At 34.0% G+C, this 60,994-nt stretch overlaps 1 pseudogene; it reads left to right on the forward strand.

The window, feature by feature from the left end:
• Positions 1-56,160: 56,160 nt before the first annotated feature.
• On the forward strand, positions 56,161-56,876 carry LOC122747499 (annotated as a pseudogene).
• Positions 56,877-60,994: the final 4,118 nt, after the last annotated feature.

The raw sequence follows: 60,994 nt of genomic DNA on the forward strand, positions 1-60,994 counted from the left end.
GCAGATTTTCCTTTTTAAGGTTTCTCAGTCTTTTGGTGGATGGAATGATTACTGTGGCAAATCATGAAGTCTTTAGCTTTTTTGTTTTTGGTAAAGAAATAAACCTTCAGCTGATGTCTGAATAATTGAAATCTTCCAACATTCCTTTACCATGGCTATGTGTCAAGGTTGTGATCTGTTTCCCAAACTTTCCATCTATATCTCCTTCTGGTCCAGGAAGTTTGTAGTTTGAGAATACCTCTTTTTTTTTTTCTTTTCACTCCATTTTTCTATATCTAAATATTCTTCACCATGCTTTCCAACTCCTGATACCTGAAAGTCCTCTATTGTAATAGGTTTTTTTCCACCTCTTCATATGATATAATTCATCCCATTCCACCTCCCCTTTCCTATCCTCCCCATAGACTCCCTTTTTATCCCCTTAATTCTTTTGTATCATCACATCAAAGACAATTTATATTTATACCCTCTATATAAAGTCCTTCTCTCTGCCCAAATACATTTACAGTTCTTAAGAGTTATGAGTATTATCTTCCTGTGTAGAGATATAAACAGTTTAACCTAATAGGGTAACTTTTTTTTCCCCCTCTGTTTACCTTTTTAAACTTCTCTTGAGTCTTGTATGTTGAGATCAAATTTTCTATTCAGTTCTGGTCTTTTCACCAGGAAAGATTGAAAGTCCCGAATGTCATTAAATGTCCATCTTTTCCCCTGAAAGAAAATGCACATTTTTGCTGGGTAATAGATTGTCGGCTGCAATCCAAGCTCCTTTGCCTTCCGGAATATCATATTCCAAGCCTTGTGGTCCTTTAATGTTGAAGCTGCCAGGTCCTGAGCAATCCTGACTGTGGCTCCATGATATTTAAATTGCTTCTTTCTGGCTGCTTGGAGTATTTTCTCCTTCACCTGATAATTCTGGAATTTGGCTACAATATTCCTTGGAGTTTTCCTTTTGGGGTCTCTTTCAGGAGGTGAATGGTGGATTCTTTCAATGATGATTTTATCCTCTGATTCTATGATATCAGGGCAGTTCTCTTTAATAATTTCCTGGAATATGGTGTCTAGATTCTTTTTCTGGTCATGGCTTTCAGGCAGTCCAATGATTCTCAAATTGTCTCTTCTCGATCTGTTTTCCAGATCAGTTGTCTTTCCAATGAGGTATTTCACATTTTCTTCTATTTTTTCATTTTTTTTATTCTGCTTGACTGATTCTTGGTGTCTCATGGATTCCTTATCTTCCAACTGTCCCACTTTAATTTTTAAGGCATTGTTTTCTTCAGTGAGATTATGCACCTTTTTTTCCATTTGGCTAAGTGAATTTTTTAAGGTATTGTTTTCTTCAGTGAGATTATGCACCTTTTTTTTCCATTTGGCCAAGTGTATTTTTTAAGGTATTGTTTTCTTCAGTGAGATTATGCAGCTTTTTTTCCATTTTGCCAAATGAATTTTTTAAGGCTTTGTTTTCTTCAGCTTCCTTTTCCAAGCTGCTGATTCTTTTTTCATAGTTTTTTTGTTTTGCTTTCATTTCTCTCCCCATTTTTTCTTCTACCTCTTGCAATTGATTTTTAAAATCCTTTTTGAGCTCTTCCAGGAAGGCCTTTTGTTCTTGGGACCAATTCACCTTCCCTTGTGAGGCTTCAGATGTAGACAATTTGAGGCTATTGTCCTCATCTGAGTTTGTGTTGGCTTCTTCCCTATTGATACAGAAGCTCTCAATGGAGAGGGCTCTTTTTTGCTTCTTACTCATTATTGCAGCCTATTTATTTATTCTTTAAGTTGAGGTCTGCTCTGGGGGCACCAGGGTCCCTGTTTTGGGCTTCTTGTGCAGGTGTATAGGTGCTGTGTGACCGGGCTTTTACTCTGAGGCCTTTATGGTGTGTGGAGATCCCCTGCCCTGCACTTCCTGTCTGATTGTGCTCGGCCAGCCAGGCGCCAGACCCCGGCGTCTGATCCCGCCGTTCGTGGCCCTCTCGTCCGGTGCAGGTAGGTTTTTCCACTGTCCTTCTTGGCCACCAGATTTTTGAACCAGGTTCCGGGAGCCTCAGTTGTTCGGCTGTGGCCCGCAGCTCCTGCTGACTTGCCCCGACCCCCTCGGCGCTGGGTTGCTGCCCTGCGCTGGGCCTCCCTTTTGCCCGAGTCAGACCGACCTTTTCCTGAAGTCTTCTAAATTATCTCTGGTTGGAGGACTGTGTCTCTCTGTCTCTTTGCAGGTTCTGTAGTTTCAGAATCCATCCAGAGGCTTGATTTAATGTTCGTTTTGAGGGAACAGAAGGAGAGCTCAGGCAGCTTGGTGCTTCCTCTCCGCCATCTTGGCTCCGCCCCCCCTTAAGTTTCTTTATATCATCACATCAAAGTGAATTTAATAACAATACCCTATTAGAGATACAGATCCCAAGACTTAAAAGTATTATCCTCCCTCATAGGGATGTAAGTAGTTTAACCTCATTGAACAAACTCCCCCCACACCCCACCTTGTTTACCTCTTTATACTTCTCTTGAATTTTGTATTTGGAGATTAAATTTTTCATTCAGTTATGGTCTTTTCTTGTTGATTTTTATGCCCCACATTAAAAAAAAAAAGATGATCAATTATCCAGCCTCTCCAAACACTGACATTTTCTAATAAAAGGAGAAAATAAAATTTATTTTTAACCATTTTTACAGGGGAAGCTTAGGCAGCCAATATATTTTTTCCCCAATTATGAAACACTTAATGAGAGAAAAATCATCATATTTTCTTGTTATGTAAGTTGTTTGTAACAGATTTTCCATCTTGAACTGATTGAAAATTGAAGTGATAATTTAAGATTACTTTGAAAGTCAGTCATATTACTCACAAAAGTTATAATAAACTTAAAGGTATTGTAAAAGAGTTACCTCAAATGATTAAAAAAATAATTTTGTATAAAAGTGAACTCTTTACCAATGACATTTGTTGAGAAATATAGATATTAATATAAGTCAAAAATATTATACATCTTTCTTGTGACTACTTGGTTCCAAACTTAATCTTTTAACATATAATATTCTTCCAGTTAAAATACCAACACATTCCAAATGATACTTATTAGTTTGGAAAAAAAGGCAAATTATTTTCAGAATTTAGCTAATTACTAGACTATAAAATATGGGGAAACTTAAATTTTAAAATTCTAAAGTTGCAAGAATGAATGAAGAACTTATAGCTAAATTTCTCATTTTATAAATAAGAAAACTAGGTTTAAGGAAGATTAAATAATTTACCCATTGTCATGAAACAAAACACTTGGTTATTCATTTTCAGAACAATGTTAATCAGTCAGTCAATTAGCAGTTTTAAATAGCCTACTGCATGTTCAATACTGTGCTAAGCACTGGTGATGTAGACAACAGGTTACCAACTTCTCAAAGAGCTCATGGTCTAAAGTAGTAACCAGAATGAAAAGAACTATGTACAGACAAGATATAAACAGGATAAATTGCAGATAATATACAGAGTGGTGAATATTATTAAGGTTGGTCAGGAAAGACTATTTATAGAAGAATTAATTTTGGTTAGACTTTAAGAAAGCCAAGAGGTGGATATGAGAAAAGAGAGAATTTCAGGCAGAGTTGTCTATCAATGAATATGCCTAGAGTCAGGAGATAAAGCATCTTTTCTGAGCAATATCAAAGAAGAACAATGTCACTGCATTGCTGAGCATGTGACTGGGAGAAATGGAGAGATTTGAGACTGGAAAGGTAGGAGGTATACACATTTTGAAGCGACTTAAATGTCAAACAAAGCATTTTATATATGATCCTATATCACCAAGGGGTGATAGGGAAACACTAGAGTTTATTGAATAAGGGATGCTGTGGACACGTCTACATTATAGTAATAATATTTCAATACCTGAATGGATGATGGACTAGAGTAAGGAGAGATAAAGTGTAAGGAGGCAATACAAAATACAAAATACTGTGCCATTAAGAGGAAGACAAGTTTCAGTAAGAACCAGAAGAAGGTAAAAGTACAAAGGAACAAAAAATGCATGTACTTTACCAAGCTTTTTTCAGCTGGATTTAGAGTTCTGGGAACAAGTTAATATAGCAAATATTGAAATTCTATAATATAATTAGTGCTATTTCTTAAATGTGAAAATTCAGAAGCCCCTTACAAGAATTGCTTAATTGCAATTGTCTAAGAGTTTTGATCTCTGTGTCTAAATTAAATTTTACTTTGGACCTAGGATTTTTTATGGCTATGATAATATTCTTTTCCCATAATATGAAAAGGTTTTTTTTTCTCTCTAACCTCAAATAATACTTGGTTTTCATCTCACCTTTGACCTGAAAATGTTTAATATTTATTACATATGTAATATATATACATATGCAAACTTATGCATGTTTTACAAATATACAAACACATACCCATATTGTTATATCAGCATACACATATATGAATACACACATATATGTATATATATATATACTCATAATGTGTATATATGAACAAAAATTTAATAGAGAAAACATTTGCACTCTCAATTGCCTCTAGGGACTGTCACTGGAATCTATAGAGTCTGGGTTGGTTAAGAGTAGCATCAGAGGTGAAGAAATCAAAACTATTGTGATGTGAAAAAAATGCTCTAAATCACTATTGATTAGAGAAATGCAAATTAAAACAATTCTGAGGTACCACCTCACACCCATCAGATTGTCTACTAAGACAAAAAAGGAAAATAATAAGTGTTCGAGAAGCTGTGGAGAAATCGGAACACTAATGCATTGTTGGTGGAGTTGTGAACTGGTCCAACCATTTTGGAGAGCGATTTGGAACTATCCCCAAAGGGCTATGGGACTGTACATACCCTTTGACAAAGTAATAGCACTAGTAGGTCCGTATCTTAAAGAAATCATAGAAGAGGGAAAGGACCCACATGTACAAAAATATTTATAGCAGTTCTCTTTGTGGTGGCAAGGAATTGGAAATTGATGGAATGTCCATCAATTGAGGAATGGCTAAACAAGTTGTGGTATATGAATGCAATGGAATACAATTGTGCTGTAAGAAATGATGGATTTCAGAAAAACCTGGAAGGACTTACATGAACTGATGCCAGCTGAGAGGAGCAGAATCAAGAGAACATAGTACACAGTAACAGCAACATCCTGTGATGATCAATTGTGATAAGACAGCTCTTCCATGCAGTTCAATGATCCAAAACAATCTCAAAGAACTCATGATAGAAAATGTTCTCCACATCCAGAAAAAAGAACTTGGGATTCTGAATGCACATTGAACCATACTGTTTCTACCTTTTTGCTGTTTTTTTTTTCTCTTTTTTGAGTTTTTTCTTCTGTGTTCTGCTTTTTCTTTCACAATATGACTAATGCAGAAATATATTTAATGTGCTTGTACATATGTAACCTATATCACATTTCTTTCTGTTTTGGGGGAAAGAGGAGGGAAGAGAGGGTGGGAGAAAATTTTGAAACTAAAAATCCTATGAAAACAAATGTTGAAAACTATCTTTAGATGTAACATGAAAATAAAAAAAATATTATTATGAATTTTTTAGAAAGCTAACAAAAGAAGAAAAATTCAAAAATATATTAAAATAATGGAAGAGAAAAAAAGAGTAGCATCAGAGGGCTGGTTCAGTGTTTCAAAGTGGTTTCATATGTGAGGGTGTTTCATATATGTATATCTGCATATGTATATATGATTCATTGTGCCTCCTCAAAAATCAAAACAAGATAAACATGTCAAGGGCAAACATAAGAAGCAGACATCTGTGATAGTATAGGAAATAATGTGACTCAAAATGAAGACCTGGTTTAAAATGCTATCTCTGCCATAAACAAACAGTGTGACTCCAGGCAAGTCATCTGGCTTTCCTCAAAACTTTCTAATACCATAAAATGCAAATAATTTTCAGAATCCCAATGGAAGAGATTGTTCCTCGCTGGGAGTTTCCTACATCAATCCTCCATCCATCCTTCCCTGCTTAACAAATCACCAATGTGTCTTTTAGCTGAGAAGGCTATCACAAAATCCCACCATTTTATCCCAGGTTTATCACCCTTCCTTTAAAATAGCCCTTTGAATCACTCCTTCCCTTTGCCTTACTTTTGCTAATAGCCAGCCATCTGATGCCACTGTAAAGCACTCCATCTCTTGTAGATGTCAATGTTAGTTTCCAGTTATAACTGAGAATATAAATGTTGTTTCCCACTTAATGAATGGAAGCACTTTTTACCCCCTTTGGTCTTGTAGAGCTGTAGTACCATCATCATGTTAAATCTTATAAGGATCAGTTTTTAAGCCAAAGAAAAAGAAATATCTTCTTTTTTCTGACTGAAATTTAATCACAAAGCTTTATAATTGTGGTACTGCTGGTCTGTAGCTTGAATAAAAATCCAGGTTGGAATGTTATCATTTATAAATAATAGGTTAGCAAGCTTAGTCTCTCAATAAAGCCATTTTTTTTCAGCTCTTGGCTCCATTGTGCTCTTTTTAAGCTTATTTATATTAGATGAGTCTTATATTTCATTAGCTGATATATCAGTCAGTCAAGAAATATTTATTAAGTACATATTATTTCCAAGGCACTTTGCTATTAGAAAGACAACAAATCATTTGGAATATTATACTCTAGTTTTGACACATTCACTTTTCAAAGGTTTTTTTTCCCTCCAATAAATGCAAGGACAGATAAAATAGTATATTGTATCCATGGAGATGGAAGATGGACTATCATGTATAAGAAACAATGAGAAAGCCAAATGTACTGGAATTTAGAATTTATTAAGGATAATAACAATACTACTAATAACATTTAGATAGTACTTTACATTTCTCAAAACAGTTTACTTCCTTTTTAAATTTTATACTTATGACAGCTCTGGGAGATAGCTGTGATTGTTATCTCAATTTCATATATTAGAACACTGAGGCAGGCAGGGTTTCAATGACTTTCCTAGCATAACACAACTACTAAGTGTCTGATTCAGGATTTGAATTAAAGTCTTCCTGACTTCAATTTTTGTGACCTATCTACTGTCAACCTGAAAAATTATTAAAGCAATCAACATAACAAAATTAAGGTCTTTTATAAGGGCAGAAGAGTTATACTTGGTGATGCTACCATAGTAAGTTAGGAGTACCAAGAAGGTGGGGCCAAAAACAGAGTTTATATAGGGTACAAACAATAATAACAATAACAACATAGTGTAACGATTGGAATGACGCCACCTACTGGAGACTTACTGTAGAAAAGCCCCACCATGAGGAGAGGGCCTCTGAGGGCAGGACCATGCGGCTTTCTTTGGCATCAGGAAGTGACGTTGGCTTGTGGGAGGAGGAAGGGGGAGGCTGGCATGCTGGCTCACTCTCTTTCCTCAGGACTCTGGTGGAAGAAGGAGCTAGAAATGTGCTCTCCTTTTAATAGATAGATGAATCTAGGCCTTTCTCTTTCTCTTCACCAAATTTTTATTCTCCTTAATAAATGCTAAATTTAAATAAATGCTAAAGCTTAAAATTTATTGGCAACCACTCATTGGATATTTTAGACAGTATAGCTAGAATTTTAACCATTACAATAGATGATACTTGAAAAGTCTACCCTTGGGGCTGATTAGCCTTTATTTTTCACCAGTTAAGGGTTTTTTTTAAATTTAAATTTTTATTTTCTTTACATAAGTTGAGAGTAACAGAATTCTTTGGGAGATCTACAAAGTACTCAGAGGCTGGAACTGACAATGTTTGGTCAGCCCCAGGTCACTCATTGGTCTGGTGAAAGAAACTAAATGAAATCAATCAATTCTCAGTGTTTGTCACTACTATGTCATCAAACTGTGAAGGGAATGAATATACAATAAAGGCAAAAGGCAGATTGGACCCGGATTGTGAATCTGGGCTTTAAATGTGACATATTAGAGATAGTATTTGATGACAGAAGAATTAGGGAGCTGTTGGAGTTATTGAGCAGGGGAGTAACATAGTTAAGAGGGGTACTTTAGAAAAATCATTTTGGCAGCAGTATGAAGGGTGACTTGGAGAGAATAGAAACCAATTAGTATGTGAATTCTAATAGAGGTGATAAGAGCTAGAGAGGTGATAAAGGGTTTAGACTATTGTGATGATCTTTTGAGTACAAAGGAAGGGAAAGACATAATAGATGTTTTCAAGGTTGAATTGCCAAGACATGGCAAATGATTGGATTTATGAGTAAGAGGAAAGAGGGATGTTCAGTTAAATGTATCTTTTGGTCACCTTTACTGAGGATATGCTTGTGCCTAAATTTTCAATGTCTACATTATTATGATCTTTTTAGGGGTTAGTCTTTAGTCATTTAAAAGATTGATAAAATATGCTGAGTGCTTACACCACAGTAGGTACTATATAAATTCTTATTCTTACTCCCTTTCCCTCCATAAGTAATTCTAAACCAGTTGAGTCTTAAAGAATTTATCCTGACAAATTTTTGCCTCAAAGTTGCATAAAACTAAATATTTACATATACATTGCAACCCCCAAAGTTCAGAATAGAAGGAAAATTATTTTGGGCAAGTGTTTCTGTGTTACTGAGAACTTGCCATCCTAACAAATCTGAGTAAGATATTTATGTGATGCCGTAAAATTAATCATTCCCATTTAAGAGTTTGTAATTAAGGGGAGGGGTAAGGTCTGAAAGTATCTTTCATTTGAAAAATATTAGTGCAATTGGGAACTAAAACCTCAGTAATATAAAATTACTATATGTCAATACTGTATGCAGATTAAATACCTTCCTGAAAAATGATGGAAATTCTCTGTCATTCAACTCCTGAGGACATTTTTGCAAATAGAGACAAAATATCAGGACCTGTCTCAAAAATTAAATCAACAAGCTTCCTAGTTATCTTCCTGGGATAAGAGGAAGGAGAAAATTTTTATTCCCTGAAGCAACTTGTAAGATCAGAAATGCCTGAGCACAATGCAGAGGCATCTTTAGCATGAATGGGAAGGGATGGAAATAGTTGTTTTAGAATATAAAACAGGAAAAGTTTTCCATTCCCAGAAAAATGCAAAATACTTAATAAATTCATTTCATTTTATATTTACCCTATATGTCTTCTGACTAGTAGATATAGAAATAGGTTCTAAGCAGAATTTGTATTTCATGAAGTCATTTAGTTTAATTGTGTTACACATTCCCTTAAAAATTTGTGAATTACGTTACTCATGGGAATTTATTTCAAGTTGACATTTTTGACAAATCGTTTCTCTGTCTGGAACTTAGCTTTGTTTTATCTGTCTCTGTTTTAAAAAAATGGATTTTATTACCTTTTTTTTTTTTTTTGGTGAGCTGAACACCAGGACACATGGAGCTCAATAATTATTTGTCCATTAAGCTGAAGGGCAAAGATCCTTGAAGTAATACTTTAGTTTTAGAAAGTTGGGTAATGGAAGTAGGGCAAAGATGGTGGAGGAAAGGCAGATACTCACCTGAGCTCTCTCAATTTCTCTTCCAAAAATGTTAAAATAACAACTGAAAATGAATTCTGGAATGACAGAGTCAACAAAAGATAATTTGAAACAATTTTCTAGCCCAAGACAACTGGGGAGGTCAACAGGGAAGATCAGGCTCACCTTAGTGGTGGTGAAGCCTTCATAGGCAGGGCCCAACAAGCCAGCAATGACCCTTGGAGGCTACTGCATTGTAGTGGTGGAGGCAGTTTCAGGATCTCCCAGCCAACATTGTAAGAGCATCAGACAACTAGTTAGAAGGCAATTGCAGGGGCCAGTTTGCTGGCACTAGGTATAGGACCTGTTGGATTGCCCATTCATAGTCCCATTCCTGGGGCAAAGAAATTGTGTTCCCAGAGGAATAGGAAGTCTGCTCCCAGTTCCTGGAGGGAGAAACAGGCATGTCATCACTCACAAGGTAGAAGGCTCCCAAATTTGAGGTCTAAGACAGAAAGAAATATTAAAGCTTCTGACCAGAGGAGGACATGAGTTTTTGTCACAGTTTCAGGGTCATTAGGAGTGGGAGAACTTGCAGCCATAGGGCAATAGGGGCCATAGCAACAGTTTCAGAGTGAAGAGAGTTTGTGGTCGCTCACAGAGCAGAGCACAGTCCAGGAGAGCAGTGACCACACCTCACCTTAATTTGTTCCACATTGGAAGAACCAAAAACATTATAGATCCCCATAACTACTTTTGTTAGTCAATAAATATTTATTAAGTACCTGCTTTGTTCCAGACACTGTGTTAAATACTGGGGATCCAAAAGAATCTAAAAGAAATCCTTGATCTCAAAGGGCTTACGATCTTTTTTGTGAAGTTCACAATAACAGATAAATATGTACAAGCAAAATTCATAATAGATGTATGTATGCATATATAAAACAGAGGAAGATTGAAAGAATGAAGTCAATAGAATTAAGAGGGATTGAAAAATGCTTCTTGTAGAAAATGGGATTTTAGAAGGGACTTTATGGAAAGCCAGAAAATCAGTAGGTATAGATGAGGAGCGAGAGCATTCCAGGCATAATATATAACAAGAGATAATGCATAGATCTGAGGGATGGAGTATCTTGTTCAAGGAATAGCAAGAAGGCAAATGTTACTGACCTTAAAGTGTCCATGGCAGGGATTAAGATCTAAGAAGAATGGAAATGAGTGTTGCGGGGCAGGGGGGGTGGGTGGGATAAGGTTATAAATATCTTTTGGTTTGAGTGGAGAGTCTTGAGGTAGGCAGACCAACCAGGGGGTTATTGCAATAATCCAAGCATGAATTGATGAGGGCCTACAGAAGGGCAGTGGCAGTATTAGAAGGCAGAAGGGTCTGTATTTGAGAGATGATGCAAAGATTAAATCTACAGGTCTTGGCAATAGATAGGATATAGAATGTGAGAGTTAGTTAATCATAAATTGAGGCTTGAGTGGTGTCATGTACTTACAATGTGAGAAGCAGACTAGGGATGGAATGAGCTTTCAGTGAGAACAGATTTCTTTGCACATGATATATTTTTTTTTAATTGAGGAAATAAGTATAGCTTGGAGATAAATTAATATGGCCTAGGCCTTAAATGGTACAAGGGTATTTATGTGTGTGGAACATGCATTTGTGCACAACAGATATCTATAATGTCCCTTCTACCTCTATAATTTCATGATTTTTATAACATTAGAAATGGAATATTTGCTTCAAAATCAATTCATACACTAAGTACCAAGAACATTGGCACTTAGGAAAAGTCTCTTGAATTGATGCTAAAGTAATATCATCCCTTACAATTTGATGTGGCTAGTAACCATATGCCTTTTATAACCTGGAAGAACCAGGTTCAATGGATGCTACGAGTTTTAACTTATTTTCTGAAATTCTAGATGTCTCAGACTTCTAAAACTAAAGCCTTGCTGTAAAACTTTTCAACTTTTAGATTATGGTAAATTGCTATAGTGGTCCATTTTGAATGATGCTCCACTCCAAGAAATAGCTATCAAAATGCAAAGAAGGTAGGAGGGGGAGGGGTAGAGACACACAGAGACAGACACACAGAGATGGAGACAGATAGACAGATGCATACACACAGAATTAGAGAAATCCAAGACAGAGAGAATGAGATAGTCAGAGCGTGACAGAGATAGAAAAAGAGAAAGTTAAAAAAAAGAGACAGGGAAACAAATAGATATCAAGACAGAATGGCAGATGGCATGGCCGAGAGAGAGATAGAGAGACAGATAGAAAGACAGACAGAGACAGAGACAGACAGTGACAGAGACAGAGACAGAGACAGATAGAGATTGAGGCAGAACCAGAGAGACAGAGACAGACAGAGACAGAGAGACAGACACACACACAGAGAAAGAGAGGGAGAGAGAGAGGGGGGGGGAGGTTTAGATTTTCTTTTGGTCTCTTCTAAGTTAAACAGAAAGCTCACAGCAGAGCTAGAGTGGCACCTTTAACCATTTTAGGTTATCTACACTTTCGGATTTCACTAAGTGATTGTTATCTGATTAATTAAAAAGAGGGGATAAAGGTTACTATTTGATACATACTTTAGAGGTCTTCCAGACATCCTCCTTTAATTTTTTCCCAAACATATATTCCTACATGTAAATTTAACATCACATTTCCTATTGCTTTAGACCAGATGTTGGTATCTTATGGTGTACTGACCAAATTAAGGTTGTCACCTATTTTTGTAGAATCCTTGATGTAAGAAACATTGGTGATTTTATAACATTTTTGTACAATGGGAATTTTTGCTAGGGAGAGGATATTTTGATCTTCCAAATCTGTATTCTTCCAGTGCAAAAGCTAGTGAAACTCAGTTTGAATGGTACACTCCCACCTCCACCAACTTTGTCTGCTTTTTGGAAGTTAGATTTAACTTTCCTACTTAGTTATTCTTCATCACCATCTACCTGTTTTTCATTCCTATCTCCTTATTATATAATTTAGAAAATTCCTTAATTTTAATGATTCCAAAAATAATGAGGCAGTTTTCTATTTTTTTCTGTCTAAAATGATATGCAAGGCCCTTGGCTATCAAAATCTTCAACTGCACTTTGGGTGCTCCTTCTTCCTGAACAAAACACACACCCATCTGTGATGTCCATTATGGGCATGGAGAATACACACTGACACTGTCCCTGCTCAGTAGTATTCTTCATTCCCTTGTGAATAGTGATAATTTTTTGAAAGCTCTCTATGTGTGGGAAAATGTTTTTTCACCTGAACTCCCTTGTGCTACATAGGGTTCAAAGGAATTGTCAAATATCCAAGCAGAAAATAGCCACATCTTCATTACTGTTAGAAATGGAAAAAAGACTGAGAGACTAAAAAGTGCATTAACCCAATGCCATATTCTTTCCTGTCCCTTGGTAGTAGATTCTGAGATATGATATTTTTTTAATTTTAGTGAGGCAATTGGGGTTAAGTGAGTTGCCCAGGGTCACACAGCTAGTAAGTGTCAAGTATCTGAGGCTGGATTTGAACTCAGATCCTCCTGAATCCAGGGCTGGTGCTCTATCCACTATGCCACCTAGCTGCCCCGAGATATGATTTTTTTAAAGTAGCACATTATGCGTAGCTAGGTGGTGCAGTGGATAGAGTTCAAATCTGGGCTCAGACACTAGACACTTACTAGCTGGGCAAGTCACTTAAGCCCAATGGCCTCACCAAAAAAAAAATTGTGCAAGAATAAGAGTAAACACCAATTAAGAGCGGAAAATGAAAATCAAGGGAATGAATTAAGGAGGAAAAAAAGCCTAACAGGTGGATATAGTTACAATTATCAAAGTGGATAATACAGATTATTCATCATTCAAAGATCTCTGATTCCATTCAGCTTTCAGTGCTCCTTCAAACAACATCACTACTACTAACTACATATGGGGCACAATGTCCTTTTACTGATTATGTACATGCTAATGACATATGTGGCTTGGCTAAACATGGGTGTAGGGAATTCCTTATCAGATTTGCAAGTTCTGCAATCTACAGATAGAGAGTATTGGCAGGGGGGGATTCAGTGGTTAACTAACACCAAAAGTTTCAGAGACAGTACATTATGTGTCAGAGATGGACTTTGAACCTATATTTGAACCTATATTATTCAGGTTTCTGTAATTATCAGAAATGAATTGCATGTAAGACATATTTTGTCTTATAATATGGGGGTAGCTAATACCATTCAGCACCACTATGAAAAATTGTTTTTGCTGTGAAAGAAAAAAAAATGTGGATGATCTTGAGTATTGAGAACAATGGAATATTTTCTTTAAAAGTGAGGTCATTATACACAGTATCATCAACATTATGTGCTGATCAACTGTGATAGACTAGATTCTTCTCACCAATACAACGGTACAAGAAAGTTCCAAAGGACTCATGATGGAAAATGCTCTCCACATCTAGGAAAAAAAAAGAACTGTGGAATATAGATGCTGATTTAACCATACTATTTCTTTTGTTTTTGGTGATGTCGTTTTTCTTTTTTTTGAGATTTTCCTTTTTTGCTCTGATTCTTCTCTTATAACATGACTAATACAGAAATATGTTATATATATATATATATATATATAACCTATATCAGATTACCTGCTGTCTGGGGAGAGGGGAAAGGGGGAAAGGGAGAGAGAAAAATTTGAAATTGGAAATCTTATATAAACAAATGTTGAAAACTATCTCTTTTTTTTTCTTTTTTCTTTTTTTTTTTTAAGTGAGGCAATTGGGGTTAAGTGACTTGCCCAGGGTCACACAGCTAGTAAGTGTTAAGTGTCTGAGGCCGGATTTGAACTCAGGTACTCCTGACTCCAGGGCCGGTGCTCTATCCACTGCGCCACCTAGCTGCCCCGAAAACTATCTCTACATGTAACTGGACAATAATAAAATACTTTTATCAGGAAAAAAATGAGGTCAAGAAGAATATGGTGGAAATTCATAGGACACTCCATTTCAGTGAATGCATTTATGAACATTGTAGCCTACATAGAGAAAACGTGAAATAATTGGCATTATTGTTTTATCCTCAACACTATTTATTTATTTGTTTGTTTGTTTATTTAGAGAACCCCCATCTCCATCCCCTTCTTTTGCTTTTTTTATATGTCACTGTCAATCTGTGTTTCTATCCCTTCCTTTGTCTCTGTCTCTCTTTTCTGCATTAGACTTGCTTTCTCTTACTCTCCCACACATATACAAATACTAAAAAAATGGAAGAAGTCTAAAATAAAATATTTTGCCATTTTCTGTGAATATATGTATTTATTTGAATTTTCCTTTATTTTTCTCAATCATGGTTTTTATTCTATGAAGTTCCTATCTCAGAGAATTGAAGTCACATAACTCATATGTAGTATATTTCAGAACCAGAATACTTCCATTCATATTTTAATAGCTTTCTTTTTTCTTTCTTGTTAAATTTTAACCTCATCAATTCTTGCATTTATAACACCAAATCTAAAAGCCTATTAATATGGGACTCTCACTCCTGTTGGTGAAAATCAATGTCTGTTAGCAAGAGGGAGAGAAAGGAGAGCTCTTCAGTTTTCTTTGAGCTCCCTTCTAGTTGTGTGCCTTCAGGCTTTGTGTGTTTCTGCTTGCATCTTCAGTAGAGAAATTATAAGATGTGAAGCCCACTTAAGGTTGCTGAAGGAAAAATTCTGGGGAGCCACTAACATGCAAGTATCTGGCAATTTGTCACATCTCTATATTCAGATTGCTAAACTAGAGACTTTGGGGGATTTCCCTTGAGTGAGATCTAGATCTCTCTCTCTGTTGAGCTGAGTTATTTCACTGACAATGAGAGAACTCCTTCACTCACTATTGTCTAGAATATCTATATATTTCTCCATATATATATATATATATAAATATATATATATATATGTAATATATAAAGATATACATATATGATGAACTATAATTATACTAGTAGTGGTAGGATTTTTTCTTTTGATGGAGCATTGCAATTCCAATGGAATCCAAGATCTTTGAATGATGAATAGCATGTATCTAGATTATACACTTTGGTAGTTGTAACTATATTGATCTTTTTTTTTTCTCCTTAACTCAGAATGTTATTAACAGAAATCATTGAGTGTATCTCTCTATAGATATATGTGGAGATTGACAGAGAGAGAGAGAGAGAGTGAGTTTCTCTGATTTCTGTTTTGCTATTAATTTGGATCAATGCAATTCTTGACCGAGTGCTACGTGTATTCATTGTTGAAATGCTATTTTAAGGGAAAGGGATTACATCTTGAATAAAGAACTCTGAGCTCCATTCCCCCTCTCAATAATGAACAGCAATTTGATGTTAGATTGAACTTAAAATCATATTCTCCTTGATTAACATTATTTAAAGGGGTCAGAGATATACTTCTAACATGGTACTCCCTTCCCTGAAGATAGCAGAGTGGTGGTCTATGGCCTCTGTCCTCCTGTTTCCCTTCTTTGTAGTAAATAATGTTTCCCTCAGGAAAATGCTGTGAGAAGACAGAGATGTCTATTTTCCCTCCCTTTGAGAAAAACAATACCCCCATGCTACTGACATATGGGACTTTGCTAAATATAGGTGTAGGGAATTCCTTATCAGATTTGTAGCTTCTGTAATCTACAGATAAAGAGTATTGGGGGGGGGGCATTCAGAGGCTAACTAACTTGCCAAAAGTTACAGAGACTGTACATTATGTGTCAGAGATAGACTTTGAACTTATATCCTCTTTACTCTGACTTTTACCTGTGTGCTTTGTTATATTACCTCTTATTTTTCATATTACTACTTAAATTCAGAATGTATATAATGGAATTTCAAACTCTTGGTCTTTGATTCATGACTAATTCTTTCCTCAACTAGATATTATTGTAAAAACAGAACAAAAACTAACCAAATGACAGCAAGAACAACAAAAAAATGCCACACATTAAAATAACTAGAAACAACTTGAGGTACTATATTTTCAGGTTACAAATATCATAGTTCTTATGAGCCCTTCTCTTGTTGGTGAGTTCTTCCTTGAGCATCCATTTTGGGGAAGACCCCAGAACATTCATCCCTTATTCCCCAGACTTAGCTACCATGTCCCCTTCCAATTTTTTGCTTTCTTTTGTTTTAATGTTTTCTTCTCCCATAGAAACGTAAAATCCTTGAGAGCAAGGACTGTATTTCTTTTGTATTATATTTATATCTCCAGTCCTTAGTAAAGTAGCTAGTGCACACTATGAACTTAATAAATATGTATTGTCTGAGTGGTTAATGGAAAGCATCAGATTTTTAGTGATAAAGGGCATGGGTTCACATTATATATCTTATATTTACCACCTGTTTGATGTTGGGTAAGTTACTAATCCTTTATCAGAGAGGTCAATCATCTTTGAGGTCCATTCAAGCCCTAAATTTATGATTTTATTTTCAGCTTCAATGAATATTATCATGCAATCTGTGGAGGTCAAAATTTAAAAAATAATGAGAGGGAAAAATATTCATTTTTTTCTCTCAACCTTACCTCTGAAATTTGGGCCATTGCCCAAACTCTTTTCTGAGCAAAATTTTCTCTTACTACCTGACTGATATACACTTCAGTAATTACCCTCATTTAAAGGACACATTGAAGAGAACACAATTGGGAAAATAACATGGCTTACAAAACCACTTTACCTACATGGCTAGAGGATTTACTCTAAGGGCAGAAGACAAACACCATGTATAATTTAAATACTACTTTTGGGAAAGTTTGTAAAAATATTAATAATAAAATTTCTAAGTCTTTATGGTAGCTTTCATCCCCCTAAGCTATTATATAAAAACCCAGGCTATTTTAAACAGAGGCTAAATATTCTCTCTCTTTGTAATCCCAGTGATTTGATGGAGCTTTCTATTTCAACTTTCCTGTTTTCAGTTTAATAATAGACACACTTTCATAACAGTTATGTGAAGTCACAGTTTTGTATCAAAGGAAAAATAGATTTTTAAGTCACTACAAAAATCATACAGAAATTATGGACAGGAACGGGGAATAGAAAAAGTCATATAAAACATACTTGCCATTTTCAGGCTAAGGGGGTATAGAGAATTAAAACCACTCGCTTTTCATTAATTTTAACTCCATTTGTTTGTTTGTTGTTGTTTTTATTGTTGTTTTTATCCAGACCCATATTCAGTGAGTTTGAATAAAGAAGTGAATAAAGATGGCTTTAGCTATGTCAACAGACATCATAATCTCAGTGTCTATTGAAGGCTCTGACTAGAGTATTTCTTCTGTAATAATAATGAATTCTACCCTTTTTGTTGCCAGTGTCCTTCCTCTTTCAACCTTTCTTTTAGTCCTGTTCCCTGCCAACTCAACTCAGTGTTCTCTCTTTGGAAGTTGCAGTGCTCATTCTTCTGATTGAAATTCAAGAATTTCCCTTCTTCCTCATGGGAATTTCACTCCTATCATGCATGTCTCCATGTCCCTGAAGAACTAATATTGCTCCATGAATCATATAATAAAGAATTGTGTACTTATGTTCTTTGGAAATATGTTATAGAACTCACGAATGAAAATAATCTATAATTAAATCAGCTAATTTAATAAGCTATTCTGAAGAAACAAATTGAACTTTTTGCAATTAAGAAATAGGATCAAATCCTGCTGTATTTCACTTCTAGGAATATGTCACAGGACCACCTTATTGGTGATATTACCATGAAATGATGTACCTTTGAAAATTTACTATTTATACCTCTGGTTGAATTTTAAAAAAACTCTCTTTGAATGAATTCCATTCTTTAATGAATATTGTTTGAGCCTAGTTCCAGTGTATAGAAAAGTGGAGTAAAAATTCATTCACCATTGTTTGAATAAGACAGTGGCCACCTTCAACCTCTATTAACAAGACAAGTAGGCATGAAAGAAACATTTATTAAGAGGCATAAGCTGGGGATGTTAATATAAGGTTAACAGAAGGAGTCCTTGCTCTCAAGAACTTTACATTGTAATGATGGATGAAAGATAGCATGTAAAACATAACTTAAAAGGGGTAGAGAGAATGGTACCATTTAGGTGCTTGTTGGCATAGAGTCTGGAAAGTCAGAAGGACAGATGTTGAGAAATGAAAATTATTTATCCTGGGGCTTGTTCCTAACAGGAAGAATCCAAAAACAACTCACTAATGGGAGAAGGGGGACAGAAAGTTGGAGGAATGTTCCAGGTTGAGAAGATCCCAGGCAGTGAGGTAAGCCTTAAGGTAAGAAGATAGCCTAGTCTTGGTAGTGAAGCTGAAATTTCTTCAGCAACTGGGTAACCACTATGACAGCATGCATATCTGGGGAAGGATTGGGTTGATGAATACATTACTTCTAGAAGAAATAATTAATTCACTTAAAAATGTATAGTCTAGTCAAGGAGATATAACTTATTTACAGTACACAACATAGTATAGGAGAAATAATATTGAATTTAGAATCAGGTGAAATAGGTTAATATTCAGGCTCTAGCACTTAGTACTTCAGTGACCGTATGCAAGAATATTATATTCTCTAAGATACAATTATTTCATATATGAAATGGAGATAAAAATCCACTATCTCCATCTCAGGGTAATTCTGAAGAAAATATTTGAAAATCTGAATGCCAGATATAAATGTGAGTTGTGTGAAGTAAGAGATAGAAGGCTATAATTTTAAATGGGAGATCAACCCTGAGATGTAGAATGATAAGTGCTTGGGGAAAGGATTAAGAAAGAAGTTAGATGAAGGACAGATGCTTTCTTGGATTGAACCTAATCACCCATTACTTAAGTAAATGAAGGTTCATCCATATTATCAAGAAATAGAAGGTATCTGCCTTGTTTTCATGAGAGATGAGTTATTAATTTGGAGATTTCAAGATGTTATGAAATGTCATGGTAATGATGAAAACAGGGAGACAGGTACATTAGGGACTTTAGAAACTGTTGAGTTGGAAAACAAGGATTTGTGAGTGTGTCTTACACACAGGTGTCAAAAGTGCTGCCATCATGTAGCCAGAATTCCTGATTGCAACCAGAACCAGATTAAAATACATTTGGGAAATATGTACCAAAATAAATAAAACATATATAATATTATATTTTTATTAAGTAAATATGCTTCTCATAGGGATCCCTATGGAGGGATCAGTGACCCTCATTTCTATCTGAAATTGACATCAGTAGTCTATGGCATTGTCCAGGGGAAAATTTGTACGTAACACATTGTGTATATATTTATACTATACACATATATACTGTGTATGTGTGCATCTCTCTCTATATATACACATACATGCATATGTTGAATTGAAATAAAAAATGGTATTTAGATAATGTTTTAGTTATGAATAATCTAATAAGAAATTTTCTGGGAATTTTACATATATTAGGCATATATTTCCCTATTAACATTAGACAAAAATATAAACTTCAATGTTAAAGTTGTGCAAGTACGTGTATGCACATATGTATTATATATATTTGTATGTTGAGATCTACACATAAGTTTTGATATCTCTATACAAATAAGTATATGGAAGCATTGCAGCTTCACATATATATTTATTAGATTAGAATGTATTAGTATGATATAGATAGATTATAGATAGCTATACACATATATACATGTATATATATGTATATGTCTATGTTAATTAAAAGACATATTTACACATATTAAAAGACATAATACACATATTAAATGAACAACACCATAGTGGAAATCCAAAGTATAGTATATGTTTATATATACACATATATGTACATGCATATGTGTATATGTATATGTTTGTGTGTGTATAGACACATAGGAATGTATGGAATGTAAAGAGAAAACTAGAAATTGTGATGTGATGGTTTGCCAAGTCCTATTCCGGACTTCTCATCCACTTTTGGTGTCCACCTTCACCCAACTCTTACCTGTAGCTGCAAGAAGCTGTAGCATGTGCAGGAGCCAAACACCAATAAATTATTTCAGCAGAAGGGTCAAAAATAAATACATATAGATATATTTGGGTTAACTTATTTTTCAATGATAACTTTAGTCCAAATTGACATAGAACCTTGGGATAGCAGGAATTACTTTTTGTCATTTTTCAGAAATATCTTGCCTTTACCTACTTTGAATAGGATTTTTTTCCAATAAGCCTAACATCTCTTGTCTTTATTAATTGCTTTGTATTAAAAATAAAGCATGCAACTTAGCATCATTATATTTATAATAAGAAAGGCAACACTCCAATTGACTAGGCATTTACATAACTAGGGTGAAGTGTGGAAAACTTCAGGATAATTGCTGGCTCTTAAATATTAGCTATCAATTCAATTTCAGGTTTTTTTCAGCAGTAGTGAATATATAATACTACCATCTACATATAGGTTCCGGTCATTGAAGAGACCATGCCATAAAATATCTTATTGGCACTAAAAACTTTGGCCCAAGAGTCTTATTGTGTATTGGGAAGAATATTTAAGTGAAAGTCAGGAAACCTGTGCTCTAGTTCTAAACTTAAAACTAGAACACTAATTAGTTGTGACACCTTTGATAACTCATTTAACTTCTAATTGTTTCTATTTTTGTCAGAAAAGTGAGTTCAATTACATGATGTCTAATCCTCTCTCAACTCTAAAGTATAGGAATACATCTATGTTAGTTACTCTGATAGCAATAGTGCATTTTTTCAAGTCATTAGAAAATAGGCTTCAGTTATCTCTTTTGTAAAATGAGAGTTTCAAGCTACATATCAAAAGTCCCTTTCACTACTAATATTCTATGACTTTTCAAGTTTCCAAGCTACAATTTCAAACTCAGGAAGAAGTAGTGGCATCAGGAAATCCTTGCCTATAACAAAAATAGATGCATAGTTCATTTCATCAGTGTTTCAATAAGTCCCAATAGTCACAACATTAATTTGGGAAATGCCATGAAATCACTAAAAATAAAAAGATGAGTTGGGTCCATTCTGGTTGAGGTTAATGGTACTATTTTTTAATGGGTAGGAACTTCACATTTCATATTCAATATTTTAAGTGAGTAAAGAAACCTTCCCACTTGCATGTGTGTAATGTTTTTCTACTTAATGTTGAATTGATTTCAAGGAATTCACAAAGAAAGATAATATTTGTTATGCATAATCTAATAAGCCTTAGTTTTTTCTAGTAATTGTACATACATCAGGCATATATTTCCTTATTTATCATTAGACAAATAAGTATTAACTTCAATGCTAAATTTATGAAGCTAAGCCTTATTAAAAATGTTGACACTGTCAAAGTCTAAATTGAATTTGGTCTTGTAACCTACTGATAGATGAGGAATAATTATTTATAATCAATACCTTGGGGAACCCAGTGATCTCCCTTTCTTTCTCAAGCCCTTTCTTCCCTCACTCAAATGCAAGGTCTCCTTGAGAGATTTCATCAAATCTCATCTAGGTCAAACACAACCCCAACCCAAACTAACAAAGGAGTCTTTTGTCTAGATAAGATGAAGGGCTTTAATGATGTGATTTGACCTGCATGAACCAGTTGTAAGTGGGGACCACTGGGCTCCCAAGTACACCAGCTTGGGTGGGGATCTCTACATTTTTCTCTGATGTCATTTTTACTTGTTATTATCTGTGACTTCATTTTAATATAATCCACCTCCAACTTGTGCCAACCAATTAGATTTTTAATGATGCTAACCAATTAGATTTGATTGTTATATGATTGGCCTTCTATGCTGGAAAGGGTAAAAGAATGGAGACCTGACCAGGAGAAGGGGTCTTTCATCTGAGACAGCCAGCTATAGACCTCATTTTATTAATGACCCACCAGCAATATTAATAAAATGATTAGATTACTCCAGTACTATGTATCTCATTATTTTAACGGTTAGAGGGAATATACCATTATTCTTTGGATTTTGAGTAGCAAACCTATATAGAATTCTTTAAAAGCTTTCATTAACCACAAAAAATTACAATTTTTAAAAAATGTTCCTATGGAGTATGATGAAAAAAAGCTGTTTCCCTGCTTGATATTAAAAATAAGCCAGAGAGTTAAAGTAATATCTCAAAACCCATAATAAATATTGTTTATCCAATTACGACTAAAATTTTATTATATCTATATAACTGAAAGAGTAAAATTATGACATAGCCTTTGTATCTATTGCTATTACCTAAATGAATCAGTATGCACAACTGATACTGTATATGGAAATTAAATTAATCATACTATCTGATTTATCCATTACATATGTATATAGGTTCCATATAGACTAAATCTAGTCTCAAATTATGGTATGCTAGATATAAAATAGAATGTGAAAAAAAGGCAAAGCTTCATGGTATTCATGGATAATTCTTTCTGGACAGGAAAGAAATAAATGCTGAAGAGAATCAAATCTGAGATTCTATGCGGATGATCTCAAACTCAGTTCACTATAGGGGAAGCCTTCCATGAAGTTCCCTGATGACTGCAAGATGGCATCAGCCAAAAGTTTTATAGTGAATGGAGCAAAGAGGGGATGCCATGAGCAAATCATGTGATGAAAAGACATGGATTGTCAGGAATAAATTGGCAGTTAGAAGATATTGACTCGTTTTTGAAAGAATAGAATAATTTTACAACCAAGTTTCCCATGTGCTGAGGAGGAACTATTAGATTAAGTCAAAGTCCTAGACCAAGAGAAGCTGCTGGACAAGCTGAGGAACTCTGAGACTAAGCACATACTTAGGCCATAAATCTTTTTTTTTTGTTTTTTTGTGGGGCAATGAGGGTTAAGTGACTTGCCCAGGGTCACACAGCTCGTAAATGTCAAGTGTCTGAGGTCAGATTTGAACTCAGGTCCTCCTGCATCCAGGGCTGGTGCTTTATCCACTGTGCCCCTAGGCCCCTATCTGCCCCTAGGCCATGAATCTTAAGGCATTCTTTCTACTATGCTGTCATGCTTTCTATCCATACAGTATGAAATTCAGTAAAGACATACAGAGTGGACAAAAACAGGCTTTACATGAGAAGTATAAGAATTTTTTCCTGTATATAAGCATAATATAATATAGTTTTCACGTCACATACTGGCTACCCACTTCCAACAATACATTTACCGGGAATCAGATGTACAAAGGAGGTTGCCATGGATCCAGTCAAAAAGAATATATAAATAGAGATGGTTCCATTTTATAACCTAGACAGTTGGACTTCCTGTATCGGCAGTATGATGGCAGCTCTGAAGCAATGAGATTATGTCCCTTTGCTTTACAGCCTACTAATTATTGATACCTTCTGCCACTGGATAGAGGGGAGGAGAGGAGGGATGGTAGAAATCTAGCAGGCAGCATCTAAACATCTTTCCAAAACTGACATGGAGAAACAGTACAAAAACAAAAACAGTTCAATAAGTATTGAACCCATCAAGCAGACATATCCATGTAGAGAAGAACTAGTATAATTTAGTGTCCTGCAAAATACTATTAATGTGCCATGAATGACTACTCATTCAGCACAAGAAGGTAGGTGGTACAGTTAATAGAATACTGGACTTGCAGTTAGGAAAGCCTGACTTTTCATTCACTCATCAGATTTGAGCTGTGTTAAACTGGACAAGTCACTCAAACTCTGAGTCTCTCACTTTCATAATTTATAAAATGAGGACAATAATAGCATATAGTTCTTTTGGTTATCATGTTGCTCAAATGAAAACTTTATATTCAACATTGTACACCTGAAAGTTCTACATACATGCTTTCTATTAGCAATAGTATTAGTACATTAAAGTATACTTCTGTGGCCAGACAGATTTAATACCAACTTTTGAAATAGTATCACTGAGATAATCTAGCACAATGTCTCTGAGATTTTATCTACTCATTATTTTCATCAGTAGTAAAACATTACATAATGTAATATTTTTTGAAATTTATATTAAAATCCCTGGTCAAAACTGAGCACAGTTAGCACAGCATTATTATCTGAAGCATAATCAGTACTTCCTATTTTAATTAAGCCAAGATTCTTACATCATTTCATTTATTTTTAAACTTCTGAATGTTTAAATTTTCTAATTATATATAAACAATTGTTGGCATTTATTTTAAGAAATGAATATCAAATTCTCTCCATCTCTCATCACCATTCTCCCACCCTAAGATGGCAGGCAATTTGATAAATGTAATACATATGCAAGCATATAAAACATATTTTCATAATAGTCATATTGTGAAAGAAAACATAAAGTTAACACTAAAAATAAATTTTAAAATATCATGCTTGGTTCTGTATTCAGACTCCATCAGTTCAAGACAACTACAAAGGACTCATGTTGAAAAATCTTTTCCACCTCCAGAGAAAGAACTGTGGTGCCAAAGAATTGGAAATTTTGGGGTTGCCCATCAATTAGGGAACGGGTTAATAAGTTGTGGTATATGATTTTATTGAATACTTTTCTGCTTTAAGAAATGACTTTTTTCAGAAAAAAAAAACAAAAACAATTCCTTTGAAAGACTTACTTGAACTTATGAAAAATGACATGAGTTGAACCAGGAGAACATTGAACATGGTAACACCAATATCATGTAATGAACATCTGTAAATTACTTAGCTATTCTCAGCAATTTCTTTATCTAAAATGGAGTCATTTAGGTATTCTATTTCCTCTTCTTTTAATTTGGGTAAATTTTTTTTTTATAAATATTCACCAATTTCACTAAAATTGTTAGATTTTTTTGCATATGATTAAGCAAAATAGCTCCTACTAATTTATTGCTTTAATTTCATCTTTATTGTTAGAAAATTAACTCTTTTCATTTTTTATACTAATATTTTGGTTTTCTTTTTAAGAATAAAATTACCAATGCTTTATCTGTTTTGTGTTTGTTTTTTATACAAATCAGCTCTTAGTATCATTTATTCCAAGGTTTTCTTAACTTCAATTTTATTAATCGTTCCTTTGAATTTCAGAATTTCCAATTTTATTTTAACTGGAAATTTTCAATGTGTTTTATTTTATTTTTTTTTAGTTGCATGCCCATTTCATTTACCCATTCTTTTTCTGTTTTGTTGTTGTAAGTGCTATGAGATATAAACATTCCCCTAAGTACTACTTTGACTGCATCTAGTAAATTTTAGTATGTTGTTCATTGTTGTAATTTTCTTTAATGAAATTATTTTTTGTTTGACTTACCTAGTCATTTTTAGGATTGTATTACTTAGTTTCCAATTAATTTTGTTTCTGACCACTACCTCCTCCAGTTTGTAATTTTTTTTTCTATCACCCTTCTCTCTTATCTCCCTTTCTTATTACTTACCTGTAGGTAAATATAGATTTCTATTCCCCACTGAGTGTGTGTTATTCCTACTTTGAACCAATTATAATGAGAATAAGGTATGTGTTGCATACCACCCCCTCCTTCTTCCCCTCAACTATAAAAGTTCTTATGTGTCTCTTTTGTTTGAAATAATTTCCCCTATTCCATCTCTTCCTTTTCCCATCTCCCAGGAAATATTTTTTCTTGCCCCCTAATTTTTCTTTTTTGGATATCATCCCATAAAATCCAAATCACACCCATATCCTCTATATACACTTCTTCTATCTGCCTTAAGAAAGAAACATTTCTTAGTAGTTATAAGTATCCTCTTCCCAATTAGGATGAAAGCAGTTTAACCTTATGATTTCTCTTTCCTGTTGAACTTTTTATGCTTCTTTTAAATCTTGTATTTGAATGTCAGATTTTCCTTTCAGCTTTGGTGTTTTCATCAGGAATGCTTGAAATTCCTCTATTTCATTAAATATTCTTTTCCCTTAAAGGATTATAATCAATTTTGCTAGATAGGTGATTTTCTGGTTTGTAATCCTACCTCTGTTGCCTTCCAGAATATAATACTTAAAGCCCTCCTATCCTTCAAGGTAGAAGTTGCTAAATCATTTTTTATCATGACTGTAGCTCCAAGATATTTGAATTATTTCCCCCTCACTGCTTAGAGTATATTCTGGGGGCTTTACATTTTGGAATCTCTTTCAGGTGATGATGAGGAGATTCTTTTAATTTCTATTTTGTCCTCTCATTGTACAATATGAGGGAAATTTATGTTGATAATTTCTTGAAATATGATGGCTAAGCTCTTTTTCTTGATCATGACTTTCAAGTAGTCCAATAATTATTTTTAAATATTATTCCATTTTCCCAATTATATGTAAAGACAATTTTTGACATTCATTTTAAAATAAAATTTTGAGTTCTATATTTTCTCCTTCTCTTCTTATCTTCTAAAAGGTTAAGTTATTTGATATATTATAAATGTACAATTATGTAAAACATTTCCATATTAGCCATGTTATATAAGAAGAAACAAAAGGGAAAACTGTTCAAAATAAAGTGAAAATAGTATACTTTGATCTACATTCAAACTATATCAGTTCTTTGGATGTAGGTAGAATTTTCCATTATGAGTCATTGGAATTGTCCTGGATCATTGTATTGCTGAGAAGAGCTAAGTTACTCATAGTTAATCATCACGCAATGCTGCTTGAGCAGCATTACTATGTACCACATTCTCCTTGTTCTGGTCACTTCACTTTGGAGAAGTTCCTGTAAGTCTTTCCAGGTTTTTCTGAAATCCACCTACTTGTCATTCCTTTAGCACAATGCTGTTCCAATACATTCCTATACCAAAACTTGTTTAGCCATTCCCAAATTAATGGGAATGCCCTCAATTTCTAATTCATTGCCCCCATGAAAAGAGCCACTAAAAATATTTTTCTACATGTAGGCCCTTGTCACTTCAAAAAACAATCTCTTTAAGAAACAGACCTAGTAATGGCATTACTGGATCAAAGCGCATATATAGTTTAACTGTCTTTTGGTCATAGTGAAAAATTGTTCTTCATAATGGTTGGACAAGTTCACAACTCCATTAACAATGCATTAATGTCCCAATTTTCCCAAATTCCCTTGAACATTTATCATGTTATATTTCTGTCATATTAACTAAACTGATAGGTGTGCTGTGATTCCTTAGAGTTGTTTTAATTTGCATTTCTCTAAAATAGTGAGTTAGATATTTTACATGATTATAGATAGCTTTGAATTCTTTATAATTTCTTGTTATAAATACTTTAGTTTTATTTATGCTTTATTTTTTTTTTTTGCAGGGCATTGAGGGTTAAGTGACTTGCCTATGGTCACACACCTAGTGATCCTTCTGAATCAAGGGCCAGCGCTTTATCCAATGTGCCACTTAGCTGCCCCCAATAGCTTTGATTTCTTCATCTGAAAACTACCTGTTAATATCTTTGATCATTTATCAATTGGGGAATAATTTGTATTGTCACAAGTTTGACTCAGTTCTCTATATATTTAAAAAAGACAGTTACAGAGATACTTGCTGTAAAAATTGTTTCAGAGCTTTCTGATATCTTTCTAATCTTGATTATATTGGTTTTGTTTTGGCAAAACCTTTATAATTTAGCATGTTCCAAATTTGAAATTTTTGCATCTCATAACACTTTTTATCTCTTGTCTGGTCATAAATTCTTTCCTTCTCCATAGATCTATCAGTTAAACTTCTCCTTGCGCTCATAATTTGCTTAGGTATTACCATTCATATTAAAGCATCTACTCATTTTGACCTTATATTGATATATACTGTAAGATATTGGTTTTTACCTACTTTGTACCCTATTGTTTTTCAGTATTCCCAGTAGTATTTCTCAAATAGTGACTTCTCCTAGAAGCTGGTGTCTTTGGGTTTATCAAATAATAGATTTCTCTGGTCATTTACTACTATGTCTTGTGTACCCAATATATTTCACTGATCCACCACTCTGTTTCTTAGCCAGAAATAATTAGTTTTGATGACTGGAACTTTATAATATGGTTTTAGATATGGTACAGCTGGCCTATATTCCTTTGCATTTTATTTTTCATGATTTCCCCTTATATTCTTGAACTTTTGTTCTTCCTTATGAATTTTATTCTTATTGTTTTTAGCTCTATAAAACAATTCCTGGTAGTTTGATTGTAGCACTGTTTAAGTAAATTATTGTAGGTAGAATGGAAATTTTCATTATATTATCTCAGCCTATCCATGAGAAATTGATATTTTTTAAATTGTTTATTTATTCATTAATTTTGGGGATTGTGATCATATAGTTTCTGAATATTTTTCAGGTAGAAACCCAAGTATTTTATAATGCATACATTTATTTAAAATGGGGTTTTGCTTTCTATCTCTTGCTGCAGGGACTTTTTATTGAGATATAGAGATGCTAATGATTTATATGGGTTTATTTTATTTACTGAAAATTTGCTGAAGTTGAGAATTATTTCTAGTAGTTTTTTTTTTTAAATCTATTCCCTAGGATTCACTAAATATATCATCATATCATTTGGAGAGAGGTAGATTTATTTCCTTATTGTTTATTCTAATTCCTTCAGTTTCTTTTTCTATTTCTCATACTAACATTTGTTATACAATATTGAATAATAATGGTGATAGTGGCCATCTTCATTTCATCCTTGATTTGGGAAGGCTTTTTACTTATCTCCTTTACAGATAATTCTTGCTGATGATTGAGAGATTCTGATTATCAGTTGTAGGAAAGTTCCATTTATTCTTATATTCTTTAGTTTTTAATAGGTACAGGATCTGTATTTTGTCAAAAGCATTTTGTGCATCTATTGAGATAAATTATTTCTGGGGTCATTTTTATTAATATAATCAGTTATGTTGATAACTTGATAGCTTTTTTTTTTGTAGGGCAATGAGGGTTAAGTGACTTGCCCAAGGTCACACAGCTAGTAAGTATCAAGTGTCTGAGGCACGATTTGAGCTCAGGTCCTCCTGAATCCAAGGCCAGTGCTTTATCCACTGTGACACCTAGCTTCCCCCAATAGCTTTCCTAATATTGAACCTACCCTATATTCCTGCTGTAAATCCCACCTTGTCATAGTATATGATCTTGGTGACATATTGCTTAATGTTTCTGAATTTTAGTGGTATTTTCCTCACTAATATTTTATTTAAAATGTTTGTGTTAATATTCATTAGGGAAATTGGTCTATACTTTTCTTTCTCTGTTTTGGCTTTTCCTGGTTTCTGTTATAAGACGAATTTGGTAAGAATACTTCCTCATTTTTTTTTTTTAGATTTTATTGTTCTTTTAATGTTGGATAAAATTAACTTGTGAATTCTCCTGGCCCTGAGTATTTTTTCCCTAGGTAATTAATTTATAGCTTGTTCAATTTATTTCTCTAAAATTGGCTTGCTTAGCTATTATTTGTCCTCTTCTATTAATCTGGGTACCTGGTATTTTTACAAATATTCATCAGTTTTACTTAGTGTGTCAGATTTATTAGCATATATTTGGTCAAAAATCTCCTAATTATTGCTTTATTTTCCTCTGCATTGGTGATTAATTCATTGTTTTCATTTTTAATATTGGTAGTTTGTTTTTTTCTTTTTTAAAAAGTAAAATTAAGCAAATTATTATATATTTTATTTTTTTCAATTAGCTCCAAATTTTATTTATTAGTTCAATAGATTTCTTACTTTCTATTTTATTAATATCTCCTTTGATTTTCACAATTTCCAATTTGGTGTTCTTCTAGCTTTTTTATTGCATATCTAATTTATTTATCTAATCTTTTCTAGTTTGATGTAAACACTTAGAGAAATAAAATTTTCCATAAGTACTATTTTAGATGTATCCGATAAATTTTGATATGTTGCCTCTGTATTGTCATTCTCTCTATGATTTTTCTTTGACCCACTTATTCTTTAAGGTTATGATTAGTTTCTAATTAATTTAATCTATGTTTCCACTGTGCTTTATTGAATATAATTGAAATGATGCATTTAATATTTCTGTCTTTATGCTTTTGATTGTGAGATTTCTTGCTCTAATTTGTAGTCAATTTTTGTGTGGGTGTTACCTAACACTGAGAAAAAGTATATTTCTTTCTGTCCCCATCCATTTTCTCTGGACAGCTATAATATCTAACTTATCTAAAATTTTATTCATTTCCTTAAGTTCTTTCTTATTTAGTGGTTAGATTTATTTAGTTCTGAGAGGGTAAAGTGAAGTTTTCCCACTAGTAGAGTTCTCCTCTTATTTGCTTCTGCAGTCATTTAATTTCTCCTTTAGAAAAGTGGATGCTATGCCATTTGGTGCATAAATACCCATTATTGATATTACTTCATTGTCTATGTTACATTTCAGCAAGATGTAATTTCCTCCCTTTTCCCTCTTAATTAGATCTATTTTTGTTTTTGCTTTGTCTGGTTCATGATTGATAACCTTCCATTTTTTTTTTTTACTTCATCTGAAGCATAATAGATTATGTTCCACCCTTTTACCTTTACTCTGTGTGTCTGTTTCAAGTGTATTTCTTTTAAATGAGATATTGTAGGATTCTGTTTTTTTAATCCCCTCTGCTATTCACTTCTCTTTTATGCCATAAATCATCCCATTCATAGTTATGGTTACTAACTATGTATTTCCCTCCATCCTATTTTCTCTCTGTTTACATTTTTCTCTTTATCCTTTTACTCTATTACTCCTCAAAATAGTTTTTCTTCTGACCATTGCTTCCATAATTCTGTCCTCCCTTCTATCAGTGCCCTTCCCTTTCCCATACCCATTAGCTCCTATTTTGCTATATGGTAAGATAGATTTCTATCCCCAACTGAGTGCAAATGCTATTCTGTCTTTGAGCATAATCTGATGAGAGTACGCTACAAACAATACTAACACTCCTCCCCTTTTTCCCTCTCCTCTACTGCATATTTACCACCTATTCAGGTGATATGATTTACTCTATTCTGCCTTTCTCTTACCTCTTCTCTCAGGGCAATCCTGTTTTTCACCCCTTAACTTTTTCCTAGCATGCCATCAATGTGAATTTATACATACACACACAAACACACACACATATACACACACACACATATACAGGTATATATTTCTTTTAAATGCCCTAATAGAGACATAGTTAAGAGGTACAAGAATCACCCTCCCATGTAGGGATATAAACAGTTTGACCTTATTGAACAACTTATTTTTAATTTCTTCCCTGTTTACCCTTTTATATGTTTTATATGAAAACTGATTTTTTTTCTGTTTAGCTCTGGTTGTCAGAAAAGATAGAAAGTCCCCTATGTCATCAAATTTCCCCAAAAATATTATGCTCAATTTTATTGGGGAGTTGATTCTTCATTTTAATTAAGCTCTTTTGCCTTTTGGAATATCATATTCCAAGACATCTGATATTTTAATGTAGAAGTTGCTAAATCCTGTGTAATCCTGACTGTGACTCCTTGATATTTGAATTGTTTCTCTCTAACTGCTTTCAGTATTTTCTCTTTGATTTAAGAGTTTTGGAATTTAGCTATAATATTCCTGAGAGTTTCCATTTTGGAATCCCTTTCAGGAGGTGATCAAGATATTACTTTAATTACCATTTAACCTCTCATTAAAGAATATCAAGATCATTTTACTTGATCATTTCTTGAAAGGTTCTGTCCAGATTCTTTTTCATCATGACTATCAGGTAGCCCAAAGTTTCACATTATCTCTCCTGGATCTATTTTCCAGGTCAGTTCACTTTCCATTGAGGTACTCTCAGTTTTCTTTCATTTTTTGCATTCTTTTGATTTTGTTTGATTGATTCTGTTTTTTTGGTTGTTTCTTTTTGTTTTTGGTTTTTTATGGAAAATGAGTGACTTGGCCAGGGTCACAGAGCTAGCAAGTATCAAGTGTCTGAGGCCAGATTTGAATTCAGGTTCTCCTGAATCCAGGGCTGGTGCTTTAGCCACTGTGTCACCTAGCTGCCCATTGTTTGATCGATTCTTGATGTCTCATAGAGTCATTAGCTTTTGCTTGCCCAGTTATAATTTATTAGGAATTATTCCCTACCATTTGGCCAATTCTACTTTTTGGATAGCTGTTTTCATTTTTGAAGCTAGTGACTCTGTTTTCACGATTCCCTTGTATTACCTTTACTCATTTTTCTAGTTTTTCCTATACCTCTCTTATTTCATTTATAAAATCATTTTTTCAGCTCCACTAGAGGATTTTTTAAATTTGAGAACAATTCCTATTTCTCTTTGAGGATTTCCATGTAGACATATGAACATTGTTGTCCTCTTCAGAGTTTTGTTTTGATCTTCCCTGTTGCCATAGTAGCGTTCTATGTTCCCAAATTTTTTTAAGGAAAAAAATGCTTTTTGCTCATTTCCCAGGCTATTTAATGACTAGCTCTACTTCTAGGGTACAGGGGAGAAACTGTCCCTAGTTTCTTGCCCTGCGGGTCAGGAGCCTGGTCACTGGTTTTCTGTTCAGGGTCCTAAGGGCTCATCTATTGTAGGTTTCAGGGGTAGGTGGGTTGTAGCTGGTAATTCACCTATTGCCCTGTGCTGGAGGCTTCAAAGCTGGCCTATTGAGCCAGGGCCAATGGACCTCTACCCTATCTAGGAAACTCCCACTTGCTTTCCTGAACATCATCTACATGAAGCTGTGCTCCATTTTTACCCAAGTGAAACAGACCTTTCCTGTAGTCCTTCATCCTTCTAAGTTATCTTAGGCTGGAAATCTTTTTTTTTTTTTAACCTGGCCTCTTTTGATTTCTGTTTTTCCATAATTCATTATGAGCCTTGATTTAAAATTGTTTCAAGGGAAACTGAGGAAAGCGCAGGCAACTTACTGCATTTTCTCTGTCATCTTGAGTATCCTAACTCAAAAATTTTAATTCATGTCTCTTTGATTTATTTTCCTGTTCAGCTGTTTTTTTTTTTCTGATGAGATATTTAATTTTCTTCCATTTTTCCAGATGTGAAATTGTGTTTTATTGTTTCTTGATATCTCATTGACTCATTAGTTTTCACTTGCCCAATTAAAATTTTTAAGAAATCATTTTCTTCAATAAATTATTGTATCTCCTTTTCATTTTAGAGAATTCTAATTTTTAAATAGTTCGTCAGTGAACTTTTGTATTGCTTTTTCCATTTGGCCAATTCTGCTTAGTAAGGCATTCTTTTCTTCATTGGATACTGTGCTGCTTTTTAAAACCATTTGATCTATTTGTTTTTGGGGTGTGTGTGTGTGTGTGTGTGTGTGTGTGTGTGTGTGTGTGTGTGTGTGTGATTTTCTCCAGTATTACTTGTGCCTCCTTAACCAAGTGCTGACTCATTTTCACTTTGATTTATTTTCTCTATTTTTTCTCTACCTCTCTGATCAGAATTTTTAAATCCTTTTTGAGCTCTTCTAGATTCTGGGACCAACACATTTTTTTCCCTGTGAGGCTTCACATATAACTGCTTTGATTTAATTAATTTCTTCTGAATCTTGTTTTAATCTTCCCCATTAACATAATAACCTCTTAAGTTAGTTCTTTTTTATGTTTGCTCATTTTTCCAATCTATTTTTTGACTTTTAACCTTATGTTAAAGTTGGACTCTACTCCTGAAATGGAGATTCACTGTCCCAAGCTTCACAGTTTTTTGTTTTGGTTTTATAACGCTTTGTTCAGAGCTAATTATGTGGTTCTGAAAGTTTAATTTCTCCCAAGCTGGTATGATCTAAGGAGGTTGATGCTCTCCTGACCAGTGTTCTAGTTTGTGAGTCACCACAAACAACCTTTTACATGCAGGAACATTGATCAGGGTCCCTGTTCTTTCTGGTCATTCTCTTTTTCCTGGGACTGTAACACAGAACCATGTATGGGAAATGAAAAAGAATCTTGCACCCAATGTCAGCAAAAGAACTTCCATAATTTCCTTCTGGCCAGTCATCTGACCTCTTTACCATCTGTGTATTGAGAGCTCTGGAATCCTTTGCGGTTAATTCAGTCATCCCCAAGACCTTCTTTTGCCTTGTACCAGGTGTTGACTGGTACAATTGCCTGGTGTTGTAATCCAGGCATCATTGCTGGATTGTACATGGGTCCCAGGCCTTGCTGCTTGCTTGCCAGGGGCAGCCTGCATTGGGCTTCATGTCACTCTTATCCCAGTGAGACATACCTTTATTGTTGATCTTCTAAGTTGTCTTGGGCTGAAAAATTGTTTCACCCCACTTATTTTATTTATACTGCTCAAGAGTTCATTTGTGGCAGGTTTTTTGTGGGGCAATAAGTGTTAAGTTACTTGCCCTGGGTTACACAGCTAGTAAGTCTCAAGTGTCTGAGGCTGGATTTGAACTCAGGTCCTCCTGAATCCAGGGCCGGTGGTTAATCCACTGCACCACCTAGCTGCCCCCTGAGATAGTATTTTAATATTGCTTTTTTTTTTTTTGGGGGGAGGACTTGGAATAGTTCAAGTCATTCCCTTCCTTTACTCTACCATCTAGTCTTTGCTCACAAACCATTTCACTTTAGAGAAGACTGTACTGCTATGTACTTCTCTATAATGCAATAGAAAATTTTAATATTTGAAATTACTTCAGCCCTGGAACTCATAGTCTGTGAACTCATACCTATGAACCATCCTCTGTTCCTCCTCTGCCAACTTCTTTTTATTTATTGTCTTTTACATTAAAATGCATGGTCTTTGAAGGCAAGGGTTTTATTTCTTTTTTCTTCTATTTGCATTCCCAACCCTTACCTAGCACTAAATAAAAGCTTAAGAAATGCTGGTTGACTGAGAATTGATTAATTTGTGCTAGATTCATTGTGCTAATTGATTTATTTAAATAATTGTTTAATTGTACTGTGTCTAACTATTGTAACCTGAACAATATTGCTCATCAATTTGTTTTTTCCTTTGAGATGGGCTAAATATATCTGTTCTTTTAGGTGATCATGAGTTTCAATAAGTTTCATAAAACTTGAATTTCACATCAAAAAGTTTTTGGTATCAATGTAAATTATGTAAAAATCCTTTAATAATAGCATTTGATGCTTCTATTTGACTTCTCTGAAGGGATTTTCTATGACACATTACTTAGGTAAGCATTTGTCTTCTTATTAATGCATAAAAATAATAGATATTTATAAAGTCTGTTTTAAGTTTTGTAAAGTTCTTTATCAATGCCAGTTAATTTTATCTTCATAACCCTGAAAGAAAGGTGTTATAATTATCCACATTTTATAGGTGGAGATATTGAGACAAATGCTAAATTACTTGCCCAGAGTGACTCAGCTAGTATTTGCCTGAGTTCAGATTTGAATTTACATCTTCCTAGCTTGATGATCAGGACTCTACTTAATGAGCCACCTATCTGCCACCTTAGCTGATATGAATTGTTGAATAGTTGTCTTCAAGTTTAAAAATGTTGAGGGATCTTTGTCTAAGATGAGTAGGTTTAAATGTGTTCTACTGAGTGCATTTAAAAAAACACAAAATAGAAAAAATGAAAGTTTTGTATACTCTATACTTTTCAGTACTTATAAGACTGTGAAGATATTATGATATATAAAACAATATTTGAAAACTTACCTCTTTACTTTTTATATTTTCATTAAGTTTACCTATTATATATGCATAGAAAATTTATATAAAGCTTTGATATTGATAAAAGGTAAGCACATGGGTTGGTAGTTGCTGTTATATAACTATCTTTAAAGAATATATGTATGTATACATATAACATACATGTTTTTGTATATATGTATAATATATACATATGACATGTGTTATATGTATATATGCATAATATACATATGAACATGTGTGAGAATTTACATAGATAATTATGTATGTGTAAATACATGCACTTGATATTTAAATTAAAACTGTTGATTCAAATATGACTCCTTTGATAAGAGGTAGTCCCAATGCAAAATCTCCCTCTCTTGATGTGGATTGCTAATTCATGTTTATAGTTTATGTTGTTAGATCCTTATCTGGTTTACTGATTCAATGTCTTTGTTACGTAAAACAGTATATCTGAAAAGAAGAAATTCAATGAAGTTATTTTTTTTTAATCCAAGGTCAATTCTAGCAACCCATTATGTTTTTCTGTATCCTCCAAACACACTCAAAGTCAACTAGCATTTATCAATATCTATGATATGCCAGCCATTGTGCTAAGCCATTGAGATACAAAGAAGGGCATGAAACAGTCCCTCTTCTGAATTTAAAGGGGGAAAAAACATGGAAACCAATAAGTATATGCACACACATAAATACAGTATATAACTATATGGAGTCTGTATGTGTGTTTTGTATATGTATCATTTGTATGAATAGACCCTTTCACCAATTAAATTTCCCTCTATTTTTTTTATTGCATGATGGATAGTAAAATTGTGTATGTTCTTTTAATTTGCTTTTCTCTAACTGTTTAAAATGCATGGAATGCCCCATGGACATTTCAAAATTAACACATTAAACAGAATTGATTACTCCCCCATACACATACAAACACACAAACATACACAGAGAGAAATGTCTCTTGAGCAATGATTATCAAGCAACTATTATGTCAGACACTATACCATGAATACTTGTACATGCATATTTATAAGTATATATTCATACACATACACACGCATAATATCTATGCATTTATATAAATATACATGCGCATATACCAAGAGGATTTTTAAGCCCTTATACTGAGCTTAGATGTCCATAGCTTTTGAAGAGGATAAATGGGGACAATAAAGTTTTAAAGAAAGATGTCAAATGAAACTTTAGCTATTTAGTTTTTTTCACTGAAAACTTTTGAACTTAAAATAGGCTAGTAAATATGATTTTGTATTCCTTTCAGAATACTGATGACATTTTGCTGCATGATGGATTGAAGTTGTTTCAGATATCCTACAATTTTAGTGATTTTCACCCACTGAGCCTCTATTCTGATAAAAAGGATCAATCTAAATTCTTATGTTTAAGAATTTCATGTGCCACATCTCAATCATACATCAGGAAAGCCACTGAAAACACTAAAGATTTCCAAAGATTTCCACATTCTTGACTATCAAACACTTCTGGTATGTTTTTCATCAAAGTCCAGTGGTCGGAGTAAGAACTGTCCTTACCACATCATGGAAAAGAAATCATTACTGAAAAGGAAGCCATTCTCATAGTCTATGTAGTGTTACACATATTTGTGTATATTTATCACTTTAGATGGCTATCATCTATAAAGGAACTCTAACATTTATATTCTAACTTTTTAAAAACTTCCCTGCTTAATGTAGTTCAGCTATTTGTTTCTTTGTATTTCTTCAAAATATCATAAATTAAAGTTTTTATTTTTATTTATAATTAGAGAAACTATTTTATTATTTTAATAATCAGCACATGTCAATTTATACTAGAATGTGAGTAGAGAGATTGGTTCCAAATTCATGGTTGTTGCTGTCAAAGCCCACCTGTGTTCATAATTTATTCACTTTGATTTAAAGCTTTACTGCTATAAAATTGAAATTATAAATGTATTGCTTAGCTCACAATGTTCTTGTGTAAAGCAAATTTCCAACATGTATATGCCAAATTCCAATATAGGGAGCCAGTGAGTATCTTTTCTTTTTCTATTTTCCCCACACTAATGAATGATGACATCAAAGATTTAGGTTAAGATGAGAAATATTGTACAAACCACATTTGTGGGGAAATGAAAATAATAACATTCATATGTGCCCCTATGTGTCAGCCACTATTCTAAGTGATATTACAAATGTTATAGAATTGGATTTTCACAACAACTATTTTGAGATAAGTGCTATTATGCGCCCCCCCTTTTATAATGAAGAAATTGAGACAATTATTTGACCTTCTAGTATCTGATTCTGGATTTGAATTCAGACTTCCTTATCTGAGGCTCAGCATAACCAATAGTTAAATAAAAATTTGTTTAATGAGATTTATATTTTGAAATAAAGTATAAAATTGATTAAACAAATACCAATTCAAATACATTTTTTTCTGAAGGCAAACAATTCATAGATCTTAAATCTTTGTAGTTCATATCCTTGGAAGAAGAAAATCTGGATTTGCTTTGTTATTGATGCAGTATTAGTCATTAATTGCCTAGAAACCAGTTTTAGTCATAAAACAAACTTCTGAGATTATGACCTCATTGAGGGCAGTAACTGTCTTTCTGTTTATTAATTGGTATACCCAACACTTAGCACAGTGCCTGACATTTCATAGGTATTTAGTAAATATTTATTGGATTGGATTGGATATCTAATATGTAGCCAGTTGCCTCTTGGATAGATAGTGCATTGAATCCATCCATCCATCTATCCATCTATCTATCTATCTGTCTGTCTAATTAACTATCTCCACAAAATACACACATATGTGTGTGCATATATGTATAATATGTGCATATATGTGTATGTGTGTATGTAAATGTATATGTAGCACAGGTTTGCCAAAGTATCATGTAAGGTTTTCAATTTGGACCACAAACATTTTCCACTTTCTTTCCTGGTATTATTCTTTGCAAAACATATTTTCCAGCAAAACTTGATTGCATGATTTTGCCTGAAAGCAGCATTTCAACTCTCAGCAATTCTCCTTTTCTAAAGTATAGTTCCTTGTCACCTTATCCAATCAACCTTCAAGTATCAGCTTGGATGCTACTTCATTAATAAAACTTTCTTTCCTGTGCATATAATGTACTTCTATGCATACAAAGTATATATGCACTAATATGCAGTTAATCCTCATTTATGTATTCTGTATTTATGAAATAGTCTACTAGATAAAATATATTTGTAATCCCGAAATCAATACTGTTGGCTGTTTGTGGTCATTTGAGGACATGCAGAATGGGGGTGGGGATTGAGTTGCCCAAACATTCACAGCTGAAATCAAACGAAGCAGTATTCTGCCTTATTCTTTCAACTGTCATACTGTAAATTAATGTGCTTTTTATGGTCTCTTTAGTGCCATTTTTTTGCATTTTTGAACTTTTTGGTAGTGATTTTTTGTTTTAAATAACTCCTAAGCACAGTGTTGAAATGTGATCTAATATTCCTAAGTGCAAGAAAACTGTCATGTGCCTTATTGTGAGAACATAATTATTAGTGGTGAATTTCTAGGAGAAACCCAGACTTGTCAGTGTAAGCTGCTGTCTCCCCCTCCTCAGCCTGGGATGAGCCTTCATCTTAAAAAAAAGGAATGCAAATTGACCTTTCTGATTAGCTAGGGGAGGAAACACACCTTTACCACCCCCAAGACGTGTCAATTAATGGAGATGAATGATGCTAACCAATTAGCTTAGATCAATGTGTTGTGACCTGCCTCTACCTGAAAGAGGGTAACAATTCCTGGGGACATGCATCTCTCTCTCTCTTACACTCTTCTCCTACTCTCTTACCCAGGGATCACTCTTCATGAAGTTCTTCTTGGTACTCTTCTTGATGGATATGTAACTGTTCAGGTCTTTAAGGCCTGAACTAGTAGGGAAGTCAGGGAAACATGTGGTCAATAATTTAGTAATATCTGATCTTAATTAATAATACATGCTTACTGTCAAACCTGGCGCAATAGCATTTAATTTATAATTAGCAATAGTCTTAGAAACCCCAGCTAGTCTCACAATATTTCATATAATGTATTATGGAGAAAATGTGTTAGATAAGCTTCATTCAGGAATGTTATATTGTTGTTGGTCATGAGTTCAATATTAATGATGAATTAACAATGTAGTACATCCAGAAAAAGGAAGAGAAAATTCACCAATCTGTTTGTGAGTGTGCTTTGGAAAGTGATAAAGTATGTTGGAACCAAAAGCTCATAGGGACCACCAACTAAGCGTGTATTTCCTCTGTGAACAATAGTTTAGTATTTGCTAAGTTAATGTTTTTGGCTACTCTAAAGAATATCAATACCATGAATGAGTATCAGCTGTATAAGGGTATTGTCTAGATGTACTTATAGATATGTTTGCATATATCTATTCATTAATGAACAAGAAATGGTTATATCTACATCTATTGTTGTAAATATAGATATAGATAGATAAATAAGGTTGATCGGAAGCACTTCTACTCAATTTGAAGGTTCCCTCAAAATCACCTAATGATATTAGTACATACGGCAGAGATGGGCAATCTTCCATGAAGTTGGGCAGGCATTTTGGCTCCTGATGCAGTGAATTTAAGGAAATTCCTTTGATTGTTCCCCAGTTACTAGAATTGTTCCTCATTATTGGTAGTTGAAGGTCAAGGAAGATGAACTTTTATGTGAAGAATTTCCCCTCCCTTAATCCTCTACCCTATATGAGTGAGGGGAACATGTTCTTATCTCCTTTCCTGGAGCCCTATTCCTGAACATTCTCTTGACTTCCAGCAAGCTTAGAGAAGGGTATTATTTCCCCTCCTACCCAATCCCATCTCTAAGTAGCTATGTTGGCTGATAATAGACATGCATGGCAGCAAGAGCAATGTCTATAGGAAAACCTGAGACTACATTAAATCCCTGTTGCCTTTTGCTTTGTAATTCATTTTGTGGTCACATTTAAGTGACTAGTGCTTCCAAAAATTAAAAACAGAGGAATATTTCTATCCTTGGCAATTATCCTTTAGATCAAGTTTTCTGAGTTAAGGATCTGGGGATAAATGGATAAGAGGAAGGAGGTTTATATAACAGTGTGCTTCTCAGAGAAGATGATCGCCTGCTGTAGGATGATCCTGAATTTGAAGAACTAATATAATGACCAAAATGGTGAGAGATCTCTAAAATATAAATTCCTAATTATAATTTTTTCTTCATTGCTCAAGTAGTTCAGTCCTGAGTTAAGTGTAATTTGTGTGTATATTGTTCTTTGTTGGTTCCACTCCACATAGAGTATTTTCCTTCAAAAGGGTATATTGTAGTATTAAACTCACTTAGGTTTTTATGGATTTATCATGTGTGCCTTCATATCCTTTGTATCATTGGTACTTTTATGGGGAGAAATAAAAGCTAGTCTATACCATACACACATAAATATTCATGTGTATATATGTGTGTGGCATATATGTATGTATAGATGTATATGTGTGTTTATACATGCATGCACAGGTATATAGCACAATATTACATATACACAACTATATCTATATCTATCTTTTTATACACACACACACACAAACACATACATATATATTCTTTTTGAGAGGTAGGTTATACCTGCTTTCGGCAGAGACACTAAGTACGTCATACCTAGACTTATTTTGAGATTTTCCTGTCATTACCCCATGGCTGAAAGAAAACCAGATAGAGAGAACCTCTTTGTTCAAACCTTCTTTGAATATGGGGTGAATTATATTCTTCTGTCTATCCATTTCTTTTTCATTTTTTGCTGTTTGATTCTCTAGTTCTGTCTTTCAATCTCTGTATCTCTCTCTTTTTCCTTTCTCTGTCTGTTCATCTGCCTCTCTGCCTCTGGGTCTGTCTAGCTGCCTGTTTCAAATTTTTTCCCTCCCTCCCCTAGATAGCAAATAATCTAATATAGGTTATATATGTACAATAAAATTAAACATATTTCTGCATTAGTAATGTTATAACAGAAGAATCAGAGCAAAAAGGAGCAACCTCAAAAAAGAAAGACAACAGCACCAAAACCAAAATAAATAGTATGGTTCAGTCTGCATCCATATTCCACAGTTCATTTTTTTTTCTGGATTTGGATAGTCTTTTCCATCATGAGTCCTTTGGAACTATCTAGTTCACATAGGATTTTAAGTTTCTCCCAATTTCCCTCTTTATCAGTACATATAAATAACCCTATGTTTATCTATATTCCTTATATCTCATCTAATAGTATTGCTCTATTTTATTCCACCAAAATTGCACCATTCCTGTACACTCACATTGTTTCTATTTCTTTGTTATCTGTTCCCCCAAAAATGCTTATGCAGGTTGTGTTAAATATTAGAATTTTTGGCATCTTGGAAGGATATGTCCTATAGGAAGATACCTGGATCAAACATATTGATAGTTTTGTTAATTTTCTTGAAAAATACAAATGGTTAAATCACTTCATAGCACTGTCAAAAATAAATATGGAGGGGTCAAGCTGCCTGAGCTCTCCTTCTGTTCCCTCAAAACAAACATTAAATCAAGGCTCTGGACAGATTCTGAAACTACAGAACCTGCAAAGAGACAGAGAGACACAGTCCTCCAACCAGAGATAATTTAGAAGACTTCAGGAAAAGGTCGGTCTGACTCGGGCAAAAGGGAGGCCGAGCACAGGGCAGCAACCCAGCGCCGAGGGGGTCGGGGAAAGCCAACAGGAGCTGCGGGCCACAGCCGAGCAACTGAGGCCCCTGGAACCTGGTTCAAAAATCTGGTGGCTAAGAAGGACAGGGGAAAAACCTACCTGCACCGGCGGAGAAGGCCACAAATGGGTCAGAAGGGATCAGATGCCGGGGTCCAGCGCCTGGCTGGCCAAGCACAATCAGACAGGAAGTGCAGGGCAGGGGATCTCCATATACCATAAAAGCCTCAGAGTAAAAACCCAGTCACACAGCACCTATACCCCTGCACAAGAAGCCCAAAACAGGGACCCTGGTGCCCCCAGAGCAGACCTCAACTTAAAGAATAAATAAATAAGCTGCAATGATGAGTAAGAAGCAAAAAAGAGCCCTCTCCATTGAGAGCTTCTGTATCAATAGGGAAGAAGCCAACACAAACTCAGATGAGGACAATAGCCTTAAATTGCCTACATCTGAAGCCTCACAAGGGAAGGTGAATTGGTCTCAAGAACAAAAAGCCGTCCTAGAAGAGCTCAAAAAGGATTTTAAAAATCAATTGCGAAAATGTTTTTTCTCTTTGACAATTCCTCAGTCTGAAGTTTGGGGAGTTTTTTTACTGTTTTTTTCTCACAACCTAGCTAATGTGGGAATGTTTTCCATGACTACTCATGTATAATTTATTTTGAAAAGCTTGAGTTCTAGTGGGTGGGGGGTGGGAATAGAGGAGGAAGAGAAGTTGGAATAATTTCTTTTTTAATTGATGTTAAAATTTATTTTTACATAGATTTTGGAAAATAAAATTCTATTCAAAAAGAAAAAAAAAATCAATTGCGAGAGGTAGAAGAAAAAATGGGGAGAGAAATGAAAGCAAAACAAGAAAACTATGAAAAAAGAATCAGCAGCTTGGAAAAGGAAGCACATAATTTCACTGAAGAAAACAAAGCCTTAAAAAATTCATTTGGCCAAATGGAAAAAAGGGTGCATAATCTCACTGAAGAAAACAATACCTTAAAAAATTCATCTGGCCAAATGGAAAAAAAGGTGCATAATCTCACTGAAGAAAACAATGCCTTAAAAATTAAAGTGGGACAGTTGGAAGATAAGGAATCCATGGGACACAAGGAATCAGCCAAGCAGAATTAAAAAAATGAAAAAAATAGAAGAAAATGTGAAATACCTCATTGGAAAAACAGTTGATCTGGAAAACAGATCGAGGAGAGACAATTTGAGAATCATTGGACTGCCTGAAAGCCATGACCAGAAAAAGAATCTAGACACCATATTCCAGGAAATTATTAAGGAGAACTGCCATGATATCATAGATTCAGAGGATAAAATCATCATTGAAAGAATCCACCATTCACCTCCTGAAAGAGACCCCAAAAGGAAAACTCCAAGGAATATTGTAGCCAAATTCCAGAATTATCAGGTGAAGGAGAAAATACTCCAAGCAGCCAGAAAGAAGCAATTTAAATATCATGGAGCCACAGTCAGGATTACTCAGGACCTGGCAGCTTCAACATTAAAGGACCGCAAGACTTGGAATATGATATTCCAGAAGGCAAAGGAGCTTGGATTGCAGCTGAGAATCTATTACCCAGCAAAAATGTGCATTTTCTTTCAGGGGAAAAGATGGACATTTAACGACATTGGGGACTTTCAATCTTTCTTGGTGAAAAGACCAGAACTGAATAGAAAATTCGATCTCAACATACAAGATTCAAGAGAAGTTTAAAAAGGTAAACAGAGGGGAAAAAAAAAAGTTACCCTATTAGGTTAAACTGTTTATATCGCTACACAGGAAAATAATACTCATAACTCTTAAGAACTGTAAATGTATTTGGGCAGAGAGAAGGACTTTACATAGACGGTATAAATATAAATTGTCTTTGATGTGATGATACAAAAGAATTAAGGGGTTAAAAAGGGAATCTATGGGGAGGAGAGGAAAGGGGAGATGGAATGGGAAGAATTATATCATATGAAGAGGTGGAAAAAACACTATTACAATAGAGGGAAAGAAAGGAGGGGGGGAACATTGTTTCAACCCTATTCTCATTAGATTTGACTCAAAGAGGGAATAACATATATGTTCATTGGGATAAAAAACTTAACTCATTCTTTAGGGAAGCAAAAGGGGAAGGGAAAGGGGGAGGACTGATAGAAGGGAGAACAAAAGCAAGGGAGAAAAGGGTAAAGAAAAGAGAGGGGCGTGATAAAAAGGGAGGGCTGATCACGGGAGGCAGGGGTAAGAAGTAAAACATCGGTGCGGAGGAATAGGGTAAAAGAAGGGGGGAAAAGTACAAAGGGGGTAAATAGAATGGAGGGGAATAGACAGTCAGTAATAATAACTGTGAATGTCAATGGGATGAACTCCACCATAAAACAGAAGAAAATTGCAGAGTGGATTAAAAACCAGAATCCTACAATATGCTGTTTACAAGAAACACATTTGAAGCAGAGAGATACACACAGAGTAAAGGTAAAAGGCTGGAGCAGAATATACTATGCCTCAGCTAAAGTAAAAAAGGCAGGGGTAGCAATCCTTATCTCAGACAAAGTGCAGGCAAAAATAGATCTCATTAGAAGAGATAAGGAAGGAAATTACATCTTGCTTAAAGGTACTATAGATAATGAAGTAATATCAGTATTAAATATGTATGCGATAAGTGGTATAGCATCCAAGTTCTTAGAGGAGAAGTTAAATGAGTTACAAGAGGAATTAGACAGTTATACTATACTAGTGGGGGATCTGAATCTCCCCCCCTCAGAATTAGATAAATCTAGGCAAAAAATAAATAAGAACGAAATGAAAGAGGTGAATAGATTACTAGAAAAGTTAGATATGATAGATGTCTGGAGAAAATTGAATGGGGATAGAAAGGAATATACCTTTTTTCTCAGCAGTACATGGCACATTTTCAAAAATTGACCATGTATTAGGGCACAAAAACATCATAGTCAAATGTAGAAAGGCAGAAATAGTAAATGCATCCTTCTCAGATCATGATGCAATAAAAATTACATGTGAGAAAGAGCCAGGGAAAAGTAGAATGAAAATCAATTGGAAACTAAATAATTTCATTCTAAAGAATGAATGGGCCAAACAAGAAATCATAGAAACAATCAATAACTTTATCCAAGAGAATGATAATAATGAGACAACATACCAAAATCTATGGGATGCAGCCAAAGCAGTGCTTAGGGGAAAATTTAAAGCTCTAAATGCTTACATGAATAAAAAAGAGAAAGAGGAGATTAATGAATTGGGCATGCAACTTAAAAAGCTAGAAAAAGAACAAATTAGAAATCCCCAATTAGACACTAAATTAGAGATCCTGAAAATTAAAGGAGAAATTAATAAGATTGAAAGCAAAAAACTATAGAATTAATCAATAAAACTAAGAGCTGGTTTTATTAAAAAACCCAATAAAATAGATACAATATTGGTTAATTTGATTTAAAAAAAGAAAGAAGAAAACCAAATAACCAGTATCAAAAATGAAAAGGGTGATGTTACCACCAATGAAGTGGAAATTAAAGCAATAATTAGGAAATATTTTGCCCAACTGTATGCCAATAAATTTGACAATCTAAATGAAATGGATGAATATTTACAAAAATACAAACTGCCCAGGTTAACAGAAGAAGAAATAAAATCCTTAAATAAACCCATATTAGAAAAAGAAATTGAACAAGCCATTACTGAACTCCGTAAGAAAAAATCCCCAGGGCCAAATGGGTTTAACTGGTGAATTTTACCAATCATTTAAAGAACAATTAATTCCAATATTACACAAATTATTTGGAAAAATAGGTGAAGAAGGAGTTCTACCAAATTCGTTTTATGACACAAATATGGTGGTAATACCAAAAGCAGGCAAAGCAAAAACAGAGAAAGAAAATTATAGACCAATTTCCCTAATGAATATTGATGCTAAAATCTTAAATAAGATATTAGCAAGGAGATTACAGCAAGTGATCACCAGGATAATACACTATGACCAGGTGGGATTTATACCAGGAATGCAGGGCTGGTTCAACATTAGGAAAACTATTAACATAATCAACCACATCAATAAGAAAACCAACCAAAATCATATGATTATCTCAATAGATGCAGAGAAAGCTTTTGACAAAGTACAACACCCATTCCTAATAAAAACACTAGAGAGTTTAGGAATAGGTGGAGCTTTCCTTAGAATAATAAACAGTATCTACCTAAAGCCATCAGCATGTATTATATGCAATGGAGATAAATTAGAGGCCTTCCCAACAAGATCAGGGGTGAAACAGGGATGTCCATTGTCACCCCTATTATTTAATATTGTCCTAGAAATGTTAGCTTTAGCAATCAGAGAAGAGAAAGGAATTAAAGGAATTAGAATAGGCAAAGAGGAAACAAAACTATCACTCTTTGCAGATGATATGATGGTATACTTAAAGAATCGTAGAGAATCAAGTCAAAAATTACTTGAAACAATTAACAACTTTAGCAAAGTAGCAGGATATAAAATAAATCCACAGAAATCATCAGCATTTCTATACATGACCAACAAAGTCCAGCAGCAAGAGATAGAAAGAGAAATTCCATTTAAAGTAATGGTAGATAATATAAAATACTTGGGAGTCTACTTGCCAAGACAAACCCAGGAACTCTATGAGCACAACTACCAAAGACTCTTCACACAAATCAAATCAGATCTAAATAATTGGAAAGATATCAATTGCTCATGGATAGGCAGAGCTAATATAGTAAAAATGACAATACTGCCTAAATTAATTTACTTATTCAGTGCCATACCAATCAGACTACCTAAAAAGTATTTTATACAGCTAGAAAAAATAATAACAAAATTCAACTGGAAAAACAAAAAATCAAGAATATCTAGGGAAATAATGAAAAAAAATTCACAGGAAGGTAGGTTAGCGGTACCAAACCTGGAGCTTTACTATAAAGCGGCAGTCATCAAAACTATCTGGTACTGGCTAAAAAATAGAGTGGTAGATCAATGGAATAGGCTAGGCTCAGGAAATGCAGTAGTAAATGACACTAGTAATGTAGTGTTTGATAAACACAAAGACTCCAGCTTCTGGGATAGGAACTCAGTATTTGACAAAAACTGCTGGGAAAACTGGAAGATAATATGGCAGAAATTAGGCATAGACCAACATCTTACACCTTATAGTAAAATAAGGTCAAAATGAATACATGATTTAGATATAAGTGGTGATACCATAGGTAAATTAGGAGAGAAAGGAATAGTGTATCTATCAGATCTTTGGAAAGGAAAACCGTTTTTGACCAAACAAGAGATAGAGTATATTATAAAATGCAAAATGGATGATTTTGATTATATTAAATTAAACATTTTTTGTGCAAACAGAAGCAATGCATCCAAAATTGGAAGGGAGGCAGAAATCTGGGAAACAATTTTTGAGGCCAGTACTTCTGATAAAGGCCTCATTTCTAAAATATATAGGGAATTAAATCAAATTTATAAGAATCCAAATCATTCCCCAATTGAGAAATGGTCAAAGGATATGAACAGGCAGTTTTCTGATGAAGAAACCAAAGCTATCTATTCCCATATGAAAAAATGCTCTAAATCTCAAATGATTAGAGAGATGCAAATTAAAACAACTCTGAGGTACCACCTGACACCTATCAGATTGGCTAAAATGACAAAAAAGGAAGATAATAAATGTTGGAGAAGCTGTGGGAAAATTGGAACACTAATGCATTGTTGGTGGAGCTGTGAACTCATCCAACCATTCTGGAGAGCAATTTGGAATTATGCCCAAAAGGTGATAAAGCTGTGCATACCCTTTGACCCAGCGATACCACTTTTAGGTCTTTTTCCCAAAGAAATCATGGAAGGGGGAAAGGGACCTACATGTACAAAAATATTTGTAGCTGCTCTTTATGTGGTAGCAAGGAATTGGAAGTTGAGGGGCTGCCCATCAATTGGGGAATGGCTGGACAAGTTGTGGTATATGAATACAATGGAATACTATTGTGCTGTAAGAAATGATGAGCAGGAGGAGTTCAGAGAAACCTGGAGGGTCTTGTGTGAGCTGATGATGAGTGAGATGAGCAGAACCAGAAGAACATTGTACACAGTATCATCAACATTGAGTGTTGACCTACTGTGATGGACTATATTCTTCTCACCAATGCAATGGTACAGAAGAGTTCCAGGGAACTCATGATAGAAGAGGATCTCCAAATCAAAAAAAAAAAAAAAAAAAAAGGACTGTGGAGTATAGATGCTGATTGAACCATACTATTTCTTTTGTTTTGGGTGCTGTTTTTTTTTTTTGAGGTTTTGCATCACTGCTCTGATTTTTTCTCTTGTAACAGGATTAATGCAGAAATAGGATTAATGTTATTATGTGTGTATATATATATGTGTGTGTGTATATATATATCTATATCTATATGTATATGTATAGAGATATGTAGATATAACCTATATCAGATTACCTGCTGTCTAGGGGACGGGGGAGGGAGGGGAGAGAGGGGAGGGAGGGAGAAAAATCTGAAATTGTAAAGCTTGTATAAACGAAAGTTGAGAACTATCTTCACATGTAACGGAAAAATAAAATACCTTATATGAAAAATAAATAAATATGTTTGACTTTCCCCAGTCCCCAACCCTGCAAAAAGTAAAACTTCCTTTCTATTTTTCATCAGTTCTTTTTCTAATTTAGTTTTTAATGTAATTTTTAGTTGTTCTAATTTATCAATTTGCATTTCTCTCATTATCTCTAATCTCAAAATTGATATGTCAATATTACAGCTACCCACACACACAAACGTTCACTTTTCCTAAATCCCCTGTTTCTGTTAAGAGTACGACTACCCTAGTAGTCACTCAAGTTTGCAACACTAGAGTCATATCCCCTTTCATTGTGCTTATTTGATAAGAATTGGTTGCCATTATTTTTTACTTCTGCTGCCACAATATCTCACATCCATTTCTCTGCCCTGCTCTCCCTTCTCTCTTAGCCTTCTCTTCCCCCTCTTCCCATCTCTCCCTCCTCCTTCCCCCTCTCTCTACCCTTCCACACTTCCTCTCCCTCTCCCTCTCCTCTTTCTCCTTCTCTCTCCATCTCCTCTACTCTCACCTTAATATATACAGTTTGGAAAATGTTACTGCTATTACTAATTGCAGTGCATTACAGCACTCTCACAAGAATAAACTTTGGGGGAGGGGACTCTTTTTCACCCCATTGATTTTATTTTATTGTACTCAGTGTCAAAAAACGTTGACAGTATCTTTGACATTTTCTGAGGTATATCATCGTCTTATGGTCTTGTATGAATACAAGTCATAGAACATTCTAAATAACTATAACGAGTTTTATTGCAGGCATGAGAAACAAACTACAAATTAAGAAATTTACATGGGCAAAATGATAAATATTACTTCATTAAAAGAGATGTATGATCAAAAGAAAACATTAAGTTGATCATCTATTAAGAGTGACACATAACCAAAAGATATCTCACATGCTCTTCTGTTATCTTCTTAATGTCAAAAAGATTTGAGGAATGCCCTGAGATATATGTTAGGCCCCTTCCAAGTTTGTGAATAAAAAGCTCTGTGAGAGTGCAATTATATATGGATTATTATGTGCATTATATTCATATATCATATTAAATTGGTTGTATTGTATTTTTAAATGGAATATCTAATTATAATAATTCATAGATCTACTTGGCATACTGGAAGTAGGTATAAATGTCTTAAAATATTTATTTTAATTTTTATTGTATGTTTAATAATCATCAGCATTAGGAACTCTACATCTATGGCTTAGAGATCTAGAGGTATCCATGAGTGTTGTTTAAATGTATTTTCTTTAATGTGTTTAGGTCAACATCTATCCAGATATTTTTCTTCTCCATCCTTTGTCTAACTCTGGTAGATTTCCAAAGTCCCATTTCACCCTTAGTTTTTCTTGCTAGTTGCTTGCCTAGTCAAAAAAATACTCTTCATTGCATGGCTAGCAAAAAAAAATTTAGTTACAAACTGTTTGTGCATGTTATAAATTAGGAAAAATTCTCGTCCATAACCCATTATCTTGTGTTTCTAGAAGTAGGCTCCCACATAGAACATGAAATGCATAATTTATTTACTCCTATTGTGAGAAATATATATGCATATTTATATATACACATGTGTATTCATATGTGTGTATATACATAAATGTACACCTTGTGAAATATCATAAAGCTGAATTAATCTGTGCTGGTGTAATGAAAACATGAAGAGATTACAAAACAGAAGATCCTGGTTCAAATCCTCCTTCCAATACTTCATGTGTGATCTTGAACAATTTATATAAAAGTTTTAAGCCTACATTACCTCATCTGTAATATTTGGGGGTCAGAAAATTTAATCTCTGAAGCATAAATCTATGAAAAATTATTTTCCAAAGTTTCCTCAATGGAGAGAGGTAAAATGACCATATATTCAATTTTACCCAAGCTGCACTTTAATTTTAGATAGAGAGATATAGAAACACACACATATCTGCATCTGTGTATCTATCTATCTATCTATCTATCTATCTATCTATCTATCTATCTATCTATCTTAATAGAAATACCAATTGGAAAGGTACTACAGTCTTTTTTTGTTTTTTTGTTTTTTTTTTTTGTTTTTGGTGAGGCAATTGGGGTTAAGTGACTTGCCCAGGGTCACACAGCTAGTAAGTGTTAAGTGTCTGAGGCCGGATTTGAACTCAGGTCCTCCTGAATCCAGGGCCAGTGCTTTATCCACTGTGCCATCTAGCTGCCCCGGTACTACAGTCTTAGATGCTGCTCTATCAGTATTTTTCCCTATTTACTGTTTTTATTCATCTATTTAATTATTTACTCATTCATTCATTTATCTATCCATTTATCCATTTATTTATTTATTCATTCACTCATTTACTCATTCTTTTCTTTCTTTCTTTCTTTGGTGAAGCAGTTGGTGTTAAGTGATTTTCCCAGGGTCACACACCTATTACGTGTCAAGTGTCTGAGCCTGGATTTGAACTCAGGTATTCCTGAATCCAGGGCCACTGCTCTTTCCACTGTGCTACTTAGGTGCCCCCCCATACCCATTTACTATTTAGTTTAAGTCAAGAAGCCTTACCACTCCGTAGAGGTTTGAATTTACCATTGTAACTTCCATTGACTCATCACACCTATGCTAGTTTCTCAGGGAAAAAATGCTTGTTATAATAATATAGTCCAAAAATCAAACAGGCTCTCTAAAAAGAGAATTTATTTTTTAAAAATAAATTCAGGAGCAGCTAGATGGCACAGTGGATAGAGCACCAACCCTGGATTCAGGAAGTACCTGAGTTCAAATCTGACCTCAGATACTTAACACTTACTAGCTGTGTGACCCTGGGCAAGTCACTTAACCCCAATTGCCCAGCAAAATAAATAAATAAATAAATAAATAAATTCAAAACACAATATGAGTCAATTATGAAACATTTTATTTATTCTTACACAGAAATCAGCAGTAACCTAAATGAAATACAAACAACATTAAGAGAATGATTTAAACAGGATTGTTTATCATCACAGATACAGATGATTGAGAATCTAATAGTTTAGCCAAATGAAAAAGTTGTCATTGTTTTTTTCAAGGAAGTCAAGGTCACATTCTCATTCTCTCTGTCTCTCTGTCTCTCTCCCTCCCTCAACTCTATTTTGTTGTGATTCCAGTCATATATAGTCAAATAGATAATGCCACTACCATTCACACACATTCAGGCATTTCAAAGTCGCATGTCCCATACTCATGGAAAAGAAATAAAAAGAGACAGTGAGAGGCTTCTCATGATGCCTAGGCTAGTTAAATCCCTGGTACTAACCTTCAAATGGGGGACAAAGTCAAGTATATTGGAATAATTAAGAGACCCCTACTCATTAGTGGTGTAACATTTTGTTGCTTAGAGAACTACAGCCAAATAGACTGAATATAAATTCCATCTACAAGCTGTCTCCTTTTTCTTTCTTTTCTTTTCTTTTTTCTTTTTCTTTCTTTTTTTTTTTTGCAGGGCAACAGGGGTTAAGTGACTTGCCCAGGGTTACACAGCTAGTAAGTGTCAAGTGTCTGAGGTCAGATTTGAACTCAGGTCTTCCTGAATCCAGGGCTGGTGCGTTATCCACTGTGCCACCTAGCTGCCCCCTCCTCTTTTTTAATAGTAAAAAATATTTTATTTTCCAGTTACAAGTAAAGTAATTTTCAACATTTGTATTCATAAGATTTTTTAGTTCCAAAATTTCCTCCCTCCCTCCTTTTCCTTCCCCATCCCTGTCTCCTCTTTTTAATAGACCCATAATTCTTCAGGATTTCTAGATAAAAATCCTGTAAGGAACTTTCAGCAGCATCTTATATGTGGTGAGAAACTGATGCTTGCCTCTTCATCTTCAAATTGCTTTATAGTAAGACTGGGAAAGAAACTGTATATTTTGAAGAAGAAGATTTAAGCTGGGATTTGTATCTCTAGTTTTTGGCAGTCTTCCTTGTATTATAGTAGGTGCTTAATAAAAACTTGATAAATACTGGATTGGTACCTAAACTGGAATTTCAATGAAGCTTTGAGAGATAGATAGGATTTGCCAGAATTTTAAAGGATAACAGGCAAAATGAATAATATTAACAATGTTATAAATATTGACAAATACACTTTTTGGATGATCTGCATATATTTCAATTTGGTTTGAATTTAGGTTGCTTTTAAGAGAGATCTTAGGGTTAAAGCTAGAAAATGAAGTAAGATAGTCTTAGGCAATTAAATTGGTGTTTGTATTTGTATATTCTTAAAACATAAACAAATATAGCATAATAGATATATGCATTTGAAGCCATTTTTATTTAGGTATAAAGGTTTAGGTAAAAAATAAGTTGCATAGTCTAACATGAAGTAATATACTATTGATGGATGCCAGAGCAGTTCTGTAGTTCAGGCCCAAGAGCACTGGGCTCATTCCTAATCCTTCCTAAATAAAGTGCTAACAGCAGACACAAATCCTCAACCTTGACAGCATATCAAAATGGGTCTTTGGAAAATGCATTTTCTCTTAGCTTTTTCTATTTCTGAGCTCTACAAAACCTGCAAGCATGAGACTATAAATCAGTCTTACTATCCCTTAAGTGTATATAAAAGAATATTGCAAATGACTATACTAATCTAATATGTGATAAACTCAAAGATCCAAGCTTTTGAAAAAAAAAACATTATATAACAAAAGCTGCTGGGAAAACTGGAAAACAGGATGGCAGAAACTACGTATAGACCAACATCTCACACCATAAACAAAAATAGGGTAAAAATAGGTACATGATTTACACATTAAGGATGATACCATAAGAAAATTAACAGATTATGGAATTGTCTATTTGTCAGATTTATGGACAGGGGAAGAATGTAGGACCAAAGAAGGTAGAGAGAATGAAATGGAATGTATAAAAGATCATTTTTATTATATAAAATTAAAAAGCTTTTGCAAAAACAAAAATGATATAATCAAGATTATAAGGCAAGGAGAAGACTGGGAAAGAATTTTTGAAACAAATATCTCTGATAAAGACTTCATTTCTCAAATATATAAAGAACTGCATCAATTTTTTAAAAAAATTTAAGTCATTCCCCAATTGATAAATGGTCAAAGGATTTGGACAGGCATTTTTCAGACAAATAAATCACAGTTATCAATAATCATATACAAATGCTCTAGATAATTATTTATCAGGGAAACACAAATTAAATTTGGAAAATGGCTAAACAATTTGTGGTATATGATGGTGATGTAATATTACTGTGTAGTAAGAAAGTACAAACAGGATGACTTCAAAAAAGCTTGGAAAAACAAGTATGAAATGATTTATTGGGAAGTCAATAGAACCAAGGAAGACTGTATATAGAGACACCAATATTGTGTGATGAAGAACTATGAATGACTTGACTATTCTCAACAATACAATAATCCAAGATAATCCCAAAAGAATATTGATGAAACATACTATCCACCTCCAAAGACACAACTGATATTGATGGAACAGATAGAGGCATGCTATTTTTTCCATTCTTTCATTAGGTGACAAATATGGTAATGTTTCGTAGATCATATATGTATAAACCATATTGGATTGTTTGCCACCTCAGGAAGGGGTTAGGGGAGGGAGGGAAGGAGAGGTTGATATTGGAACAGAAAAATATAAATAAAAAATGTTTAAAGTGGAAAAAAAAGAAGGTGGGGGAGGGTATGCTAGGAAGGGTACAGGATATATACATATGCATATGCATATGCATATACACATACATGCATATATGTGTATATGTCTATATATGTATGCATGTATATCTATATATGTATCTACACGTAAATATATGTGTGTTGCATATATATATGCATATATGTATCTATACACACATTAGTGTCTATAAATCTATCTCTCTATAAATGTGTCTATATAAACACACCTGAATATATTTTTCATATGAGTTATTTAGGTCTTATTTATATAGTAATTATATTTAAACAAATGTGTCATATATATTTTGATATGTATATGTTATTTATAAAACAGGTATTTACCTGTAAAAAAAAGAGAAAATTGACAGTAAAAAAAGGAAGAGGAGAGATTTAAAATGCTATATTATATGTATTAGAATATATCTAGGTACATCTAAATGTAGTAACATAAAATATTCTTTATATGTGTAATAAAAAATAATATTGTTATCTGCCTAGGTACATAATGAAAGAAGGGAACTTCAGAGAGGTGTTTAATCTGTGAACTCATAGATGGTTCATACAATGGATATATTTAGAGAGTGTAGCCAACTTACTTACTTGAGTGGAGCAATGAACCACAAAGATCTAGGATGATCTATTTGTTGTATCAGCCGCTTCTGGTTTTGTTAATAATAATTTTTTTGTTTTGTTCTCATCGTGATCTTTGACTTCTTCCTTGAGAGAGTACACCTGGTTTAAAAAGTAAATTAGAGACTTAAAGAATTGTAAGAGGTGCTGATACATCATGTTGGACAAATAGTATACATAAGATGGAGAAGTACAAGAAGCCTATATCAACCAGTGACTGAATGTGATAATCATAAATTATTGAAAATATAATATGAATAGGGAAATAATTCTAGACTGGATATATCTGGAGATCTATTTGAAAGCAAATTTAATAAGTATTCAAATTTCTACTTCCTTCCAGAGTTGAGATATTAGAACAATGTAGGACAAATAAGGCTTATTATAATAACTCATATAGCGAGATGTCTTATAACCATTTGATGGATAAGTAGAAAAGATTTCATTTTTAAAAATGTTTAATGAGGAAAAAGGTCAAACTAACACAGTAAAAGGAGTCATTCAACATTTTTGAGCATAGAGCACAATCAGACTTTTATTTTGTCAATAACATTTTCATAGTGACATATGTTGGAAAGAAAAAATATAGAAGCAGAGTAAACTTAGGAGGCCATTACAATAGTCCTGGCAGGGGGGGTGAACCTTCTATAGCTAGTAGAGCATGGCTGTGACACAGACCATGTCTTTTAAGAGGAAAGGGGGTGACTGGAACCAGCTCAATGTGCTCAAGAAGTGAAGAGTTGGTGACTTGCTGGCCAATTATATCCCAGAAGATGAGGTACTAATGTTTCAAGATGGATGATTTGCCTATGCAGTCTGTCCCCACTGACCATATTGACTGCTCAGCTGGCAGGGAAGACGCACCTGGCCAGCCTGCAAAATTTCTCTGGAAAGAAGCACCAGTGGAAAGGAGAAGAACAGAATCCAAAAGAGCAGGAAGAATGGAGAACTGAGAAGAGGGGAGACCAGGCTCCTGTCCTGGCCCAGACCCATTTAATCACCCAAAGTGCCTTGTGCAGAGCTCCTAATTATAACAGTTGCTGTTGGTGGCAGAGGAACAGACCAGATGATCCTTCACCATCAGCTCCTCACCTCCCAAAACATTCCTCAACAGACTGAGGAACCTTCAGACAAGAAGACTGGCAGAGTACTCAAGTCAGAGGGTAATATACAGGCCAAGAGGGATTCAGCAGCAACGCCAACCCTGTGCCCTTGAGTCCTACCAGACAAAGAGAGTTGGACCATTATCTGATCCTGAGTAGTTCTGGTTGGATCCAGGATGGAACAGGTCAATGGGTAAAGGATAAGAATGTGGAATTTGATTCTGATGAAGAGGAACTCCCAGATCTCCCCTTGGATTGCTACCCTACATCCCCACTTGTTTCATTTAAATAAATTAGAGAAGATCCTGGGAACCTAACTTCTTTCTTCCTCTAAGGTCTGGCTGTGTGTGTGTGCCAGACAACTATCTCAGGTCCTTCCACCCTTGCAGAGTGCACAATTCCTTATACCATGCCACCCTTTCCAGAACCATGCCAAGAATCACCTGCACCCAGCCTTCTGCCCTATTAATAAAGTATATAGGGCAGGACTCTGCCTTTTGATTTGTCCTAAATAAATACACAAACAAATAAATACATAAATAATTAAATAAACATATATATATATATATATATATATATATATATATATATAAGAAGTAATCAATTAATCAATTAATTAATTTTTAAAAATAGTCCAGGCAGGGAGTAATGAGAATTCAAGAATAAGAAAGAATTGTTATATTCAAAAAAAGCAATTGATATAAAATTTGGAGGACTTGGAAATTTATTGGAAGAGAGGGGAAATTGGGAGGAATCTGGTGTTACCTCAATATTTTGAGCCCAAGGGGATGGGAGAATGTTGGTGTCATTACCAGATAAAGGTAAAATGGGGTCAGAGTAAAAATGATAAATTTACTGTTTCCAGAATCTTTATCTCAATTTCAAACATTGTCTTGGTCTCATAAAAATGTTGTTTTTATTAAAAGGAATAAATATTTCTCTGTATTAACCTTTATTCACTTATAATAAATCAAAATTCTTTGGTAAATATATAATCTTCAGAGAGAATGAAGACTTATTATCAAAGACCCAAATAAACTGCTAGGTAGATGAAGATATTAGATAGTTTCGTCTTCCCTGATAATTCAAGATCTTTTGAGGTTTAACATTTCATTTTGACCACAAAATTTGATAAGTAAACCCTCAGTCTCAAAGGATAACAAAAAATGTCTCATCATTGAGAGGTATATGCTCATTGGGAACTGTCCTTAGGTCTGTTGCAACATTTCTACATGCCTTGTCTTATTGATACATATATATTTCTGTTTTTCTGGCTGAGCTCTTCATTTTAGTCCTTACATACTTAAAAAATGTTCACTATTTGACCAAATTTGTGTCTTTTGGCCCTGGTTCACCATTGTATTGCTTCTTACAAAGCAATCCGACACATCCCATTCAGCAATGTCACCATTTGTTCATTTTATAAACATTTATGTAAGACCAATAATATGCCATGAACTATGATAAGAAATGGGAGGTGGGGAGAATAAAACTAGTTATGTGATTGTGAGTCTTCTTGTGGAGTTGAACATAACAGCCAGTTTAGCAGATTTATAACCACAAATCATATGATGGAGAGAGAGAAGAAAAAAAAAAAACAGGTATAGATCATTGGTGCTCACCCACACCTAGATGCATACCACTTTATCAGCCCCACAATAAAACTGTGAACTCTTAAACTCTGATTTTAAATTTAACTCCATCAAAAAAGACATGAGTTCTTGAAAATCAAGTTTTTTTTCACACAATTCTTAGCTTTCATTTCATCCTTTCTGCAATGATTTATTAATTAATTAAAACATTGATGATTAGTACAGTTTCTCTGATCTGTAACAGAAATAGGAGACACAAAGTTCCATAATTGAATGCATTATAATTCTAGAAATTGAAGAATGTATGGTGCATGCATAGTAAGTAGTTTGATTCATCATAATATAGATTTAAAAATTCTAAACTTTAAATACAATATAAGAAGCAACTAATGGGTACATTTATCAGAAAGAATTTATTCAGGAAAATTTGGAAGTTTATATTGAGCTTTTATTCAGTTTGTTATCTGTATTCATGTAGTCATTAAATAGCTAAGCTACATGTTTAGCTGATTGACTGAAGAGGTTTATATTTAATACTTTTCTATTTTGAGCCATAACTGTTTCCCATAATTAATTATATTCCATAATAATAATTTCAATTTTTTAAAATTTGTGCTTGTGCATTCAAACACGCATGAAAATAAAAACTGGATTTTCAAATATATGAACAATATAATCTTGCATTAGAATTTTTTCCTTTTAGCAAAAAAAATCAATTGCATGTTTAATTTACCTGCATTAATAGCCCATCACACTTTAAAATCTCACCTTTTTAATAGTTCTTCCTTTGGACACTTCATATTAATTTTCTACCAAAACATGAGTTTTCCATGGGACTTTATATAATTTCCTAGGCCATAAGAAGAATAAATAAAGTCATATCTTTTAATATATTTTCCTAATTATGTCATCTAATAGCTTCTTGCAAAAAGGATGTTTGCAAGATTTCACATTTGATTTCTCAGAATTGTGTGAATTTATCTTGATCCAAGCTTCTTTAAAATTGAATCAGTCTTACTCCATCCATCATGTGAATCTTCACTAAGAAGAATCCAGGGTTCTAGGATTGATTCACTTTTTACCTACCTCTGTGACCTCTTATGTTAATTTCCTTATGTATAAAGTTTGTAAGTTGCATTTAAAGATCCATCTCAGATCTGAAGTCATATGATTTTATGAGACATGGGAATCTCTAATACTGGTAGAAATATATACCAAAATAAATCACATAAACTATGATTGATGAATAAATATTCACTTGAACAATTAGCAATGGAAAAAAACACTTTAAGAAAAACAGTGCATAAATTTTCCAGTCAGTATAATTATTATTTCTTATTCAGTTTGTCCATCCTTTAATGTATAGTTGTATTATGTACAACTGCACCAAATGCAATATAACATGTTCATTATCCAAATTTAGGCCATTCTTTTATTTTATTTTATTGCAATTACATATACACAACAATTTTAGAATTTTTTTTCTAATTTTGGATTGTGAGTTGTGTCTCTCCCTCACTCTTTTACCCCTCATTGAAAAAACAAACCATTTCATATAGACCAAACATGTGTAGTCATGCAAAACATTTCCATTATAGGCATGTTGCAAAAGGAAATACAAACAACAATAATCAAATCAATAATCAAATTTAGGAAAAGCAGATTAATCTTTATTTGGACTCCTTCAGTCCATTCCCTGCAATTGGATTTTTTTTGTCATGTCTTTTAGACATGATTCAGACATGATTCAAAAATAACATTTGAATAACGTATTTCAGATTTTTTTTATAAAATCATTTCATAAGGGGCAGCTAGGTGGCACAGTGGATAAAGCACCGGCCCTGTATTCAGGAGTACATGAGTTCAAATATGGCCTCAGACACTTGACACTTACTAACTGTGTGACCCTGGGCAAGTCACTTAATCCCCATTGCCCCACAAAAAAAAAAAAAAAAAGAAAATCATTCCATTGCTGAGAATAGCTGTCATTTACTATTGAACATTGTGTTTTGTTGTTGGTAAGGTGTGCAATATACTCTTAGTTTTGCTAATTTTATTTTGTATCAGTCCATATAACTCTTCCCAGGTTTTTCTGAAAGTATCATGTATCGTGCTTTTCATTTCTTAAAGCACAATAGTATTCAATCACAAACATATGTCATAACTTGGTCAACCATTCTTGAACTGAGAGACATATTCTCAAATTCCAGTTCTTTCACACCACAAAAAGAATTTCTTTACATATTTTGGTACACATAGATACTTTTCTTTTTGTATAAATTTAGGGTACAGACCAAGTAGTGCTTTATAGAAATTGAGGCAGAATTCCAAAGTGCTCTCCAAAATGGTTGTATCAATTCACAACTCCAACAATTCATTAGTTTGCCATTTTCCTCATTCTTACCAACACTTGTTATTTTCATTTTCTGTCATATTAGTCAATCTGATAGGTTGAGGTGCTACTAGATTTGTTTTAATTTGCACTTCTCTAATACTGATTTAAAACATTTTTATATAAGTATAGATAGCTTTGATTTTTTTTTCTTCTGAAAATTGACTGTTCATACAGTTCAACAGAACTTCCCATTCCTTTTTTTCTATTGGGGACTTATTCATCTTATAAATTTGAGTCAGTTCTCTATATATTTGAGAAACGTGGTCCTTATCAGAGAAACTTGTTCTAATTTCACATCTCCCCCTCCAGTTTCATGCTTTTCTCTGCTTGTGGCTGTATTGATTTTATTTGCGCGCGCGCACACACACACACACACACACACACAAACTTTTAAATTTGTTGTAATCAAAATATTTTTACATC

The sequence above is a fragment of the Dromiciops gliroides genome, chromosome 3 (genome assembly GCF_019393635.1).
Source record: "Dromiciops gliroides isolate mDroGli1 chromosome 3, mDroGli1.pri, whole genome shotgun sequence".
Lineage (NCBI taxonomy): Eukaryota > Metazoa > Chordata > Mammalia > Microbiotheria > Microbiotheriidae > Dromiciops > Dromiciops gliroides.